General features: G+C 36.9%; 1 protein-coding gene across 2 annotated transcripts; it reads left to right on the forward strand.

Annotated features, from left to right (window-relative positions):
- Positions 1-14,384: 14,384 nt before the first annotated feature.
- CHIC2 (cysteine rich hydrophobic domain 2) lies at positions 14,385-53,119 on the forward strand. Of its 2 annotated transcripts, none has more exons than XM_016207177.2 (6): positions 14,385-14,814; positions 32,909-32,963; positions 33,114-33,185; positions 48,392-48,448; positions 48,615-48,674; positions 51,698-53,119. In XM_016207177.2, exons 1-6 carry the CDS (start codon positions 14,696-14,698, stop codon positions 51,746-51,748), a joined length of 414 nt encoding a protein of 137 aa, XP_016062663.1. In that variant the 5' UTR covers positions 14,385-14,695; the 3' UTR covers positions 51,749-53,119. The 2 variants fall into 2 exon arrangements, with proteins under 2 accessions (XP_016062663.1, XP_016062656.1); XM_016207170.2 differs by having other exon boundaries at positions 14,401-14,814; positions 33,114-33,269.
- The last annotated feature ends 18,970 nt before the right edge of the window (positions 53,120-72,089 follow it).

The raw sequence follows: 72,089 nt of genomic DNA on the forward strand, positions 1-72,089 counted from the left end.
CCCGGGCATGTGCTCTGACTGGGAATCGAACCTTAAACCTGGATCGCCTGGATCCTAGGTTGATGCTCAACTGCTGAGCCACCCCCAGCAGGGCTCACCATTCTTTACTGAGCATTTACATGTGCTAGGTGTTGGGGCTACAGAGATTACTAGAACCTAACCACAGTCCTCAGTAAATTCTAATGGGTGTGTGACAGTGGAATGCAACAATCTCTGGAACACGGAGGAGAGAGCTATTCTTTCTCCCAGCTGGCATCAGGGACTCTGGGATTGGGCCTTGAACGATTTACAGGATATGCTCAGATTAAAAACAACACAACAATAAAAATAACAGTGGGAGGAGAGACTTCTAGGCCAAAGGTCCATTAGTAAGCACAGGCCTAGGAGGTGGGTGTGCATTATGTGGAGGTGGAGTAACTGGTGCAGGATGGAGGAGCAGCAAGGGCGCTGGGTACCTACCACTTAGTGGCAGAAAGCAAAGGGCCTGAGTGGCAGGCGAGTATGGGATATCTCTATATGAGATGGACAGTCTCTGAAGGTTCTAAGGAGAACATTGAAATGGTTATATTGGAATCGTAAAGGATGCATTGGAAGAGAGAGAATCAAGAAGCAATTAAAAAAAGATCAATCTCAAGATAATGAAAGTCACATTAATCAGTGGTGGTGGGAATGGAGAGGAGAGGACAAGTTCAAGAGTCATCTGGAAGGGAGCACCAACAGTCCGTGGTTTCTGATTAGGCAGGATGTGGGTAAAGAAAGAAATAAGTCAGTGGGGATTTGGATTTCTAGCTCGGGTGTCTGCATTACCGATGATGGCGTTAACAAATATAGTCATTATGAACAGAAGATAAGCAGTTTTTTTTATTGTTTCAGATGGGCTTGAGGATAGAGTAGGTGGAGGAAGAAGATAAAGTATTTGGTTTTAAACGCTTTGAGTTGTAAGTACTGTCAGAACAACCAAGGGGAATTTTTTGATGTGTAGGAGTGGTTGGAAATACGTATCTGAACTTCAGAGAAATTGGGGTTGCAAGTAAAAATGCCGTCAGCCTATAGTATTTAAACCATATATAATGGTTACAGCATTAAGATAAGATGAAATGACTAGGGGTTGGGGTGACGGTCAGGAAAGGCCTCAAGGTGGTTGTTTTGGAACCGTGCCTCTCAGAGTGATTGGCATATAGTATTTAACATGTTTGTTGAATGCTGACTTTGTTTCAGAGTCTCACTTCCCTCTTCTCAGAAATTGTATAATCTTTTGGTCAGTCTCTCTAGGGGTAATCAAGTACTTACCCCTTATTTCCACAGGGCCTGTTGACAACTTAACATGCCAAGGACCCATTGAGTAGGGCAGCCAGATTTTATGGCCTGGTCCTAGCTTAGTACCACGACATTGCTCAGATTCCCAGTCTGAGTCAGAATCCAGGTCACAAGGTGTGTGTGTTTGCCTGAAGGACCTAATACTTGCAAAATGGTCTGTCATGTATCCACCTCCAGAAAGAAGATTGCTCATCTTTGAGGTTCCATGTAGATAGAAAATGGTAAGGTAATGCACCAAATCATACACGGTAGGACCATTTATTATCACCTGTAACCTCTTTATTGGCCCTGGCTGTTTTCCATTAGCCACCTCATCACCTATCTAAGCACCCTCACCCCATTACATTCTGGATCGACCTCTCTGCCTCAAGCAGGCAGGCTTCTTTGGGGTGCATAGCACACACAGCCCCATATCTGGACCTTCCTCCCCACACCTTTCCCCACTTAAAGTGCTTCTACTCTTCTCTCAATCATCCATTTTTTAATCTTTAAAATGCTCCTCAAAACTGTAGCCTCTTCACAGAATTTTTTTCTTCCTAGTGGCGAAAACTCAAATCATCCCAAATCTCTTACTGTTTATATATATGTGGTAACTGTAAGTTTTATCTCAGGGCATAGTTCTCAGGACTTATTTATGCATGCTCTTAATCTTTCCAGAACAATATCTTATAGACTAGTCCTCAGTGTCACCTAGAGAGATGGTTGAGTGGAATGGACTGTTCAACTAAGTCAATTTGAAGTTTCTTAGATGGTAAGAATAATAATGATAACAATTGTCATTCATTGAGTATCTGCTATGGGAGACGCTGGACTAAGCATTTTGATGACTGTTTTTGGTAAGGATGGACAGGGAATTTAAGGAAAGTAGGATCTGCTTCAGGAACTGCAAAGCCAGAGCCCACGGAAAATTGGAAAACTCGCTCTTCGTCACGCCCATTTCCTCAGAAGGGGCTTGCTTAGAGTTTTATGAATTCTCCCGCCCTTTGAGAACAAAGCTTGCTAATATTGAGATAAAAGATCCTTCATTAGAGAGCAGTTATTTTATTAATTCAGCAAATATTTATCGAGTGCTTACTATATGTCAAGCACTTTTCCAAAGCATTAGGGAAAATTAATGAACACAACAGAAGTTTTCTAATGGGGCTTATGTTCTAATACTTTTTAAAAATATATATATATATCTTTATTGATTTCAGAAAGAGGAAGGGAGAGGGAGAGAGAGAGGTAGAAACATCAACGATGAGAGGGTCATTGATCGGCTGCAGCCCGCAACTCGGGCATGTGCCCTGACCGGGAATTGAACCCTGATCGCCTGGACCCTAGGTTGATGCTCAACCGCTGAGCCACGCCCGGCCGGGCTAATACTGTCTTATATTAAGATTTAGTCATAATAACTCTCATGGGGCTGGTCTCTTTTTAATGCTTGTTCTCCAGGTTTGAAGTCTTTCGCATTTTCACAATTGTGCCTGAATTAAGAAGTGGGTACAAGCCAATATTTACCAAATTTATTTGTAGCATATACTTGTTAGTTGCATCCACAGCATTAATAGTGATTGGTTTCAGCCTTGGAATTCTGGGGACATTGAACTATCTCTGGCTCTAAAGAGGAACATATGATGTAGGCTACACTCATCAGTCTATATTATCCCTTCCACAGCAATTGGCTTGGTAAGCGGCATGTGCCCCCAGAAGGTCCAAGAAGAGCAAATCTCAGAAATTTGGAGGGAATTTCAAGAAGCTGATCCTCTCTAATGTGCAAATGTGAGGGTTAGATCTGCTGCAGTCATTTTGCAGAAAAGAGGGAACAATCTAATACACAAATATAAACAGAGTCCAGAAATGAAGCTGGAGGCCTGATCAAATTGCTCCTTGTTTTCCCCACCTCTAGACTTTAACCATCTGTGAAGACAATAGATGTCTTTGTTGAGACAGTTTGAATTCAGTTTTGTTAATTACAACTTAAAGCATAGCAATTTATATTAAAAAAAAAAAAAAAGCACCCTCCCCCTTTGTTTTTAAAAAATTGAGAGAGAGAGAGGAAGAGAAAGGGAGAGACAGAATCATCAATGATGAGAGAGTCATTGATCAGCTGCCTATGGGGGAATGAAGCCCGCAACCTGGGCACGTGCCCTGACTGGGAATCAGACCTTGCTCTCCTGGAGCCTAGGTCAGTGCTCAGCCACTGAGCCATGCCAGCTGGGCCCCCTTTGTATTTTCTAGAAGCATTTTGAAGAACTAGATTTTTTCTGAATAAATTCACATTGGTGAATGCTGCTTTTGACAGCTGATAGCTGTTACCCAATGTTCCAGAAAGGATAAACTATGCGTCCTTTCACCATGATCTTTCCTATTTTTAAGATGTATTTTTATACCTACTGTTAGGCAGTCTCAAAGCAAAGAAATATTAAATATTAATCTTTAAAAAAATGATACATGGTTTAAATTTTTAACATAGTTTTTCAGTTAGTGATTGAAACACCTTTGAGATATTAGTTTGGGAAAAGAAGCGATATAAAAGAGGTCATTATGGTTACGGTCAAAAGAAGGAAGTACAGTATCTCAGGAGAAAGAAAAGGCGGGAAATATGGAAGAAAACAAGAGGTGGGGATAAAAGTCAATTTTCTGGAAGGGGAAGTTTTAACATTAGTCTGAAGAGAAAGTATACAGTAAAATTTCTGTAACTATAATTTAATGCCATGCAGGAAAATGTAAAGATAATGCAGTCAAATCACAAGAAGATCTCTTAAGGTTAAATAAACAGAAAAATGAAAGACAGGCTCAATACAGACAAATATAATTCAAAGCATTTAATAAGGTTGTTTTTATGTTATTTTAATTATAACTTAGAAACAAAAGTGAGGCTAAAAAGGATTGTGGAACTATTTCCTGATGGTCTGAGTCTAATCTCACTTAATTAAATCTGAGTGAACTACTCTGTTCAACATGACCATCAAAATGTTGTTTTGATCATGTTAGGAATGAGAACAGAAAGTAATATCTGACGCTTTGGCAATGGCATTTATAAAAATGACATTTGACCTGCATGTGAAGGTAGGTTCCTGAGCTATCAAAGTTTGTAAACTCATTTCAGTAACCTGAAAAAACCTCTATTCATGGGCACCTCTTACAGAATCAACATGTGAAAAACATTACATTCATGGGTTGATTGGCATCACTAGTAGATAATCTGAGATTATCATCTAAAGAGGTTTCGATTTTGGAGTTGTTTGCCAAGTTACATCATTCCTAAAGCATCTCAAATCAGGCAAGACAGGATAGAACCACATGCTTATGTCACAGGGTGTAGATGGGTCCAAATTGGCTCTGATTTAGTCAATAGTCATGCTGTAATCATAAATGATCAGCTGCTCTGTGATACTAACAAAAATGATTACCTGTTCGTATGACATGCCCTAAAATAGGAGGCCTGCATGGTTGGCCGTGGGGTTGCAGGAGGGTTGCTGTGGGGATGAAGTTACAGGGACCTAACAAACCATGGGTGGCGTGGGATCTCTGATCCAAGGTCGGATGACCTCCAAGGTGAGCAGCAGCCACCACAGCTTTGCAAGCACTTTTGGAAGAAGCATCTCCTGTGGACAAACCTCTCACAAGCTAATCACCATGCTAATCCATGGCAAAATAACCTGTCCATTCCTTAGATGATACCTGCATTGCCACCTCAGTGAACCTCTTGTAGGTAATGTGAATGGTTCCTTTGAATCTTGGAAAACAATAAAGTCAAGTTGACTGTTCAGCCACTGAATTCTTAAGTTTCAGGGCAACTGTGTAGGCCTGAATGGACGATTACTCACTGTCCCAAAGTGTAGCTTTGCTCAGGACGGCAAGGAGAGAGAAAAACTGGAAGAGAGAAATGGTCTCAGCATCTTGTATTTCTACAGGGCTTTGTGGGCACCCAGCACATGATCCAGCATGATGAATTGTTTTGTGAAAAAGGCAGCTAGAAGGAAATACTGTCTTCATTCTCTAGATAAGAGAATTGAGGGAAGATAATTTAGGGTATGCTGATTACAATGCAGCATGAAAATGCGTATCTACTACTCTTTATTCTAATCCACCCTAATGGAAATAACAACATCATCATCAATAATAACTAACACTTCCTGAGTACTGATCATGCTTTACATATATTATCTCATTGAATCCTCCCAACAACACTGTGCAATCAGTACTGTAATTAACTCCACTGCACAGATGAGGATGACAAGTATTGGATAAACCTGTTTCCTGTTTCTTAAATACCATCCTGAGATTAAGTGTTGGAAGGAGTAAATTAGCTCTTTTTATAACCACTCAGCAATTTCTCATTATACTGGGTAAAAACAGCCTCACTTTCTCACTAAGTTTATGTTTTTCCCCCTTATTTGTTTTCCCTCCCTTATAGTGGAAATTTACCAACCGAAACAAAAACAGTTTTAGATCTTTGTTGTACCTCAGCCTTTTAGGAGCCATTTGAGCTTGAGTAAGTCAGTCATTTTATTTCAGTTTCTTCTGAAGTTTAGAGAATGGGAATCATATCCCTGTTTCACTGAAATGTGAGGATCTGATAAGACATTATAAATGGAAACATTTTATTTAATATTAAGTACTAGGTAACACTAATATAAATATTATTTCTACTTATAGGTGGTCTTTTTTCTTTTTCTCATTCCCCCCTTATTTTTCTCAGTGAAGACATTGCATTCTTTTACATGCTTATCATATCAAAATGTCTTCCAAATGGTGTAATTAACTATAGCAAAAAGACAATAGCAAGATTTCTGAAGAGTTCATTTAGAGCTATTTTGTTCCTCCAGGTCTAAGTTATTTTCGCGGTAAGTAAGGTGCATTTAATTTTCTGACCCTCCAGATTACCTCACAGTGCATTGTATCTTCAAAGAACACATTAGGATCTTTAAATATAGGGTGTCCCAAAAATGTATATACACACTTTGAATAATTATAAAGGCAGTGTTTATTAAAAACATTTCATTTTTAAAACTGAGCTATCAGTTATTAAAATGTGTATACATTTTTTGGGACACCCTGTATATCAAGAGCAGAGTCACTACATGATCTCCTAAGCCTAAAACTATTCATGCATCTCCTTAAGTGCTTACTGTCACTAGGAGCAACATGGTACCTTGGATATTGAAGCCATTTGTTCTTTAAATTTTTAATTCTATGTAAAACTAACTCAGGTTTTAAGAAGAGGTTGAAATATACTAGGCAATGAACGTAGAAAAGAGATTTCAAAGTATGAATGTATAAAAGCAGACATATAAAAGCAGAAAGAAAATATTATAAGAAAAAATTAGTTATGAGAAAAAATACACCATAGCAAGGCTGTGTGTCTGTGTTGGGGGTGAGCAGTAAGAGAGAGGGAACCAGGACCAGTTCTCTCCTAAATCCCCGTGGAAGCTGGGTACTGCCTCCACTCAACCACGTGAGAAACCCAGCATGATTCTGACTACTGAATCCACCTCTTCCCTGTACCATGTTCAAAGAAGTATAGGAAAATCTTAACACTGATGAGTAAGAAGGCCACTGGTTCCAAGTGAGTGTTCCAAAATAGTCAAGAATAGATTTTCACCATACCCATTCAGGAGCAAAAATTGGTTGTGCCCTTCAAGACTTAAAGGTGAAGCCCAATATTTCAAATGTACTGAGTGTCTACGTAAGTATGGCACTGAAGTAGTGCTATAGAGGCATAAAATAAAACAAAGCTAAAAAAGATACTTTACACACCCACACACCCCCCATACAAAACTTTGAAAATTAATAGTTTGATCAATCTACCATTTCTTGTGATACCCAGTGTCAGGAAGGAAGCGCTAATCTCTTTTTCTTCTGACCTGGCTGTAATAATCATCTATTGCTACATAACTGATTCACCCAAAATGTAGTGGTTTAAAATAACAATAAACATTTGCTAAAAAACAAAACAAAAAAACAACATTTGTTATTTCTGACAGTTTTTGTGGGTTAGAAATTGCTGAAGGGCTTAGCTGGGTGGTCTTGCACAGGGTCTCTCAGGATGTGGCTGTCAAAATGTTAGTTGGGGCTATAGTCATCTGAAGGATTGACCGGCGCTGGAGACTCTGCTTTTAGAATTTCCCACCCATATGAGTGGCAGGTGGCTTCAGTTCCTCTCCATGTGAGCCTCCCTGCAGGGCTGGTTGAGCTTCCTTATGACATGGCAGCTGGATTCCGCCAGTGAGTGATTTACGAGAAGAAGGTGGATGCTGCCATGTTCTGTATAACCCAGCTTCAGAAGTCACATACCGTTACTTTACAAATCTTGTTGGTCACACAGGTCAGCTCTATTCAGTGGGGGAGGGGACTACAGGAAGGCGTGAATGTCAGGTGAGGAGGCTTATTAGGGGCATCTTGGAAGCTGGCTATTACACTGGTCAAACCACACTCTATCTGGTTCTAAGGCTCTAATCATAAAAAGGCTATTGACCAAATAAAGCTGTTAGGGGTCAGATAGAGCCTCTGTAAATGGTCATGTTTAGCTCAAAGAAAAAAGATTCTGGGTGGGGATATCTTCACTTACTTGAAGGACTGTTACATAGAAGAGTAAACTTGTTTTGTATTTCCCCAGAGACTGGAATGAAAATTAATAGATAAAGATGTATTGAATGACTTTTGCATTCCAGGTAATACAGAGTGTCCCGAAAACATGTATACACACTTTACCGGCTGATAGATCAATTGATGTTTCTTTCTTTTCAGCCAGACTAAGCTTTGAACAAAGGAAATTCATCCTAAAATGCTACTGGAAGTTGAATTACAAACCCTGCCTTTATAATTGTTCAAAGAATTTATTGTTAGTTGTATGGAAAATAACATAATAATAAATAGTAACACAAGAATAAACTCTGTGTTTTGTGTACTCACAACTGGAAATCTGCTTTTGCCCCACCCTTGGATGCTGAGCACCACAAACTCTTAGGTTGGGATACATTGTGCAGATTTCACATTTAAAACGATTTTCAAAATGATCAATGTGGGTTGAGAGGATTAATTTCTTTTTTGGAATTATACCTAGGAGTAAAGACCAAGTAAGACATTTTATTTGTTTTCCCAGAGGACTAAGAAGTTTGAACTTCTCAAGACAATTTAAAACTCTCTTGATGCAATTTAAAGTTCTTCTGCATACCTAGGAAGGTGGTACTCATGGCTGGAAGGTGGTTCTCATGGCTGGCACTGAATACGTCTTCTCCCAAGGCCATGTTTCCTAAAACCACATCTACCCTATACAAATAAATTAGGCTCAGGAACATAAAATATCATACATTAGTATTATTATTGTCCCTATCACTCTTGTTCATGCTTGTTAGATATTAATAGAATAGTGTAATATGAAGAGAAATAGCTAACAGATTATGTGTGATTGCCAAATTTCAGGCACCATATTCTGGATCCCATCCCATTTGCCTCCCCCCAACCCCTGAAATTATATGCTAGATATGATCCCTTTCTCAACTAATTTCTTAGGTTGGCCATTCCTATAGCACAAGTTTAGTGTAAATTTAGACACGGCAGCCCAGCAGGTGCATGTCTGGGGCTTTGATTTTTCACCAGAAACCTTAATTTCTCCAACCCAGAATTCCAGGAGAAAAAATTCCACATTGTTTCCTTAAGCCCATGGGCAGAGTTTTTCTGGTTTCTTTCTTGCAGTCCTTCCTGGTTGGATGCTGTGAACCTAGCCATGGCCAACTTTTCTGTCACAGCATGAATGTTAAAACTCCTGCCTTTAGCTGCTGGGACCTCCTTCTGGTGCAGCAGTCCCAGCCTCCCAGCCCCAAGGTGGAGTCTATGAATCTATCCAAGCTAAGCTCTATCTACTATCATCTATCTATCATCTATCTATCATCTATCTATCTATCTATCTATCTATCTATCTATCTATCTATCTATCTATCTATCTATCTATCTATCATCTATCTATCTATCTATCTATCTATCATCTATCTATCTATCATCTATCTATCTATCTATCTATCTATCTATCTATCTATCTATCTATCTATCTATCTATCTATCATCTATCATCTATCTATCTATCTACTGTCATCTATCTACTATCTATCTACTATCATCTATCATCATCTATCATCTATCTATCATCTATCTCTATCATCTATCATCTATCTATCTATATCTATATGTCTATCTATCTATGTTCTATTGGGCAACTCCCGTTGGTGTCTCACATTCCACAGACTGAATCCATTCTCTCTCCTACAAACCTGGGGGGTCTTTAGGTGTAGCTGACCTAGGGGACTCAAACGTGGTCATCAGGACAAAATCATGTTTGCTTTATCCCTTGGCCTTGTCTTCCTCAGTGTTGGCATCATTCTCAGGCAGTTTCTACCATTAGGAGGGCAACAATGGCTCCTAGTTGATCCATAGAAAAACAGATTTCCCCTTCTTCCCAATAGTTCTATTAGAAGTCCTGGTATCGAATCTCTGTCTGAATCATGTATCCATTCACACCAGTCACTGTGTCCCAGGGTGTTCCATGCTCTCTGATTTCCAGCCTTTGGCTTTTTGCCCATCTTGGGATTGAGAATGTGGTCAGCTTAACCCAATCACACATACTGAGAGTGGGGGAGATATGATTTACCACAAATCCTCTGGGGAGGGGGCATGTGTGCTGCTTTCAGAGTGGGGGGTGCATGCTGGGCAGGTTGCACTATTCCACTTGGGGTTTTAAAATGTACCTCTGAAGCTATGCCTGGCTTCACATCCTCAGTGAAGCCATCTCCCTTACTTTTAGGATAAACTTCAGATTCCTTACCAAGGCCTCCAAGTTTCTGTCACCTTCTTTGGCCCCAGCTCAATTTGACTCTGTCTTCCTTACTAGGGTTCAACCACACTGGCTTTGGTTTGACCTGATTTGGGCCATCTCCTTTATCCCTCAGGGTCTTTAAACATTGCTATAGACTAAATGTTTATGTTCCTCCAAAATTCGTATGATGAAATCTTAACCTCCAATGTGATGGTATTAGGAGGTGGGGGCTTCAGTAAATGATTAGGTCATGAAGGTGGAGAAATAAATTTCTGTTGTTTATAAGCCACTCAGTCTATGGTATTCTGTTACAGCAGCCCAAACAAACTAAGACAAACATGCTATTCCCAGTGCCTGGAACTTTCACATCTCTTCTATTTCCCCATGCTCATACTTTTGCGTAGTTCATCAACTTACATGTTATTTCTCCAGAAAAGAACTCCAGAGTTCCCAGAGTGAGTTAGATTAATGGCTGTGATGGTCCTTTGTACTTCTCTACAAAACTGATCATAATTCTAAGTTAATTATGTTTATAATGATCGGTTAGCCCTCCCCACTGGACTTTATGTTTCATGAAGGCAGGGACTGTGTCTTGTTTTCTGCCTTATTGCTAAACCCTAGTTGCTGGCACAGAATATGGTACTTGGGAACAATTCAATGCGTACGTATTTAGTGAGTGAATGCGTGAAAAAATGATGTTTACATGCTGTCTTAGTCAGCCACGCTGCCATAACAAAATACCATAGAATGGGTGGCTTAAACAACAGAAATTTATTTCTCACAGTTCTGGAGACTGAAAGTCAGATCAGAGTGTTGTCTCATTTGGTTCCCGGTGAGGGCCAGCTTATGGCTTGCAGGTGGCAGTCTTCTTCCTGTGTCCTTACACCAAGAGGAGGGTGGTGGGGAGAGCAAACTCTCTGGTCTCTTATAAGGGCACTAACCCCATCCTGAGGACCCCACCCTCATGATCTCATCTGAACCTAATTATCTTCCCAAAGCCCTATATCCAAATACCATCACATTGGGTGGGGGTAGGGCTTCCACATATGAATTTTGGGAAGACACAGTTCAATTCATAGAAATGCGTTACCTCATTTGACCCTTGATAACCCTCTGACATAGGTTTCAATTCCGGATGAAGAAAAGGGAGCTTAGAAAATCAGATCTGTTCAAGTCCACTCTGCTAAATAGTGCCAGAACGTGGAAATTTTCAAACCTAAGAATATTTGTCTTAAAAACAACAGAAGATTTGTTGCCTCATGAGGCCCTTGAGGCACTATCCTTGATTTGGAGCCATTTGGTCTGATGGTAGATGTGAAAGTGTGTGAAGCATGAGTGTAGTGGGGAACTCAAATGCAGAGGAGTCCAGCCAGCAAGGGGCAGGCGAGCACCTGAACGTGGAGGGAAAAGGTACTGTGAGTGGGGCTCATGCCCAGGAAGAGACCGGGGGAAGGAGTTTGACAGGAAACTGGAGTCTGGAGGATTAGGGGTGGAGTTTGGAATTCTGAAGTCAACATGTTCCCTCACCCACTGGGCCTTGTTCCCAGGTCCCACACCCTTTTGCTGGCTCTGACAGGTTTTTTTAGAGCAAGAAAAAGAGCAAAATAGCAAGAACAGAAATAAGGCAGCCCCCACCTTACACTGAGGTGGTGGGAAATACAAGGATCTCTCTGTTGAATAGATCTTGGAATAGAACATTTCTCCCATGCAGAACCTGTGTTAAGATCAGGGTAAGGTCCTTGGAGTCCTCAGAAGTCCAATTAACTCATGGTGTTCTGGAAATAGTACTAGTAACACTGTTTCTAAATTCCGTTAACATTTTTGAGCGCCTTCGCTGGAGCAGGAACTGTGGCAGGTGCTGGAGGTTTAAGGAGCTGTGACTTCCTCTGCCCTGGGAAATTGTCAGCTCTGTGATGATTTGGATATTTTGGGGCACGAGCCCCTTATCTTGGCCACTAATACTTCAGAAAAGTGTGTAACTGTGTCTGAAAAAGACTGACCTTCCTTCCTCTTGTTCCCTCTTCTCACCCTCCCATTCGTAGCTGCTCCTTCAACTAAGTGCAGCCACTGACCTGGTTCCTACTGAGAAGGAAATTAGGGAGACTGGCTTATCCAGTGCACTGGAGCTGAAGTCCTGAGTTTGACTATTAAATAGCCATTTGGCCATGATAAAGTCACACAGCATCTCTGAAACTAAGGAATAAGTCACATCCTCCTTAGTTACCTCGCAGGGTTCTTGGGGAACATTAAATGATCCGTATGTACTTAACAAACAGGAAAACATTACATAATGTAAAACCTATGCTGTAATTAATAAACAGTAAAACATTACATAATGTTATGTACTTAACAAACAGTAAAACATTACATAATGTCAAACCTATGCTGATCCTCATAGAGTCGATCGGCTGGCTGGGTCCTTGGAGATGCCCTGTTACCACTCCACGCTTACTGTGCCCCTGCCCTCTTCTAAGCAGCCCAGCGGGCTGGGTACTATTGTGTCCTCATTTTACACATGAGGATTAGAGAGGTTAAGTGACTTGTTCACGGTCACACAGTAAGTGGCAGAACTGGGAATAAAGGCAGGCAGGCAGGCTCTAGGGCCCATTGCTAACCACCAAACCACGCTGTTTTCTGTGTGCTTCATTAGCACCCTCTGTATGCTTTTCTAGGAGCACTAAATGGAATTACAGCGGCTTCCCTTTGTGATAAGCTCCTGGAAGACAGGGACTGTCTCTCATTTGCACACACACACACACGTGCACCATGCACACACACTTGCGTGGGGCTTGCCACATCACTGGAGCTCAGTGAACATTTGTTGAATGAATAAATGAATAAATGTCCTCTGGGGAGATACACAGCAAGTCTGACACACCTAGTGTGTTTTTCTTCATCTTTTCCTGGCTAACTATGCTCATTTCCTTCAACCACTTCCAAACGGAGATTGTTTGGCATTTTTCACTATACGCAGTGCCCTCCTTTGCGCTTTCTCAGCTTCGGCCCATCTAAAGGGAACTCCTGGAAGGTGAAGCTGTGGAGTAGTCTCACCAGGGCTGGGTCCAACTGTCTGTTCCTGCCTCCACAGCATATATGTGCTCAATATCCAGGACTCTTTCAGGAGCCCACCCAAACTCCTGTGCCTGAACTTCTTCTTTTTTTTTTTTTTTTTTTTTTTTGCCTGAGCAGGTCCTTGACTATGAAACCAAGTACCCAAGGTGACCCGGAGGCCTTTACTAGTGGTCTAAGCAGGTAGGAAGCGGCCATTCGACGTTTTCTTCCTTTTCTTGCTTCCTTTCTTTCTTCTGCGGAAGAGGAGCGGGATCACCTGCGGTCGCAGCGGAAGGAACCCGGCCGTGGTCGATGGGGAGCTGCCCCAGGACCCTGGGTCTGCCCCTCTGTGGCCAGAGACTGTCCGTTTTTGTTTCATGGCCTGACTACAGTGAGTTTTCTTTCTTTAAATTTTTTTTTTTTTTTTTTTTTTACTAAATTTATTGGGGTGACCGTGGTTAGTAAAACTATATAGGCTCCAGGTGTAGAGTTCCGTCCACAGCACCTGCGCCGCGCGGGGGGCTCAGCGCCCCAGGCGGCCCCGCCGCCGCGTGGTCTCCCCTCAGCTCTCGTCCCGCCGCCGCCCCCGGAAGCGCCCTGCCGCGCGTCGTCTGTCTGGGAGCTTTTCTTAGTCCCTTCGCTTTCCGACGCTGAGTTTTCTTGTAGGAAAAAAAGTATCAGCATCACTGGCCTCGCACGTTGGAATAGATTTAAAAGGATAATGGGACAAGATGCTTGCATTGTGACCTGTTTTGAAAAGCTGTATGTTAGTGGACTGTAAAAAGTGTGTGCAGTGTCTGCGGGGCGCCTCAAATTGGGGGGGGCAGACTGAGGCTCTCGTCACACACTAAGAAACTGACCAAAAGCGAGATTCAGTTATCAGATAAACTGTCAGTCAGACGCACGACAAACCGTCCATCTCCTCCAGGGTTTTCCATTCCGGTTGTTTTGGTTAGACAGCGCTCTCGAGAGCTACGCGCCCCGCCCGACACTCCCAGCCCCGCCGGCAGAGTCGGGGCGGCAGCCGGCGGCCTGCAGAGCCAGCCCCGCGCGCGCCGCGGCCCCTCGGCGGGGCGGGGGCGGGGCCGGCCCGCGGGAGCGCGCCCTCGAGGCGTCGGCGGCCGGTGGAAGAGGAAGGAAGGCGGCCTGGGAGCGCGCGTACGCGCGCCCACGCAGCCGCCCGCACTCCCGGGAAGTCTCGCGATGCCGTAGCCGGCTGCTCCCGCAGCGGGTGGCTCTGGCTGTTGCTGTGGTTGCCTGAGTTGCTGCGGCAGCGGTGGCGGCTGTGCTGGTGGCGGTGGCGGCCCTTGGGCGGATGTTGACATTGTGTTTTGTTGTTGCTGACGGTAATGGCGGCGGCGGCCCGGACCCCAGCCCCTCTGTAGCCTGAGTCGAGACAGCCAAGAGCCAACTCCGAGGCCTCTGAGCCCGCGGCGGCGACTCCCCTCAGCTTCGGCCGCCTCGCAGCCCGTGTCCCGGCCACGGTCCTCGGAGTCGGGCTCCTTCGGGCAGGGGTCGCGGAGGCCCAGGATGGCGGATTTCGACGAGATCTATGAGGAGGAGGAGGACGAGGAGCGGGCCCTGGAGGAGCAGCTGCTCAAGTACTCGCCGGACCCGGTCGTGGTCCGCGGCTCCGGTCACGTCACGGTGTAAGGCCCAGAGGAGGACGGGGACTGGGGCGGGAGGTGCGGGGCTGAGGTCGGGGGGGGCGCTTTAACTCCTCAGGGGCCCCACTTTCCCGGTGTCCGTCCTGTGTCGGGGGCCTTCGGGAAAGTAGGCCACCAGGAAGTGAGAACTTGCTTTATTTTCATTTGTTTCGGTCTCCAAAGTGGGGACCTTCCTCCCCTACACCCCACTTAGCAGGCCTTACAGGCCTGGGGCGATATGAAGGACCCCAGAAGGGAAGGTTTTTCTTTAGGGTCAGTCCTTCGGGACACCCCTTCAGCTTCGGGGTGGAAGTGCACGCATTTATGAGGCCCCTCCCCCTTGTTTTCTTATCCAGTTGCCCTGTGATTCTCTCTCGTCTGGGCCTTTGAGCCTAGTGACAAGGCTTAGAGGCCAGCTCTGGGTCGTGTGAGACCCCAGTGTCAGTCGGTAATGAGTGGCTCATTACCGTTGTGTCCGTGTGTTTCACACATACCCACAGGTCTCAGTTCCTTGCGGAGTCAATTTCTGCAGAACTAATGCAAATTCCCGTAATTGTGTATGGTGAAAATGTACAGATGAACATATATTTAAAATATGCAGAACGATATATGTGTACAAATAATTAAAAAAAAAATCTGTGTGATGGACATACTGCTCAGGTTCCTGAGAGTTCTCTGTAATATAAGTTCTTTTGGGCATGAACTCTGGGGTGGCTTCTTCATTTGATAAGGGTTCTCGATAGTCTGATTAGCAACATTTAAAAGTCCGATATTACTGAAACAGTAGGGAATGAGAGCTTTCTGAATGGTCATGACAAATAAAGGAATGTGAAGACTTGAACCAAATAATGAGCTGTCCGGAAGCAGGAAGTTTTGTAATGTTTCTTTGAGAAGCCCAGAGTTTTGTGCAACTTGAACTATTTATACTTTGTTTTCGTTTTAGATCTCTTGTTCATATCATAGATCAAACTTCCATGCTTGTCAGATATCTCCACACTTCACCTTTTTAGCAAATGAAAAGGACCAGCAAATCTGAGACTAACAGTTTCCATTATATTTTGGCATAGGGTGACTGGAATGTGCAGTTGAATGACTTTTAGTGAAACAGTAAGACTTCTCATATAAGATTGTCAGCAAAGTCCTTGCATTTGTCACTACATGATATGACTAGCTGTATTTTGGGGTATGTTTATATAATATTTCATTTCTTCAGCCCTTGGTAGTTTATATGCAGGTGACTTAATAGGATAAAAACACTGCATAGTCGCTGTCACAGCGCCATGAAAAGACAATGGAATTTATCACCACAGTAACAGTTACTAAGTGTTTTAACTGTCATCACCAGCAGAATTAAGAATTATAACCAAATATAATGGATATTAAATCTTTCCTTAACATATTTTGCAGAACTTTTAAAGTCTCATAACCAGCCATTTAATTTTGAGCTTGACTCTTAGGACCTTTTTACATTGTTTTAAACCTAAGGAGTATAAGGGTGCTTAAAGAAGGGATTTTCAAACTTTTTCATGCTATCTGCCCACCCTTCCCATATCAAAGAAGAGCTGAGGAAATTTTGTTATTTAAAAAGTTGCAGCTATAATTGTAATGTTTCCTTTTTTTAAGGAAAAGCTAAGCACTTTGTTGAGTAAATGGAAATAGGCAAAGTGTTCAGAACCAAGTAGGTGATCAGTTAATCTGATTGTAGTTGGCTACTTAGAGAGGTTAACAGGGTGAGAATTACTAGTGGTCCTCAAACTTAGCTGCCCATTAGAATCCTCTGGAGAGCTTAAAAATCACTGCCTTTACCCCAGACCAGGCCAGTTGAAGGCCAAGTATTGAGGTGAGGGTCCCAGGCATGGATAGTTGTGTTTTGTGTTGTTTTTAAAGTCCCACTGATGATTTTTATGTGTAGCCAGGATTGCAAGCCACTGTTTCATAGTAGTGTAAGGAGCAACTATATATGTACCAGTAAACAGTATTCCTTTCTACACTGAAAATTAATATTTCTGTGATTTCCCTCAACCACTTCCCTCTCTTCCCTGCTACCTTGGTTTTAGGCTCTGGGTTGAAATATATAGTCTGCCACTTCTTGGGTAAATTATTTATTTATGCCTTTTCAGTTAAGATAAGGATAGTTATAGTCCTATCTATAACTTTTAAGATTATTAAGGATTAAATGAGACAGTACTTGCAAAGAATTAATCACATTGTGTGGTACTGTGCTCAATAAATATTATCCTTTATTAATTATCCTCCACACATATAGTGTTCCACTTTGAGAAGAATAGGTGTAAAGCACAGTACTAAGACATCTGAACTGCTATTTTCAAACCTAACTGATTCACTTTCATCTTATTTTTTCATTTCTAAAAAATTTGCATGAGGTTAAATTATGTGCAGTATTTCAAAGAGGATTATTAAGAATCTTTCTGCATTGAAAACCTAAGCCTGTTTTGTGGTGACATAGATAAGTGTAATAATAGTAATACAGAACTTTTTTTTTACATGGCTCTGTCATGCATAATTCACAAGCACACTATGCCAATGGATAGCCCAGTTGACACCTATTGTACCTATAAAGATTTTTGAAATTAGTGCTTAGGAAGTTACTGTACCTGTTGAGCATGTTCAGTTTTTCTTGCCTTTAAATGTAAATGGGAAGAGCTATTAAAACAGTTATAGTAAGACTGGTTGAACTTACCACTTGCCACTGCCCCCTGTCCCTTTTTTGAAGCTAAGGAGCAGTCTCTTCTTACCAATTTGAAAGTAAGTGATAGTGTTTACTGAATCACCTGCATTTCAGATTAGTTGGAAAAGCTGTTGGTCCATCCATATGTTTTTTTCCACAGATTTCACTTTTGAGTAGACCTTTATAGTTGAGTTTTCTATCCTTTCCCTCTACTTTAACATATCATATTACAGTATTTTATTTTATTTTAGAAATCACTGTATTCTCATATGGCATGATTTGGTATGTTATTATAGTGATGTGAAAAACTATACTCCATTTCCATTCTCTACTACACAGGCAAGTCTTCATTAATTTTGGGACATAATCAGAGTTTTAGGACATAAGGATGTAAAAAGTATACTTTACCTAAACAAAGCCTACTTTAATGTGGTTTTTAATACAAATGTTTTCATATTGACCCCAAATCAGACTTATACTTTGTAATTTCATCAGGATCAGTATTCTTTCTTGACATTCTTTGGGATGAGTATAATAACTTTCTTCATTGTTAGTTAGAGTTGGATGTAGCAATATGGAACAACATGGCAGCTCCAACAAAGAGAAATCTTGTGCAGAAGCATATTTTGACAAAGTCATATTTGAAGGAAGAGAGGGAAATGATAAGTTCCTGTTATTGTATAATATTTATGCACATGTAATTTAAAAGGCTTGAGCTCACACTTTAATTAAAGTAGGTTTCCTGTGTGTGTGTGTGTGTGTGTGTGTGTGTGTGTGTGTGTGTGTGGTGGGGTATTTTTCATTTTATTATGTAATGAAGATGAGGAAAAAAGTGATTATGTTTTTAAGTAGTATTGACCAGATTGGTTAATATTTAAAAATTGGAGTTCCTTATCTCAAAATAAATTTATACAAAATAAAATGATCATTTGTTGAAAGCTTTGATTTTTGATAGTAGTGATATGTGCTAATGGATGTGTTCATCTAAAAATTAGAATTTAAAACTAGTTTGGGACCAGTATTTCCTAGCTAATCTACAATTATAACTCATATTCCTTGCTCTTATCCACTTCATGACTGCCTATATAAGAATCAAACTTGGAGCTTTTCTAATGTTTGATTTCTAACATAAGCCCTTTATAGAGCCAAGTTACTTTGCTGAGGTTTGTTTCTAATGCTATTTTTTTTCTTATTTCACTAAAGTGTCATGTCTTCATGTACTCGCTTATAAGGTATAATCTTCCTACCATTGCCACAAGTAATTCCTCATCCTTCACCAGTTTTTATCAGTGGCCGTGGGACGCCACTCTCTTTGCTTATCTTTATCTCAGGTATGCTGTGGAAAATTGAAAGGTTTAGAAATGTGAATTGAAATGAAAAAATTTGGAAACTACTTTGGGGTACAATGGGATCTTTGTGTAGGGGACATCACAAGAACACCTCAGTATTTATTGAGCTTTCTAATGGTAAAGTCAATTAAAAAATGTCTGTCTGAAGTTTATCAGTATTTCAAGACTGCTACTAGATGTTATGGGTAGCAGCAAGAGACCTGAACATGATTTGCCCAAATAACAGAATCACTTCAGTTAAACAATTTTAACTTCATAGCTGCCATCTTCTTTCCCCCAGCCAGCATAATATCTAAGGCATATTTCATTTTTAAATATTAACCTTTTTGTTTTGAGATTTTCAAAGAGTTTATTTATCCACAAGGCTGTAAAATTGAGGGCAGGGATTATACTTACTGGTCTTTATTTCTCTACTACTTAATATGCTGTCTAGAATATTATAGTCCTGAAATGATCTCTATATAAATGACATAATTTTATACATCTTTGGATTTTGTTAGGATTGCCAAAGGAATAACTGTTTCTTCCCTTTCTGTGCCTCCTAATGAAGGCAAACAACATTTTACAATAGGACTATTATAACATCACATTCAAAATATTAATGACTCCTCTTAAAAAAAAAAATAATTGTGAGGAAATTGTCAAATTAAGATAGGCATTTTTTTCCTCTCAGATTTTTCTCACTCCTTATAATTTGAAAGGAAATTAGTTTGATTTATAATATAGCATTGAACATATCTTTGATAATACAAAGAAAAAAATGCTAAACATTTTACTTGGATGAACTGTTAAAACTTCTCAATGGGTAAACTTTCTTGAAGAAATCAGAAATACGATAGTAAACTGAAGTTTCAAAATTTTGCTGTATTTGAATTTGAAATTTTCATGGTGTTTCAGTCCAAATTGTTCAGTGTTGGATTCCTGCATACCAACAGATACAAAATTGACCAGTACTTAAAATTTTATGTGCCTAGCTAAGGGGAATACAGGTACTAAATGGTGAAAAGTAAATTATATGAAATTAATTATATTAATCAGAATCTTGAGGGGAAGAGTCTAGGAATTCTTATTATTAATAAAAGCTTTGGTGACTCTCATATCAGGCACATTTGGAAAGCAACTGATGGTCCTATGGAAATAGTGTAGTCTTTAATATCAAGCAGATTGCTTTCAGTGTTTTAGATGCTTCCTAACTGTAACTGTTAGCTTTTCTGAACTTCAGTTTTCTCATCCGCAAAAGGGATAATATCTACCTCAGAGATTAGGTGTGAGAGTCAGAAATAATGTATCTGATGATCTGGACCCATAGTAGGCATTCAGCAAATTATTATTACTTATTTTGATGTTACTCCTTCATGCATATTTTTTTGGTTAATCTTTACTGTTTTTTTGGAAATCACTCCAAAAGGTGACATATGCTTTCCTGCTTTAAAACAAGATTTTGATCATAATCAGAATTATCTGATTGAGTATAGGAAATATTTAATTAAAAGCAGGTTGGTACACAGTGATATTCTTAGAGGCTGTTAAGGTATTTTGGGCTTGAGGATTTTCTCAAAATGTCACTTTCTTTTGAATTTCATGTGTCGGCTTTTGCTTTCTGTTTACTTTTTTTTTTCTATCTAATTCATCGGGGTTACACTGGAAATGAGACAACTAACCCTATTAGAACCATATATAAAGTAAGACAAGTTGGTTCTGAGTTCTGGATTTAGATGTTTGAATTTTTTTTTTTTTTTTAATATATCTTTATTGATTTCAGAGAGAGGAAAGGAGAGGGAGAGAGATAGAAACATCAATGATGAGAGAGTCATTGATCAGCTGCAGCCCGCAACCCGGGCATGTGCCCTGACCGGGAATCAAACCCTGATCGCCTGGATCCTAGGTCGACGCTTTAACCACTGAGCCATGCCCGGCTGGGCAGATGTTTGAATTTTAATACTTGGGTTTTAAGATATTTGTTTCCTAAGTATTTTTTGCTAAATCTTTCATTATGAGCTGTCTTATTGATGTTTCCTGATAAGTAATTTAACAAGTAATCATTACATTTTACGGTAGGTATAATGTGAGGCTATTGTTACCTAGTTATGAATGAAACACACATAGTTCCTCTACTCTCATGGTGGAACTTAACAGCTAATGGACAAACTATGTATAAGAAAATTGCTGTGAAGGAGATGGATAGAGTGCTGTGATTTAAAATAATGTGGTTAAGGAGAACCTCTCTGAGGATAATATCATTTAGAAAGGATGAAAGACCCCTGGAGAACAGCAAAATAAGCTTGGCTTGGCCTGATAAACTGAAAGGCTACTTCTGTATTGTGGCTAGAATATAGGGAACAAAGGGGATAGTGCCTTGAAATGAGGTTGGTAAGCTCAGTAGGGGCCAGAAGAGGTTATAAAGGGATTATACTGAAACTAGAGAGTAGTAGGCTACTGGAACAGTCTAGATGAGACATGATAGTGACTAGGTTTAGGGTGATGGTCTTTATATAAAGGAGGTATTACAGTTCTGGCTATAAGCCATCAAATTTGACAATTTTCCTATAAGGTGTGGAAAAAACGAAGCAGTGGCCACTTTTGCCATCTTATTCCTCAGTTGTGTTTGTTTTTTTTAAATTTTGTTTTGTTTGGGCTTTGTGGAGGTTGAGGTCAAAGAACTGTGGCTGCCCTTACTCTTGACTGAAGACTGTCTTGATGACATACTTCCATTTCCTGTTCTGCTGCCACAGGGCAGCTAGTATGCCAAGAGAACTGCATGTGCCGGAAGTAGAAAGGGGCTTTCCCACAAGACCATAGATTTTGGAATGAGAACCTATGTAAAGTGGTAGCCTTTAGCTGCAAGATGTGTGATGTTTGACAATGATCTGTTTATTAGGTTTGAGGAAGAGATTATGTTTTTTACATCTTTACACTTAAAGCTGAATTGTATATACAAGGGCTAACATTTTTTCACAAAGTTCTGGAAAAATTTTTTTTTCCTTAAGCTTTCTTTCCATTCTGCCATCTAGTAAATGAAGTTTACTTAGGGTAGAGTTGTTTGGACTTTGGGGTAACATCATTGTTTTTTGATTAATAGAAGTGAATGTGTGTATTTAATTTGACAAGCATGTATATATATACATATGTATTTGTTTATATATACACATATATACATCAATATATACATATATGCTTCCTGTAAGAGGTCCTTGCTTATTCTCTTTGATCTTGCATTGTAATTATAATGGAGTCCTTTATTAGCCCAGTGAAGGAGTTCCTGTGTACCCAGCCTTCTCCCTCTGCCCTTCCTAAACTATTCAATTATAAAAGTTACTTGAAATTGATATTTTTCATAGGCTATACTATAAATCAGTTCAGCCATATATTAGTTCTTACATGGACATAATTTATCATTATTGTATGGCTCACAAGAGTTATATAAGTTTGAAGAATATTCTAAAATATGTATAAATTCAATATACAAAGTCTTTGTTTTCTTTTCTTGGTCAGGTACAGATTATTTATTTATTTATTTATTTTTTAAATATATCTTTATTGATTTCAGAGAGAGGAAAGGAGAGGGAGAGAGAGAGATAGAAACATCAATGATGAGAGAGTCATTGATTGAGCCTGCAACCCAGGCATGTGTCCTGACCGGGAATCGAACCCTGATCGCCTGGATCTTGGGTGACGCTCAACCTCTGAGCCATGCCAGGCCGGGCAGATAATTTAAAGTAGTTGAGTTGGTCCAAGTGCCTATCAATAAACAAGTGAATAAAAAAGTTGTACATATATTCAATGGAATATTACTTGACCATAAAAAAGAATGAAATCTTTCCATTTGTGACATCATGGATGGATCTAGAGGGTATTTTGCTAAGGTGAAATAAGTCAGACAGAAAAAGACAAACACCACATGATTTCACATATATGTGGAATCTAAAGAACAAAATAAAGGAACAAACAACAGAAACAGACTCATAGATGCAGAAAACAAGCTGATGGTTATCAGAGGGAAGAGGAGCTGGGAGCCTGGGTGAAAAAGGTGAAGGGATTAAGAAGTACAGACTGGTAGTTTCAAAATCATCACAGGGATGTAAAGTAGAGCATAGGGAGTATAGTCACTAATATTGTAATAACGGTGTATGGTGCCAGGTGGCTACTTGAAATATCAGGGGGATCACTTTGTAAATTATATAATTGTCTAACCACTATGCTATACACCTGAAACTAATATAAAATAATATTAAATGTCAACTGTAATTGAAAAATTAAATTAAAAAAATAAAGTAATTGAGTTGGATTAGTTGAATTCCTGTATCATCAGAAGTTAATACCATGAAGTTTAATCCAGGTACATTTATATAATGTCACTGTTTAATGACATATGTAATCATCTATTAATACCTAGAAAATAATCCTAATAATTGAATATTAGTAAAACTAATGGTAGTTTGTTGTACTACATTATTTAAATAATTAAGTCTTCGATTTCACTAGTCTATGAATGAGCTTGTACTTTCACAGAGCCAGGTGAACCCAAATGTTCAGAATTAGGTCACACAGTTAAAATTTTTAGATTTATTCTGAGACTAATATATGTGTCTCTAGCTCCAGGAGTTCTGTATCTGCTGGGTAAACATAGTACACTTTCAGTTCTAGCCCTTCCTCCTTGAACTACATTGATATTCAGGCATATATTAAGGCAGCCAGATTCATTTAAAGCATGATTTTTATGCGTTAAATTTTTTTAATTCTGTAGTTACAACTTCATCTCCCCAAATAGCTAAAAAGCTGATTCCACTGAGCTCAGAGTTCAGCATTAGGAAATAAGTGCTGTTGCGATCTATAAAACCTATATGTTCAGTGTGAATCTGAAATTTCTAGTTTATATGTTCATAGGTCTTGTCATATCTATAGAAAGATAAAATTTTGTGAGTCTATGGATTTGTATAGATTGAATGTCTCAGAATCCACAAGTGAATTCATAATCTTCCCCCCCAAATCAGCTTCAACTGCAGCCTTCCCATTCTCAGTTGACGGCAATCTGGCATCTTACCTGCTTAGATTAAAAAAATTTAACACATCCTTGATGCCCCTCTTTCTCTTTCACTGCATTCAGTCTGTCAAGAAATTAATCCATTTACTCTATCTTCAGAATATATTCAGAATTCAACCACTTTCTTACCATCTCCGCTGCTGGTATGAGTTGTCATTGTCTCTGTGTCTCACACTTAATACTTTTCTTCTCTCTGCTCCCACCTTTTCCTCAACTTTTGTAATACATCTGCCACAGAGATCCTTTAAAAATATGTCAGATCATGTCTCTATTCTGTATTAAGCCTCCCCAAAGCTCCCCCTCTTCAGGGTTTTAAAGTCCCTTTTAGTGGCCCATAAGACCACAGCTGATCTGGTCCATCATTACTTCTCTGACTTCTTTTCTACAATTCCTTCATTTGTTTACTAGACTCTAGCCACACTAGCCTTCTTTTCATTCCCTGAATTATTCCAGGTACACTCCTAGCTTCAGGTTTTTGTGCTGGCTAGTTCCCCTTTCTGGATATCCAAATGGCCAGCTCTTTCACCTTCTTCAAATCTTTCACAGTCATCTCCTCCTTCTCCTCCTCCTCCTCTTTCTTCAAGTTCTTCTTGAAGTGCTGCTTCTTGAAGTTCTTTTTCTTTTGTTATTCCTCAGTTGAGGATATTTTTTCCATTGCTTTTCAGAGAGAGTGGAAGGGAGAGAGAGAGAGAGGGAGAGAGACAGTGATGTGAGAGAGACACATTGATGGGTTGCCTCTGGCATGCCTTTGACCGAGAATCGAACTGAGACCCTGAGCCACAGCGGCCAGTCCCACAGTTATCTTCTTAATGAGTCCTACTCTCATCTCTCTTTAAAACTAAAACTCATCTACCTTCTTATTCTGTGCTACCTTTTTCTTTTTTCATAGTGTTTTCCTCTGTGAGAACGTGAGATGTGCCTGACTTGATAAAGGGCACAAACTTGCAAAGAGAAAAACTCTCAAACATTTTGATAAGAATAAAGTTTTAAATTTGTCTTCCTGTTTTACAGCAGCTGTCCCACGTATAAAATGTGAACCCAGTAAACCCTTGCTAATTTTATTTTTTTTTTTGAGAACTTTGGGATAGTATTTTACCTTTGGGCCATATGACCCTGAGAGGACAGTTGTCTTACCTGAGGCAAATAAAACCAGAAGGGAGATTTGCTTTCCTAAGATAATATTCCTAGTTGATATCTGAACCAGGATTAGAATTCAGGCATTCTCTCCCTCTCTTGTGCTGCTCTTTCATCTCACCACAGTAACTGCTTTGTGCTTTTCAACCTTTGTCTCACCATGCCTTGATTCCTGACCCATGTTGCTTTCCCATGTTAGCTACAAACTCTTTAATATTGCCTGGCTTTCCTGAACCCAGCACCTCTTTGTATGCCTTGTTTCCTACACACTACCCCCTGACCCTGAAGAGGTTGGCTAAAAGTTGGGAAAATCTTTGACAGTTATCGTTAGCCAATTTCATCATTGACTAGTCTATTTGCTAAGCTGTTTGAAGATGGTATTTATGAAATCCTCGAGATCTAGACATTCTCCAATTTGTCAAGTTATCCATAGTGGACATTAAACGATAATATTGCCCACTTTATTAGAAGGATAATAACCATAATAAAAGCACTGAAGACATTTATGTTGTTTTATAATAATAAAAGTGGTTACAGCATACAGGGTTTATGTCATGCACTGTTGGTGCTTTATGTATATGAATTCATTTAATGAGTTAGGCCAGTTATTATCCCTGGTGTATAAATAGGGGAACTGAGGCTCAGGTAACTAACTTGCTCAGAGTGACATGTCTAGTAAATGGCAATGTCAAGATTACATTCCAGACAGTCTGTCTCCAGAATGTTTGCTTAATTGCTTTTAAAATTAATACAAGAACCAAAAGCAGCAACAAACTTATGTGCTCTATATTATTCATCAACACAACATTTATAACAAAATCCTATGTATTTTGGGATTTTAGGTACAAATGTGAAAAGTTCACAAACATTTTTTTCAAGATCCATATGACAGTGTTAACATTTATTATGTATTAGTCTTAATTTTATAATTTCTGTTTGATGGAAAATGTTTTTTCTCTTCAATTCTCAAATATTTTCTCCATTTATAGTTTCTAGTTCAAGAAAATAAACATTTTCTCTGCTTACAGAGAAAGTTATTAGAGGCATTGTTTTGTAGTAGAACTTGACCTGGGCTTGGGTTCAAGAGAGTAAAGCTCTAGCCTTGATCCTACATAGTAACTAGCTATGAGAACACAAGTTACTTGCCTATTCATCAGTTTCTTCATCTGTAAAATGAAATGTTTGGACTAAGGACCCTTTCTAGCGCCCAGATTCTGAGATTCTACTGTTGTGGAATTGGAATTTTTTCTCTTTAATTTATAAGTTCTTTACAATATATTTAATATATATTTAAACAAACTTTTAAAATCCTTTAAAAATACTCTAAAATATACTTTAAAACAAGAAGAATCATCTTGAAACCTAGACATGTCAATTTCATATACATGTATTTTCTTTTTTTAAATATATCTTTATTGATTTCAGAGAGAGGAAGGGAGAGAGATAAAAGCATCAATGATGAGAGAGTCGTCATTGATCAGCTGCCTCCTGTATGCCCCCAACTGGGGGTCGAGCCCAAAACCCGGGCGTGTGCCCTGACTGGGAATCAAACTGAGATCTCCTGGATCCTAAGTCGATGCTCAACCACTGAGCCGTGGCTGGCTGGGCCACATATATTTTCTTACTGTGACTTAAAAATAAAAAGAAAACTCCTTTAATCATCTGTTTTTTTCTTCAGGTTTAATCTTTTTCCTAATTATAATGGAAAAGCATAGTGATTATTTAAAAAACCGGAAGTAATACTTCCTAGTGAAGGAGAAAATAAACCATCTATAATCACTAAGAGGCAACAGTCATTTAATATTTTGGTGTATTTATTCCAAGTACTTGCTAAATTTTATTTTCTAGAAATCTTTTGTTTCGTTTAAATAGTAATATACATTGTAGAAATTTTGGAAAACATGAAAATATAAAAAATGAAGTATCACCCATAATCCTATTGGCTAGGGTTAACCACTGTCAACATTTTAATGGATTAACTTTTTCTGTTTTTCTGTGTATATAAATATTTTTATTAAAACCATTGAGACTATACTTATAAAGTATTTTGTATTCTACATTTTCTGTTTAACATTTTGGGAATATATGCCAATATCATTATGAAATGTATGAAATATTAGGCTCTATTAGATTTCAAACAACAGAATCACCAAGGGGCCTTAAATAGTGGAAGTTTATTGTAAGAATTCATGGAGACTAAAGAAGACAGGAAACTTTGCCATTGTACATCTAGGCTTCAAGGAGACTAGAATATTATTGTCGTGGATATAGTGTAGCTCTGGTGATGAAATTATTCTGTGACTTTTCTCAGCAGTATGTGTCCTTTGTTCCCTGGTGCATAAAAAGGAGTACTTTATGATGCTGTCAAATTAAGCTGAAACATGTATCTTATTTTCATTGCTAACAAACCCCACCTCCTGCCAAACTTAAAAAAAATATTAAAAACACACACCCCAAAACAGAACTAAGTAGTATCAAAACTAAGTAACTTATGTCACATTAAAACCATTAAAGGTAACATTTTGTAGTTAATATTAAGAAACATGAAGTGTAGCTTTTCTTATCCATTTAATAAAGTTAGATGGCCTTATAGAACTTTATCTGACAGTATTACTTTGGTTGACCTAGAATTTTTAAAAAAGGCTTTAGCAGAAATGAAAGACATAGCAAAAGAGCTATTTGACATTCCCCACTCTGATACCCAAGCTCTTTGCTAGGAGAAGGCATGGTGTCTGAAGGAGAACTTGCTGCAAAGAACTGTCTTTAGTTATTGTCGAGAGCAGTCTCACTAGTAATGTTGATTAAAGCCCTATTGTAATAGTTTGAATAATGAATGGGAGATGAGATAAAGATAGTGAACGTAGAGGACTCTTTCAAGACATTGGATGAGGAGGGAAAAGAGATGGATGCCATTATATATTTGAGGGAGAAGAAAGTGGGTGTTCAGGTTCTCATGCTTGGTAGACTTACACTGGCTTGTAGGCTTTGTGTAAGCATCCTGAAGAATGGGAGAAATACAGTGGATTGCAGAGGAGACTGGAGGTGTTGGCAACCAGGAGTAAGTGGCTATCTTTGGGAGCTTGCCCCCATTTAGAAAGATGGTAAAGATATTGAAGGCTTAGGTAAATCTAAAAATGAAAGGGAGAGAAGGCAAAGCAGTTCATGTTCAATGGTCTTTTTTTCTCTGGTGGAAATTAAAGGCTATGGTTATCTGCAAAACACTGTGGGTTGTGGGAATACGGTTGAGCACATAGAGCAGCAACAGCTGTGGAGTATGGAAAAGGGAGCTGATTAAGGAATGAATAAAGATTATTGTAATGTTAATCTAACTAAAGTTAGATAATGTATTTATAATAGTTATGTGATTTTTCTTTTGTCGCTCCAGGCAGTGGGAATTGAAGGAAGTAAACATTTCAGTTGAATTGGATTGACAAGAGACATTCTAGAGATGCAGAAAGTAAAGGGTGTTTGTTGGAGTATGGTCAGAACAATCGACTGTATAGTTCTGGCAGATAGGAAGGAAGGGAGTCTTGGGAGCTTGTATAGAGTGGAAAAGCAAGGAGGAGTGGTAAGCAGGAGGATACAGCCAGAGATGAAAAAACACATTTAATAAGGGTGGGAGAAATGAAATGATTGATGGTAGTGGTAAGAGGGGAATTTTTTTTTTTTAAAAAATATATCTTTATTGATTTCAGAGAGAGGAAAGGAGAGGGAGAGATAGAAACATCCATGATGAGAGAGTCATTGATCGGCTGCCTCCTGCACGCCCTCGACTGGGGATAGAGCCCGCAGCCCGGGCATGTGCCCTGACTGGGAATTGAACCCCGATCGCCTGGAACCCAGGTAGACGCTCAAGCCCTGAGCCACGCCCCCGGGCAAGAGGGGAATTTTTATAGTTCAGAATTTTAGAGGCGATACAATTCCAAGTGATGACAGTATCCAGACTGTTTCACAGGGAATGCGTTGCTAAATTAAATAGAGGTGAATTTCCTCAGAATAGATGAGGTCATGTGACCACTTAGGTTCTGGTGCTGAATATTGAACTAACTGGGATGAAGACAAAAGTCATGGTAGAGAGGCCCAGCCAGGCGTGGCTCAGCGGTTGAGCGTCCACCTAGGATATAGGCGATCGGGGTTTGATTTCCGGTCAGGGCACATGTCCGGGTTGCGGGCTTGATCAATGACTCTCTCATCATTGATGTTTCTATCTATCTCTCCCCCGCTCCTTTCCTCTCTCTGAAATTAATAAAGATATATTTTAAAAAAAAGTCATGGTAGAGAGAAAAACTGACATTGATATCTATATCCTTAGAGAGTGAAGGTGTGCAGAAAGAGTTAACATTGCAGGCTTAAGTCTGCTATTCTTAGAAAGGCTTGCTTGCGGTGTTGGCTCTTGGCTAGTGTCTGGGAACTTGGAACTTGGGACGGTTCTCAGTATTCCCAGAATTAATAGGAATGCCTCACTGTGCCTGAACTGTACAATGTGGTTTATACTGAACACCTGCTTTCCTTCTGGGAGTTTGCAATTTTGGTACATGCTAAGTAGAGTGTGCCTATGTGACCAAAGCACTGAGTAAAGAGCTTTCCAGGTAGACAGCATTGTATACATGTTGTCAAAACTAGTTACAGTAAAACCTCAATATAATGGACTAATTCAGGTGCGGGGGTATCTGTTAAAGCCGAAAGTCCATTATATAATAAAGTAGGTTTTCCAAATGCATATGTTAAAAAATTGATAAATTAGTTTACGTTGTTTTACTTAGGTAGACATGCTTGTGTAATTAAAATTAAGGATGTATGAAAAGTTTAATTTTACAGAAAGTTTTTGATATATATTACTGTAATTTTAAATTTATACTGAATAGGTCTAGTAAATGCATGCTTTCACCAGTCACAGTGAGTCAACAAATGCACATGGCTGGGGCATGGTTTAGCACATATCGCCACATCGAGTTAAAACTGCTGCAGAAAGTCACCCCACGGGACAACAGAACCAATTAGCATGCTCCATGCGGTGTGATCACATGCCAATGATTTGCCCAACATTGTTTATGAGCTGCGACTCTTGGATTTAAATATGTAGACTACAGTTATAGATATGTAATATTTGTTTATGTTGGCAAAATTACTGCAGTGTTTTTTCTAACATATGACTTAATCGCTAAAATTTGTTAAAAATAGCAGTGAATTAAAAACAACCCCCCCCCCAAACTGTTAATTTAATTATAAGCATATCTTGGTTAAAAGCATTTTAAAATTAACAGGGTGTTAACTTTTGAATATGACATATGGACCAGAAATTTTGTCCATTACATCTGAAGTTTGTTAAATTGAGGTCTGCAAAATCAAGGGTTTACTGTAGTGGAGGAATTAAGCACATCCCATGTGTCTTCACTGAGAAGAGAACCTTGCAAGCTTGCTTCTGGTTTCCTCTGTACTTCACCCGATGTTGTCTTTTTCTTTTGCTGCTTTTCCTTTGTCTCCTTTTGCTGTAATAAATCTAGCTGTGAGTACAACTATATGCTGAATCCTGTGAATCCTCCTAATCAATCATAGAAGCTGAGGTTGGTCTTGTGGACCCCAACACAGAGGGAGTGATCTGGAAGGCTGAAAATGACAGTTTGGACTTGGAACACTGTGCTATATAAATCAGAATCAATGGGCATTAGAGGAAGAGGGAACAATGGTGTGGAAGACTGCTATGAGGAGTTAATGAAATAGGACATTTTTTGGTTTGGAAATTGATTAATTTATTCAGCAAGTATAATGGGCTCATTTATGAATAAAATTTTTAAATGTTTTAGATATCTTAGTTCTATTGTCTAATCCAAAATATCGATAAATGTAAACCACATAAACTTAAAAGGTCGTTGAGGTCCTCAAGGATTTAAAAGAGTAAAGAGATCCTGACACCAAACGTTTAAATATCCCTGTAGCAGAGTACTATATTCCAAATGGAGATGAGGAAAGGTGTTTGATAATCATTGCTCATTCTGCCTATAGTCAGTCATATTACTGTAGGTCATCTTTCCTGAGACATTATTTTGGGGATGAGATGAAGGAAGAGGAAGAATTACTATCTGTCTCTAAGATACAACTTAACAAAATGTATGTATGACTGAAGAGGAAATGAGTGCTGAAAGAATGTCCTTGGAACTACCAGTTCTTAACTTGGAAAAATAACTGCTAAGCCTGACTTAAAGCTCTGCTTGTATGAACAGCAGAGCAGTTAGTGCATAGTGCTCCCTGGGCAAAGCAGCACTCAGCCACTTAGCCAAGTAAGGAAGTATCCAAACTCTGGAAAGAAAGGAAATTAGGGTTTAAACTCATACTGGACTGCTCTCTCCAACTTAGCATATAACTAGCAAACTATAGTTATTTGATAAAATAATTTAATCTGTTTTAAATATTTAATTGCTGGGGATGTAAGGAAGACATTTCTCTTTGGGAGAGGTGGAGGTATCTGTTGCTTTTCTAGAAAATTTCAAATTCCCCCAACCCCCCATCCCGTCTATTTTCTCTATTCTCTCTATCCTCTCTCCTATTTGTATTCCCTTGGCTTGGCCAGACTCTACCGTTCCTAATTGCCTTCACACAGCCCACATCATTCATTTTGGTTTCCCTGTCCAGCTCCACTTGATGGTTGAATAAGAAATCCCTAACCTAGCCAGCTGTTTAATACAGAATATTTCAGGGGATCCCTCTTACCAGTGCCAGCTACCCAATGAGCAGTATTGTCTATTTAAGATTTGCCTTGCTGGGCGTGGCTCAGCAGTTGAGCATCTACCTAGGATCCAGGCGATCAGTGATCGATTCCCGGCCAGGGCACATACCCGGGTTGCGGGCTCGATCAATGACTCTGTCATCATTGATGTTTCTGTCTCTCTCTCTTTCCCTCTCCTTTCCTCTCTCTGAAATCAATAAAGATATATTTAAAAAAAAAAAAAAAAGGATTTGTTAGGACAGTGAATCTTAGGGGTTCTCATCATAGGAAAAAAATTTTTGTAACTATGAGAGGTGATAAATGTTAACTAAATTCATTTTGGCAATCATTTCACAGTATATACAGGTATCAAACCATTATGTGGTACACTTTAATACAATAGTATGTGTCAATTATATATCAACAAAACTGGAAAAAAATTTTGTTTTCAGGATCCAACAAAAGTCATCATATTTAAGAATCTCAGTTTTTATTTTCAGAGTGATCTGCTATTGCCAATATGTCTGAGTATTTTATTCTTTCTTAAGAACTTATGTGAAGAAATAGTCATGTTCCCAATCAATTCTCATGATCTTTTCAGGCATTTGAACATAAGGATATTAAAATGCACTACTTCGGTTTCATTTCTTTGGGCGTATTATAGCAAATGTCTTAAAATTTGAAAATTTAAGTAGCCAGGCCAGCTAACATTGTTCTAGGTGTTTTTAGCATTCTCTGGCTGTAATAGCAGTGTAGATTTCAGAAAGTGCTAACCAGTTTGCATTTTTAGACATGTTACTGCTATATTGAGTGTTAACAAATGCTCTTAACCTAAAGAGTAATTAATAGAGATTTTTGCTTTCTGTTACTTAGTTGGAAGAACCTTAGTAATTTTGACAAAATTGAACATTGTGTAGTTTTTCATTACATTAATATTTTGGTTTGGAAACATAACCCCAAAGAAGTCATTTTCAGCCTCTTATTATATAAACTTTTTGAGTCAGCTGCTAAAATTGCTTGTTACATTTTATAAATTACTAATTACAGTGTTTTTGTGCCTCAAACTTCCATTGTTATTCTGTATTTGAAGTTGCTATTTACTTGACCGTTGATTAAGTTAAATGGTCTATTTCGTGTAACAGTGACATGCAATAACATATTTTTCCCCTTTTTTAAAATAGATTTGGACTGAGCAACAAATTTGAATCAGAATTCCCTTCTTCATTAACTGGAAAAGTGAGTGTCTGTTAATTATTTAGATACTATTTTTACACCTCAAAACTAAAGTCTTTTCCTAACAAATTAGGAAAAAGATTTATGCTAATGATAACATGTTTATTGACATTAATATTGCAATGTTGTTATTTCTTAAATTTTTTTCTTTAGGTAGCTCCTGAAGAATTTAAAGCCAGCATCAACAGAGTTAACAGTTGTCTTAAGAAGAACCTTCCTGTTAATGTACGTTGGCTACTTTGTGGCTGCCTTTGTTGCTGCTGCACATTAGGTTGCAGTATGTGGCCAGTTATTTGTCTCAGTAAAAGAGTAAGTTGAATTATATATTTTAATTTTAATTTAGAAGTAGACAAGCAAGTCGTGCATTTATCTGTTTTTATTTTTTTGTATTGAATGTGTCACACTGTCCTGAATACTATGCAGAAATAACCTGATCCAGAGAGGAGTGATTAACTAAATTATGGTATGCTCATATGCTGTTTATATTAAATAGCCATCTAAAAAAATTATATTTATAATTTTTACCTCATAGGAAATTACTTGAGAGTAGAGTAGAGTACAGCATTCTCTATATGTACATTTTGATGGTGGCAAAGGATAATGATCTAACAGGCGTATTTCGCTTAGCGTAATGCTCTCTGGGTCCATTCATGCTTTCACAAAAGGTAAGATTTCCTTTCTTTTTACAGCTGAGTGGTATTACATTGTGTAAATTTACCAGAGCTTTTTTACCCATTATTTGAGATCCTCTGTTTTTCACTTTTTAAATGAGGAAACAAGATATTGCGATGTGTGCACAGTATAGGGTTTAGAAAACAAAAAGTAACCTTCATATTCTTCTCCACACATTTTTAGTAACTTAAGATCAATTTTCATGAAACTTTTTTATTTGAGACGTAAGGTAGATTGATATTTTTAGGCTTTTCCCATTTGTAGTTTCAGAAAGTACATTTCATTTAGCATTGTAGTATTTAAGTTATTATATATGTGGCTAGATGCAATGTTTATTTGATACATTTAATTTTATATGGACTGTACTATCTGTTAAGCACAAACAGTTATGATTACTGCTTTAAAAAAAGCTATGCATTTCCCTGTTCCAGGTATAAAGTATATAACCATAGAGAGGGTGACACTTCATGCGTGTATGAAAGGTATTAGAGACTCTGAAAAAGGAGTGCTTTGTAAGATGGAGGCAGGGTAATTTAGAGTAGGGATTTTTATTTTTAACCTTTTATTTGTCATGGATACCTTTGGTAGTCTGGGGAAGCTTATGAATCATTTCTTAGAATAATGTTTTATTTGTATTTTAAAAGATTTAATGTATTAGTAGTATTTTTTTAATCCTCATCCAAGGATATTTTTTCAGTCACTTTTCAGAGAGAGTGGAAGAGGGAGAGAGAGAGAGGGAAACATCAGTGTGAGAGAGACATATTGATTGGTTGTCTCCCGCACATGCCTCGACTGGGGCTGGGGATTGAGCCTGCAACCGAGGTTCGTGCCCTTGGCCAAAATTGAACCTGGGGATCCTTCCCTCTGAGGGCCGGCGCTTTAACCTCTGAGCAAAACCAACTAGGGCTATAATAGGTTTTAAAATAGGGTAGTGCTAGCTTTGTACTCCTTTTTTTTTCAAAATTGTTTTGCGTTTCTAGATTGTTTGTATTCCATGTGAATTTTAGAATTAGATTGTCAATTTATACCAAAAAAAATCCTTTTGGGATTTTAGTTTGAATTGCATTGAATCTATGGATCAGTTTGGGGAAATTGGCATCTTAAAAATACTTAATCTTCTGACTCATGAAACAATATCTCCCATCGTTTTCTTAAGTCTTTAAAGTTTTTTCCTTGAGCAGTGTTTTGTAGTTTTAGTGTACATGTCTTGTATATCTTTTTTTAGATTTACCATAAGTATTTATTGTTTATGCTATTTTAAATGGTATATATTTACAAATTTTCAATTATTTTTCCTTTTTAGGGTATAACTTTGTTAATTCGTTTCATTAACTTTTTTGTAGAGTCCTGAAATTCTTCATAGAGTCATATCATCTGCAATGAAGACATTATTCTTGTTCTAATCTGCATGCTTTCTGTTGCTTTTTCGTGCTTTACTGCACTCACTAGACTATTCAGAAAACATCGATTAGCAGTTGTGAGAACAGGTATCTTTGTCTTGCTCCTGATCTTGGTGGGAATACATTCACACTTTCATATTTCTGTATCATGTTAATTGTAGGGATTTTGTAGACACCTTTTTTTAGCTTGTGGAAGTTTTATCCTAGTAGCTTGTGGAGAGTTTTATCAGTAATAGATGCTGACCTTCTTTATCTGCAATGATATTTTTTTCTCTGAAATCTACTTTGCCTAATAGTAATATAGTCATTCCAACATTCTTTTGATTAATGTTAGCATGGCGTATTTTTTCCATTTTTTCACTTTTAACTTATTTATGCCTTTTATTTAAAGTTCATTTTTATAGGCAGTTTTGGGTCTTGCTTTTTTATTCAGTCTGACAATTTTTGCCTTTTAATTAAGGATGTTGGACCATTTATATTTACTGTGATTATTGATATGGCTAAATTTAAGTCTTTCATTTTGCTTTTTGTTTTCTTTTTTCCTTCATTCTTAGTTTCCATTTTTCCTCATTTTCTGTCTTCTTATATTAAAAAAGAATTTATTGAGGTGACATTCACATAACAGAAAATTAACCACGATAAAGTGAACAATTTATTGGCACTTAGTACATTCACAGTGTTGTGTAACTGTCACCTTGTTCTCAAACAGTTCCATCAGTCCAAAGTAAAATCCCTTATCCATTAATCAGTTTCTCTTTATTACCCTCTCCCTCCAGCCCCTGGCTACCACTAGCCTACGTTCTGTCTTTATGGATTTATTTATTTTGGATATTTTGTATAAATGGAGTCATACATTATATGACCTTTTGTGTCTGGCTTCTTTCACTTAGCATAATGTTTTTGAGGTTCTTCTATGTTATAGCATGTATCAATACTTAATTATTTTTTATTACTGAATAATATTCCACTGTATGTATATACCAGTTTGTTTATTCATTCATCCATTGATGGGCTGTTTCCACCCAAAGGGTGACTACTACTGCTATGAACATGGATGTACATATATTCGTTTAATACTTGTTTTCAGTTCTTTCGGGTATACACTAGGAGTGTGGGGTTATAAGATAATTCTGTACAGTTATTTAACTTTTGAGGAACCAGAGCAGTGTTTAGGCTAGGACTAGTTACTCACTACTAGTGAGGCAAGACCCTCTTGGAAACTGTACTCAGTGGCCTGTGAATTACAATGTTTTCTAGCCTGGCTGATGGAAAGAGGCATTGTGCCAGATTTTTGTGAGCTTTGGGCACTGTTATCTCTAATTCTTCCTAATAGTTCTTTGCTCCACCTCTAGTAGTTTCCTTACTTGTATGTGCTGCTCTGTATACTCACCAAAATACTCAGTAAGGACTATGTTCAGATCTTTGGAGTTCATTATCTTTTTAGCACTCTCTTCTTTGGTAATCTGTTCTGTGGTTTCTAGCTGACCTGGTCTCCCTAGACTCTCAGAGTCCTTACCTCAGGGAGTCACCAGGTTTTGTCTGGGCTCTCCCTCCATTCACTGCCACCTGGAGCTCTCTTAATAAGCTTGGGAATCATAGGGCCCATCTGATTTGTTTCTGGTTTCTCAGGAATCATTGTCTTTCATTTCCCATTGTACATTGTCTTAAAAACCTGTGTCATATGTTTTTGTCACTTTTTTGTTGTTGTTGTTTCAGGCCAGAGGTAAATCTGGTACCTAATGCTGCATCTTTGCTGAAAACAAATCTGAATGTCTTTTTTTTTTTTTAAATGGAAGTGTTCTTGACATATAAGTACTATGGTAGGTGATAGGAATAGAAATATGTGTATTAATACTCTATTCAAAGAGCGTATAATCTATAGATAGTTTGTAAGTATTTGTCATGTTTTTCATGAAGCTTCTAATATCAGAAGACAATGAATATGTGTCCTTAGGGTCTGGAAATATGAAGTGGCCACTTATAATCACAAAATATATTTGAGGGAGGGAGGTGGAGAGAGAGAAAGAGAAACATCACTGTGAGAGAGACATATCAATTGGTTGCCTCTTACAACTCAGGTATGTGCCCTTGACTGGGAATCGAACACTTGACCCTTCAGTGGGCAGGTTGACACTCTAACCACTGAGTCACACCGCCCAGGGCTAGCTGCCATTTCTTTATGCTGCTAGTGTACCATTCGCTGGAAGTTACTTATTCATTAATTCAATTAATATTTCTGAAGCTGCACTGTGGACTTGGTACTGTTTTAGATGCCATCTAGATGACAGATGCTGTTTAGAGGTTATGAGGTTCCTCTTGTGGACTTAAAAGGTAGATAAAAAGCAATGAGATGATTAGAAATAGTGGTAAGTGCTTGGAAGACAATAAAACAGGAACCTCAGCCTTTTAGTAGGTTCTTTGTAAGAGCCTGGGGAGCCTACAAGTGAATAAAATGCTCCAGCTTCATGAAATAGATTTTGACATTTACTTTTTGTTTTGTCTATAATTTTGTTTATATTTTGCTTCTTGATTGTGTCTTAATTGTAGCATTATAGTTAAAAAAATTGATGTCCAAGTAAGTCAACTCTCTATGACTTGTATGTGCTTTCAGCCTGGCTCATTTTTTGAGGAAACAAGTGTCATAATTTTACTATATGTTGTGTTAAAGCATTTTGTTTTGTTTTGTTTTCCATCCTAAAGTAACTATTGGTTTTAGTTTTCTGAGATTTTACATATATATATTATATCCCAACATTAATGACTTTATAAACTTTGTTTATATATGTTCTCAGCCATATCCCTTGTGACTGAAGAACCCTAAATTTTTGACTTTATACACCAACTTCTTAATCTTAATAGTTGTTTTTTCTCCTTTCTTAGTGCTTTACTATTTTACATATGATGATTGGAATTATGTGGCTTTCTAAAAGTGTTCTATATGCATTTTTTTATAAATAGTGTGCATTTCTATTCCCCTTAAACTCATTCACTTAGGTATAGGGAAGTAGGCTGCCACATGTGGTAGCTGGGACCTGCACTTTGGCACTAGAAAGAACTGGTTTGGAAAGTAGTACTCAACTCTGAATGACTGATTAATTCACTCTGTAAACCTCAGTCTTTACCTCTCTAAAATGGGGTTAATATCTTCCTTGCAGTGTTGTTTGTTGTAAGGATTAGAGCAAGTACTTAGTATTTTGCCTGTAGTAGGTACTTAGTTAATGGCAGTTGCTGTTATCATTTTAGTATTATTCTTCCCAGTATCTGTCTTGCTAACTACTGTATCCCCAGTGCCTCTCACAGTGCCTTGCATCTACTTTGTGTTCACTAAATAGTTTTTGAATGAATGTACTGTTTAGCTTTTGAAATCTTTGAGTGGTAAGATCATAACATTTCAGAAGGTAGGGCCCTTAATATTCAAAACAAGATTTCTAAATAAATAAAAGTATCTTATGTTTTAGAGCAGCAATTTTTAACTGGTGTGCTACAAAAATTTTTAAAAACATGTAATACCTGATTATTTAGTCAAGGGCACTGACTGTTTTTCCTTTAGATTGTCAAATAAAAAAATGACAACAGCCAACACAACAGTAGCCATTTGGTGTGAATGAATCAAAATTATACCTAATTTTTTTTGTCAGTTCTGCAAAAAATGTAATTTTTGGTGTGCTGTAGAATTTTAGTAATTAGTTTGTGTGCCATGAAATGGAAAAGGTTGAAAATCGTTGTTTTAGAGTAAATAGGAGACTTTTTTCTGCAGGGGCAATGTGATAAAGAGTAAAAGATAGTATAGTAAATCATTGTTTGAAGCTGGGTGATCTTGAATCACTAAAACCTCTCTGAACCTGGAGTTTTTTCTTCTCCTACCCCCTTTTTTTTTTAATCCGAGAAAAAGGCTAACTGATCTCATAGGTAGTTCCCAGCTCTGAAAATCTGTAATCCTTTGAAAATTGAGCTGTGTAGGTCTATAAAGCATCTCTATTTCCAAATTTCAAATGAAGAAGTTCTCAATGTTGATTTTAACTCCAAACCTAAAGAATTAACATTTTAGTAATGCATCTTCATATAGACTATTTATTCATTTATTTTTATTCTTTTGGCTTCTCTGAGTTTATTTTATTTTACTTTATTATTTTATTTTTTCTGAGTTTTTTTTTAGGTAATTGCTATTCAGCTTTTGAAACTTTGATGAAAAGAGCCTGTATCCAGTCTAACTGCATTTCTTTTGCTTTAAGTTGTATGTTTAGATATTCTTCTGGATATTTTTTCTCTCAAAGTCAAGTTTAGTTATTCAATAATTGTGAGTTACTTTGGTTGGGGTGTAGTAGGGGTTGAGAATCCAGATAGGAGAGGTCAGGATCGTAGAAGGTTTTTTCCTAATATTTACATCCTTCCTTGAAACTTGTGTATTTCTTCTTAAGAGAGATTGAGAATGCCATGTAATGAGTTAATCCAGTATAGGAGGGACTGGGACTCTCATTGAAGGTAGAGTTGGTTTTTTTATATCTAATCCTAGGTATCAGTTTGTGGTTTCTTGCCCCTTCCTCAGTATCTCCCATATTATAAAATGCAGGATAAAGAAATAGGTTTAACCTCTTTGAAATCTTATTTCAATTGCTTTGTAAAAGGTCTCATGTAAAGTATTTCTCATAACCAGAGGAATATATTTATTGCTATTTCATTTCAAAGAATATGTTAGGCTCGAAATTTAGAAAACTGATTCTTATATAAATGAAATAAATTACAGTCATTAGTGTGGATGACACCGACAATTTGTTTGTAATTGGAAAAAGTGTTACTAAATTCTCATAAAAGAGAATACTCAAAAGAGTGTAAACTTTGAGTCTTAAATGTGCAGAGGTGGCACTGGTACTTTAAAGATGTGTTAGATTTATTTGAGAACGTGTTTTACCAAGAGCTAGCTGAAATTCAGTTCTGTCTGAATGTTTAGAAGATGCTGTTGGTGTAGTGGTTTGTAGAAAGATTTGCCTGGCTGCTTCAGTGTCCATTCTGCTGTTAACCCAATGAGTTCTTAATTTCAGATACTGTATTTTTCAGTTTTAGAATATTCATTTGATATTCTATATTTGAGTCCAATTTATAGAGTCCAATTCTGTTCTGAAATTCTTTTCACCCATTTTATCTATCTTTTCCTCTATTTTATTGAACGTATTAATCAAAGTTAATTTAACGTCCTGTCAGCCAATACCAGTACCTGGATTGTCTGTGGGTCTGTTTCTGTGGGTTTTTTCTTTTGATTATTGGTCATATTTTCCTGCCCCTTAAACTTTTTTCTATGCTAGATACTACACACAAAATGAAGTAGAAGCTCCAGATGAAATCTACCACAATCAAGGATCTCATCTTTTCTGTATTAGGGACATAGTGTGAGGGGAATGGTCACTTTGGTGTAATAAGAGATTGAACTGGGTTAGACTGGGTTGCAAGTTTAGTAAGATTCAATTTATCTCTGATCTTTGTCTCCTCTACCCTAAAACTTGTACTCTTCGCATATTTTGAGTTTGGCTTTTTAGCCTTTCATTCCGTGCAGGTTCAAGTGTCCTGAGCAGGAGACCAGTCATGTGTTTAATTCAGATCCTCCTCCCCCTAGCAGAATTTTGTCTTCTATGCAGTGGTAGACTGTGACTAATTTTTCTCTGCCTTTCAGGCTTAGTCCCCTACTCTTCCATGCTGCCCCAGAACTCAGTAATGTCTCCAGAGAAAATTGGCTTTGCATTTTAGGGCACAACTAATTTCCAATCCATTGAGCCAGCCTGTACAACCTGCACAAACTATCGATTTATCTTTTCTTCTCACCCTTAGAATGAGCAAAGAAAGACAATGGCCAGTAATCATCAAATGATTTAGGAAGGGCTCTTTCTTTTTCTGGATTTTATTGTATCTAGTCCTTGTTGCCTCTGAAATTTTCTGATGTTTTGAAATAATGTGGTTTTTCTTCTTTATCCATTTCTTTTGTAGTTGGGAGTGTTGGCTTGATACTGGCTACTATATCCTACCTAGAAATATATGTTTCCAATTACCTTTATTTTATGTAAAGCATTATGCTGTTTTTTGCATATTTGAGGGGAAAGAATGATTTGATTGTTTCTATCATGTTTTTTGTTTGAAACTTCATACTTAAAATTGTATTGTCAATACATTTTTTTTTCATCCTCTTTTTTTGTGTGTATGTTTTTATTGATTTCAGAGAGAGGAAGGATGAGACAGAGAGAGTTAGAAACATCAATGATGAGAGAGAGTCATTGATCGGTTGCCTCCTGCATGCCCCCACTGGGGATTGAGCCCGAAACCCAGGAATGTGCCCTGGCCAGGAATTGAACTGTGACCTCCTGGTTCATAGGTCGATGCTCAACCACTGAACCATGCGGATGGGTCTGTCAATACATTTTGTAAGGACATTATATTCATTTTATGTTATCCATTCCTCAAATAGAAGGATTTATAAATCAGTGTCACCTAGTTCAGAAGCAAGTAAAAATAATTTACTTGCTGATTGAAAGTGGAGAGAGCATTGGGTTTAAAGTTTGTAGATTTGAGTTTGAATCCTTTCATTACTCTCCCTGGTTGTACGACATTGGGCAAACCATTTGACTTCTGGAAGCCTGTGTACTTAATCTATAAAATAGAAATACACCTCAAGTCATGTGTTATTGCATGAGGCAAGGTATAAAAAAATAAAATACATTTTGCATAAATCTCATTGAGACTGCAAAGTAGAGTAGAATGGGTATTTCTAGACCTTAGAACCACAGAATATTAGAGCTGGAAAAAATTTAGTTTTATAGTACATTTTATTTTTCAAATTTTAGAGTAAATTTGATTGTTCAAGCATGATAGCTTAGTGGCATAACATACTTTGAATGGTAGTATTTCACGTTTTCTTATGGCTAAGTAGTATATATGTACCACATCTTCTTCATCTAATCCTCTATCACTGGACACTTTGGTTGTATCCACATCTAGGCCACTGTGAATACTGCATTGATAATAGGGGTGCATATATCTGCAAATAAATGTTTTTGTGTTTTTCAGGTAGGTACCCAGAAGAGGAATTGCTGGGTCATATGGTAGCTCTGTTGATTTTTTGAGGAACTTCCTCACTGTTTCCCATAGTGGCTGTACCAGTTTACATTCCCACCAGCAGTGAATGAGGGTTCCTTTTTTTTCACAATCTCTCCAACACTTGTTATTGTCTATCTTGTTGATAATAGCCATTTTAACAGGTATGAAGTGGTATCTCATTTAGGTTTTTGTTTTTTTAATTGATTTTTATAGAAAGGAATGGGGAGGGAGAGAGAGAGAAACATTCATGTGAGAGCAGAGAACACTGAAGGACTGCCTCCTGCATGACCCCCACCAGGGATCAAGCCCGTCACCCAGGCACATCCCCTGCCTGGGAATCAAACCACAGCCTTTCAGTGCACAGGATGACACCCAGCCAACTGAGCCACACCAGCCAGGGCTCATTGTAGTTTTGATTTGCATTTCTCTAATAGCTGGTGAAGTTGAGCCTCTTTTCATATACCTGTTGGCCATTTGTATGTCTTTTTTTTTTTTAAATATATCTTTATTGATTTCAGAGAGAGGAAAGGAGAGAGAGAGAGACAGACAGACAGAAACATCAATGATAAGAGAGTCATTGGGGATTGAGCCCGCAACCCGGAAATGTGCCCTGACCGGAAATCGAACCCCGATCGCCTGGATCCTAGGTTGATGCTCAACCTCTGAGCCACACCCGGCCGGGCTGTATGTCTTCTTGGGAGAAGTCTCTGTTCAAGGCCGCTGCCCATTTTTTATTTGGATTGATTGTTTCGTGTTGACTTATATGAGTTCTTTATACATTTTGTATATTAACACCTGTTGGAGCTGTTGTTTGCAAGTATCATCTCTCCATTTGGTTGGTCGCCTTTTTGTTTTGTTCGTTTCTTTTGCAGTGAAGAAGCTTTTTGGTTTGATATAGTCCCATTCACTTATTTTTGCCTTTACTTCCCTTGTGTTTGGGGTCAAATTCATAAAATGTTCTCTATGACCAAGTGTATAAGTTTAGTACCTATGTTTTCCTTCTATGTAATTTATTGTTTCAGATCTTACATTTAGTTCTTTGATCCATTTTGAATCAGTTTTTATACATGGGGACAAATTGTAATCTAGTTTCATTCTTTTGCATGTGGCTTTCCAATTTTCCCAGCACCATTTATTGAAGAGGACTTTTTTTCTCCATTGTGTGTTTTTTGGCTCCTAAAAGGAGCCTTTATGTATAAGGAAATTTGTTTAGAAATTTTTTTGAGGAATTTGATCATATTCTAGTCTATCTTTTTGGTGAATACAGATTTTTAATGTATTATAATACTGAGATATGCTATTTAAATGTCTGCACACCACTGCAATATAAGATTTATATTAATCCAGAACAAACAGGTGAATAAAGTAATTTTCTCTTAAGTTAAAAATAATTTAAAGTTTTAGATGGTTTTCTTCTAATGACCTATAACTAAGAACATTTTTGTTTCATTTATGTTAGTGATTTGAATTTGTACAGATGTCAAAAGATAAGTATAGTTCTTATTTAAAAATACTTAAAACTTAAAAAAAAGATTATGAATACATTCAAAGCATTATTCTTGTTAAAGCTTAATGCATTATAATTTGGGAGTTTAAAATTAAAACCTGTTTTAAAGAAGAAATTGAACATTTGAAATTGCACTGACATTCTGTGATGTTATGAATAAATCCTATTCAAATAAATTTTAAGTTTAAATAGTTTAACTTTTATAGTTATTAGTGAGATATTTATATATTTTCTTAACATATCTTAGCATATTTGTGGTATAAAAACTGATGATAATGCTGTTTTGTGGGCGAGGGGGATTTCAGAGAAGTTTGTTACAACTTCCACATTTTTTTTCTTTTGGCTTTAAGTACTTTAAAATCCATGAAATTCCCATTGATTTTATTAGGAACTTTAGAAAACCACGTCTTTGAAAAACCACTTTTTCAAATGATTGATTGTAAATAAATGAATTACTGGTAATAAGTGTACTGTAAGTACTAGTGGTAATAAAGTAGTGGAGTAATACATTCAAGATTTTCTAAAAGATTTCTTGCTTCCCCAAAAGATTTATTTACATCTAATTGCACATAATTTGTTTATAAGGAATAATAATTTATTTCTTAGAAAGTTATGAGATTTAGAAAGAATTATAAAAATGCTTCTTCATAGTAAATCAAATTTGCATTTTCAGGAAACCCTTCTATTCTATTGTAACTTACTATTTCTAAGTGATTCATATGTATTTCACAATTCTAAGCTTACTTCACATGGGTCTTTGGAAGTTGATAAGGGAGTATGATATGCCTAAAATTAATTGTAGACTATTTATTTAGCTATTTTGTGAATTATCCAGGCCTTTTACTTCTCTTGCAGAAAATTAAAAAAGAACCAAAGGCAATAGAAATTGAAGCCAAAATTACTATCCTTTTGTTGCTACTACTTGTTATTCAAGTTAAATCTATTTAATAAATAAGTCTATTTAGTAATTGAAATGATGTTTTGAATCTGTTAATTTTTACTTTAAAATTGCTTAATGGCTATATTAGAACTAGTTCACCAATGAGAAAAATATAATTAGCAAGGTGTTTAAATGAAGAAATATGTGAAAAAAAGTTAAAGTGAGCTCTGTGATGGGGGAGATGGGGGGGAGTCGTCCTCTTCTAGACCAGGTTAGTGCTGTGATGTGATGTCATTCTCATAAAAAACTTGTTTTGCTTGCGTGGTGTGAGTTGGTGGTTTTGGCCCTTTTAATTAAGGATAATAATTCATGATAAAATTAGATTTCATGTTGGTCATCTTATGCAGAAGGAGTAAGAATTCAATGGTTAAGAATAACTAACCTGTCCTCTCACCCCTAGGGTGTGAGCACTGAAAAGGATTAGGGCCCACTGTAGGGAAGCTTGCACTGAAGCCTGCACTGCCCTTTCCTCTGTTCTTTCAGTTAAATAGAAGATTTTTAGTTCCCATGACTATCAATCTGGTGCTTTTCAGAAGCACCAAATTCTTTTTAAGAAATTAAGATGACTTATTTTTAGAAATCCACTGGCGTAGGATACCAAAAGATGATTTTTTTGTATGTCATGTTGACAGATCCTATACATACTATTTTTTGCTAATGAATATTAGTTTGCTTTAGTTTATGTTGAATTTAATGGTCGATATAAATTTATAAAAATCAAGGACAGATTTTTATATGCTTAGGTTTGCTTACCCAATAGTAATTATAGAGTTTGGTAGTGTCGAATCTTACATTTCATTAGAAATAGTATCTGACTACCCTGTGGACATAAACTCTTACCTTTTATTTCTAGTATACTGCAATTATAAGGTGCTTTTTTTTCATGTTTAAAGGCTTTTAAATAGCTTTTATAAATGTTGAAATGCTATATTTTTTAGTATCTGCCAAATTGGTATTGTATTTAATCTTGAAAATATATTTTGATTTTGTTAACTAAAAATAATTGCAGAATATTAAACATTCTCAGTAGTTAGCTCCCCCCCCCCCCATTTAATTTGAGCTTTTGTTGTTACTAACAAATAATTTGTGGCACAGTTTTTCTCTTTTTCTTTCTTTCTTTCTTTCTTTCTTTCTTTCTTTCTTTCTTTCTTTCTTTCTTTCTTTCTTTCTTTCTTTCTTTCTTTCTTTCTTTCTTTCTTTCTTTCTTTCTTTCTTTCTTTCTTTCTTTCTTTCTTTCTTTCTTCTTTCTTTCTTTCTCTTTCATTCTTTCTCTTTCACTGCTAGAATCTATATACTTGTCACCTTAGTGTGCTAGAAATGTTCCACTCAGATCAAGGGTTTCTTTCTGGTTTTGTATGTTCTCACCTGCTCCTCACTGTAAATCATTGAGATGTCAAGTGTAATGATTAATTAAGCTGCACGTGCAAGTGCTTTTTTTTTTTCACCTGTCAAGCAGGAAAGAGGTCTTATAGCAAGATTAGATGGTGCTAATTCAGCTTTTACTTCAGACTGTCAAGTGTGTAGAAATATTTTATATTTAGATGCTTATTCAGAATATGACATAGCAGGGATTGTTTGGTTTAGAATTCTTAAATATTGTAAGGTGCAATTATTATACCAAACCCTATCATTAAACTCCTAATTAGAGGCAAAGAGTGTATTCAGAATTCCTACATAAATATTTTGGAATTTAGGGTTCATACTTTATACTTACCTTCTATTCAAATACTGCTAGTTGATTTAAGTTACTTGAAGTAAATATTTTTAAATTTTTAAATTGTGTGTGTGGGTGTGTGGTGTGTATTGTGTACACCATGAGATCCATTTGTAATGAGATTCATTCTTATTATAATATATCATGGGTTTAAATTTATAATGAAATGATGATAGTAGTAACTACACTTTTTTTCTTTGAGTAATGAAATTATGCAGAATGTAATATTAAGCTTTTAATTTTTATATTTTAATATTAAACAAGACTTGGAAAGCTTGTTCTCCCCACCCTAGTTCTTTCACTCCCGCCTCTTAAACCATCAGTAAAAGTAAAACCTCAAATTGTATAGTAATCTTAATCTATTATTAAAAGGTCCTAGAAAGGAAGATTACAAGGTAGATTCAGGTTTTGAATCGGTTTTGCCATTGGTTTAGCAGCGGGTGGGCAGGCAGATGCCTGCTCAGAGTAGAACCTATTGCCATTTTTCACCATTGATAGAGTAGCCTTTCAGAGTCAATGAGCTCTGTCAATGTGAGCTTGTCAAGGCTACAACTTCATAGACCTGAGAGGCGGTTTGAGAGGTCAGCCCTTTTCAGGTTTGCTGTGATGCAAATGAACTTTAATGCTTAAACAACTATTGGAATTTTTATGTCTGCTCCTTGTTCTTTTTTCTTCACAAAGTCATTGACGAGACATTCAGTGCTTTTTAAATTGGAAGTTGCATTGTGCTAAAGACCTAGTACAGATTTACGGAGGGCTGAAAGCAGTTAGATCATGTTCTTTTCATGGTGCGATTAGAATCAAATCGATTTCCCTACAGCCTTCAGCATTCAGATGGCAATTTTAACAAAGCTTGAGGGCTAGACAAGGGACAAAACGACTGAACTGAATGTTAATTACACTCTGCAGCCTTATTTTCTTTTGATTTGGGGCTGACTGGCAACTAAATTAACAAAAAGTGTGACCATAACTGCTGCCCTATTTTCATTTAAAAGGAGAGCTGCCTCTAAACGGCTATCTTTACAAAGAAACAAGTGAGGTCTGCTGATCATTGTTAGCAAGGGCACTTTTTTCCCTTTAAAATTCTTGCCCCAAAAAACTGTTCAAAAAATAATGTAATAAATTAGTCATTGGTATATTATTTTCCAGAGAGTGAGTTGGTTTTCTGATTTTTATGACATACACTTGGAGAATGTAAGGCAGTAGTGGTAATTCACTGGTAGTTATGAATTATAGCTGGCACCTATGTGACTGTGGCGTGTCTTTAGCATGTTCAACATGCTGAAAGGTAATGTGGTAACTAGATAATAGTAGATAATATTTTATTATAAAACATTTGACTATTGAAAAGCAGCTTGATCCTAACAGTTTCTCACCTAGCTCATCCCTGTTTGACATGCAGTTTTTCACATTTGATTATTAGTACTTATTTAGTTGTTCCACATTAATGGTGCTAGATGCTTTTTTCCTTCCCCTGTGAGGAAGCTGCAGCTGCACCAAGTTGCATTTGATTCTTGTGGCAACACTGTCCTTTTTGCACCTGCAGCTGTGCCAGTCTCATCTCAACACCTGGCACCATGAATTATCCTGTATTCCCAAGCAAGAAACATTGCATGCTGCATAGTATATATTGCAAAAATCAAGAGATCTTAAACATAAATTTCTCAGTTGATTAACAGTAGTGTTGAATTAAGAGTTTGATTTTACTATCATTCTTATTCTTGTTGGTTTAAATACAATTTTGCGTGTTTTAATACTTAATACTTACATATTATTTCAGTATTGCAAATATATTTTTGAAATAAGTGGGGATTTAAATTTATATTATTTGATAGATAACTAGCTTTTTAGACTTTGATAGTTTTAAATCAGAGGCTAGTAAGTTTGAAACTGTGAAAACAGGAATTAGTGATAAAAAAACCAAACCAAACCATATCTTTATTAAAGTACTACTTGTATTCAGGTTACTGTTTAGTGCTAGACTGTTGAAAGTGTTATAGGCCACCCTATATTCAGTCACTGTCTTACACGTCTCTCCTTTTCACACAAAAAGCAGCTGCAAAACAGAGTTTTTCTAAAACCAGTCAAGAGTAAACTTTTTTCTCATTTGTCTTCCAGACACGAAGATCGATTGAGAAGTTATTAGAATGGGAAAACAATAGGTTATACCACAAGGTGAGTACCACAGGGAGCAGCTTCGTACTGTTGGGGTCTGAATTGCACAGTATGGAAACAGATGCTTTTGTTGAACTAAAAATATGAAAGGTGGACAAATGGGTTAGTCTGTTTGCTGCAATAAAATAGAGCTCATTTTTCTTCTTTTACTCTCCTTCTTGTCTAGCTGTGCTTGCACTGGAGACTGAGCAAAAGGAAATGTGAAACGAATAACATGATGGAATATGTAAGTTAAAGGGCTGTTTTGTGAGTTTCTCTATTAAATGATCATTTATTTTGCTTCTGATCTTATTCTTTCCATGATTATTAATCAGCAAAGGTGTCAGGAGCTTAATCTCCTGAGTGCAAGGATTTTCTACGGTTCACAGATGCATGGTTTCATGTGCAAGACTGATTTATAAAGTTATGAATGACTTGAAAACAAGGCTTCACTGTGTTCTGAAAAATAATAAATTAATTGCCAAGATAAAATAGCCTGAACATGTGTTGATGGAGTGTGAAATTTTAGATGCTGTATAAAGAATAACCACAACTTTGGTTACGCAGCAAGTCAGATATGGCTTTTTTATATAATGCTAATCAAGTTTCCAAGTGTGGAAGAAAACCTTTCAGCCAAGCCATTGGAGCTTAAGAAACCTTTAGCCTTTATAAATTTTAACTACCCATACCTCAGTGGCCTTTAAAGAATCTTTTAAAGTGTTATTAGAATATTGTTTTATAAAAATTATCTTTAAAGTAAAGTAGGAGATGGGGTTTGCCTGTCCTTTGTTGATTCTTTAAAAGATACCCAAGCTGGCGCATGCATACAGTGAATTTGAGAGCTTGTTCAGTGTGGCATTTAACTTACTGACTCCTTAATTCACTTGAACAATTTTTCTCCTTTTGAAAAATTCAGAATACTATAGAAAATTATGAATTTTTATTTCCCCTTGAGCTTGAGCATTTTATTTTAAATGTGGAAAAGTTATTACATTAAGTGAAAAAGACCTAAAGAAGAATTGATTGTTGAAATTAAAGTCATAGCCTTTGTGAAGTGCCTGGCACATCATTTCTGACAAATCCTATTTGAAACAATTAAGCCATTTGATTGTGTGTGTGTGTGTATAAAAGATTGATTAAAACAGTGTTTAAGTAGTTGGAAATTGTCCTAAAGTCATTTTGTTCTGTAGTATTTACCCTTTTTCATTATTATACAGTCAAATCCCATTTCTAGCCTTTAACATAAAAGATGTCTTAAAAATGTCTCTTTTTTTCATAAAATAGGTCTATATTCAGTGAACCAAATAATGTAAAATTTATCATTATCTTTTATATCAAACATGTTACTTTATGATGATGAGAAAGACACTTGATACTTTATAATATTAATAAAAAAGAACACTCAAATAACTTGTTTTGAGATTGACCTATGAAATATGAAAATGCTAGTCTTGTATTTTCATCAGAGATGGTAAGAGAGTTTATGTATTTTGGTGGGAGGGCTGGATATGTAGGAGATTTAAAGCATTTTGTGGGAAAAAAAAAAAAAAATTGCTTTATTTATAAACCCAAACACGAAGCTTAAAACTGAAGCTTTATTTATTTATTTTTGCACATTTCTAAATTTACATTGGAAAGGAAAACATAAAGTTATTCCCAATGCTATTATTTCCAGATAGAATTATAGGAATGTCACTCATTCATAAAATATACTTATTAAATAAAATAACTTACTAACCTTCCAGAACTCTGTGAGCTCTGTGCTTTGTTTGTAAAATAGCTTCCTTTAATTTATTATGAATTTTTAGATAAACTCTACTACTAAAGCCATATTTTTCATACCATCATAGAAGATACTCAGAAGAGTAGTAAGACTTTTTTTTAATTGCTAGAAGTTGTATTTTTTCTAAATTTTCTCAGTATGTATATTTGGGGTAGTTGAATGGAGGAATAGCCTAATTTCAGAACCTTTCTAACAAAAAATTTTTAAAAGTTAAGATAACAAATAATGTAGTAAGAAGAGAGTGTTTCTTTATCTATTGAATTGGGGCATTTTTACCATGTCTTTGACTTGAACTGTTCTTTAACTTACAGAACATATTTCATTTGTTAAAGGATTATATTTTGAATATTGGAGACTATCTAGAAAAATACCAACTTGATACCAACTTTTCTTTTATTCTGATATGGTAGAGCAGTATGATTTAGAAGGAAAGAGATAAGTGGCTAATTTCTGTGCATTTCTTCTGAAGGAAAAGAGTTCATAGGATATATTCTTTGAAAAATAATAATGGAAATATGGCCAAAGAAAGCATTTATTTTCCATTATGTAGTATACACTGTAAAACATAATGCCTACATTCAAGAGCTGAAACTGTATAGACTGCTTCATTGAGGACATGTTTGAAATATAGACATATTTATTGAATATTAACTCATAAGTAGTTTAAACATTTAATCATCAAGTTTTAGATTCAGTTTCTGAAAAAACAAAAATGAGTTCACCAAACTTGGAAATGTTCAAATCAATTTTTTTTGTTTGTTTAGCATTATTCTATACAGAATTGGAAAAGGGAAAGAGTTGATTGGAATTTAAGACAGTTCAAGTTTGGAATAAAAATTAGCTCTGGTCAGCTTGTGTCTTTCTGTGCTACTGTGTTCTGTCTTTGTTGGTTTTCCTTTAATTTTTTATAAAAGGTCCTTTGGAACAAATTTCAACCTTTAATTTTGCTAACTTAAGAAGAAAAGGACTTTTAAAAATTTAAGAGATGAAGGATCAATACTCTTTATTTAGAGATCACATATCGTGGTACAGTAAAAATGAGAGCAATTCTAGAACATAAAGACCCTTGGAATTGGGTTAGATAAAGAGGAGGAAGCCTGAATAAATAAATATTGGGTCAGCTGCAGCCACATAGTACAGTAGAAAAGGCAAGGCTTTGCAGTTAAGACTGACCTTTGTTCAAATAGGGACTCCTCATCCATGGTGTTACCCTGCTTAGATAACCAGTTTCCTCATCTGTAAAATGAGGGTGAAAATGCTTGCCTCATAAAAAAGTTGTTGGGATTCAGTAGATCCAGATAGTATGAAATACTTGTAGGTACTAGTTATTCTTGGTAAATGCTAGTTCTGTTTTCTCTCTCATTCATGCATGTATTCTCCTGTGTGCCAGAGGCACTATCAAAATTAAGTGATGGAATATAACTGAACTTTTGTTAAGATGAAAACCTATTTAAATCTTTTTAAAACTTTTTTTTCTCCTTTTACAGGTCATCCTCATAGAATTTTTACCAAAGACACCGATTTTTCGACCAGATTAGCATTTACTTTATTTATAGAGACTTTCCAAGTATGTTGTCTTTCCAATGGTGCCTTGCTTGGTGCTCTTCTGGTGGTGACATAACATTGGTTCTACAGAATCGTGTGGTGGTTTTCTGTTGTGTTTTTTTTTTGTTTTTTTTTTTAAATAACCGCATGTTCTAAGTGTGTGTTTTTGTCCAACTTTGCAACAGTTATTTCATACAGATGTTTAATACTTAAGTTATTGTGCTTTTTTCTGTTATGTATTCTGATTTTCAAGGATTACTTTTTTGTATTATCAAAAAAATACAGTTGAACTTAGCATAAAAAGTGGCCAGCCTTTTTTATTTTATCACCAAGGTACACATAGTCCTTTATTTATTAATTCCTTAATATAGAAAAACACCTTTGTAAGGCTTTACTTATCAATTCTAGCAAGCACACTCTTTGCATTATTTTCTCCCTTTTTAAATTTAATGTAGTTATTATTTTCAAGTAGTTTTCTTTAATAGCATTTTGGAATTTAACATGTCCTTTCTCATACAAATCCTAAAGCTCTGTTTACAACGGAAATACCTGTTACATTATGAAGACCTATAAAAAAGTTTTGAAAGGATTTCTGTCTTCAAAGGTAGCAAGGCAGGATTAAATTAATTTTATTAGAATAGACAAATCAGTCAATGGCATGCATGCATCTAATGGTTACTAGAGCTCAGGATCATAAAATATAGTAGCATTACAATCTGTATATATTTTTTATCAAGATGATAATAATGGCCTTACTTGGGTTATTTTTTATTGTTTATCAAATCTTATATACAAAAGTATGGAAATACTCCTTTAAAAATTTTCTAAGGGAAATGTTTCTCCTAATCTAATACAGTTGTAGAATGGATATATGTTTCTAAAAAGTTTTTGAAAGAAAGCAAAAATTCTAGAATTAAAAATAAACTGGCATTTAATACCCCATTGATATTTACAACAGATTATTACTAAGAAATGGCAGGCATATTTAGTACTGTTTTTATCTACTAGTTTGCTTTTGGTCCAGTTAAGTGTACTTTTTGATTGAGAGTGATGTTTAAGTTTAAATCAGATCAGCTTGTTTCTTTTAAATATATACAAGCATACATATTTTTCTCTCCTTTTGGTTGTACATACGTCCATGCATTTTAAAACTTTCTGAATGGCCTATGTGTAAATTTTTGTTTTTATAAACCTGAAATTATACAAATTTTAATGTGTGTCAAGAGCTTGTTCAGTTCAGCTGTGGTATCGAGCAATAATGTGAATAACTTTTGAAATTATATAAACTATGCTTAATAATTTGTATTAAGAATTGGTACCACTATATAATACCTTCTTCCTTGTATTAAATCTTTTAAATACCAGTTTCATTAATTTATATACCTGTATTTTTTAAAAAGTATTTCTTTGTACTTCTCCAAAGTACTGTAATTCTATATGAATTTGAATAGTTGAATGCCAGTATTTTACGTCCTATATCCTATATTGGACATTAGGAACTATCTTAAAACCTAGGATTTTTTTTTTGTATGAGAATTATTTGTTTCCATTGCCCCCTAAAGTACTTAACTTTAATTTATAAAGCACTTTTCCTCTAAAGAGCTCAAATTACAAAGAATCCAAACACATCTCACTTTATTTACCTTATGTCTAGGGTGTAGGCTGCCACCTTAAAGTAGTGGAATTAAAAGATAATGCTATTCAAAAACTCTATTATTCCTCTAGTTTCAGTGTGGAAAATTACTGTATGGAGAATGCTAACTCTGCCTCAGTATTCAGAAAGAGCAGAAAAATATGACTGGGTAGACTATGCAACATAGTGTTCTATATCTAAAATTTTATAAATTTATAGAGCAGCATATTGATTAGCTTTATAAGAAGAACTGTACCTTTTGAGACATAATTTTTTTCTCCTATTATTAGTCTTTTGTAAGTTATAATTTTTATTTTATTCCTTTAAGAATATTTAACAATAATTTCATAGTTGATAGTATTAAGTTTAGGATTTTTAAAAGCTTTAATAATTTTATTGAGAGGTGTGTCAGTTGCTTAAAGATTCCCTAGAAATGTGCACTCTTACATTTCTAATGTATATAAAAAAAGAACTCTGAATGCTTAATAGGTGGTATTACCGTAAGCCAGTTATGCCTTGAGCTTGAGTGTCTGTGCTTCGGTTTTCCTTAGTAGCCCCAGTATGACCCCTCTGGCTTATTCTTTCTTGAATCATGAATCTAAGTGCCCATGTTACTGGAAATTAGAAATTTTTAAAATGATGATTGTTCTTCTGTTCCTGTTTTCTGACTTAAAGTTTGTGAAGCATGAATCATAGGTACTTTTAAAACTGACCAAGAAAAAGTATTATTAGCAGAAAATCTAATGTATAGATTTTACTTAGGATCTTTGTTTATACATTACTGGCATTTTATAGTCAGTGTCCCATTCCTGTGTAGAAACATTCTTTTATCAAATAATGTACTTTGGAAGCCCTATTCTATTTTAATACGTGACTTTTGTATATCTGGGTTAAAATATATATACTCCAAAACCTAATGACTATAGTAAAACGTAAGTGACACATTTAGCTTCTAAGGTAGATACTGCCCTGCGCTCACAGGAGGGTTGCCTTACTTCTATAAAATGGTCATCAGATGCTTTATTAAGACACTTTAATGACTAGGTTTCATTCATTTGTGATATAAACATGTAATTTAGGCCTAAAATCAAGAAGTGTTCAAACCTCGAATGATAGTAAACTGCTTTCATTTCCTTAACTATAAAAACTAGTTTTGTAATTGAATTTTAAATCAAGAAAAACCACAGCCTTCTCCATAGTTCTGTTTTCAGTGTTATTTGTACAGAGCTTCTGATTGCTTCTTTATAGTAGTAGGCATAGGCCAACAGTATAAAACTTTGACAACATTTTTTATCAATCCCTAGTTATGAAAAAACATAACTAGGGATAGTTATGAGTAACATGTACAGTTGGACCCACAGCCACATGAGTTCACACTGTACTAGTTTTACATAACATGTACAGACTGTTTCAACTTTCATGGTATTCTGCTTCACAATTGTAACTTAGTTGCATGCCTGATTTTTACTGTAAATATTTGCTTTGGCTCAACTGTTGGTCAGTAGTACTAAATCAACTAAAACACAAAGTACAATGTGTTTAAAACTGTCTTTAGCTGAATTCAAGCATCTAGTCCTGGACCCTCTTTCCTTCTTCTGTCCTACTGAAGCACTTTGGGTCCTTTTGCTGTCCCCTCGACGTCCAGAGTCTTCCCTCAGGCAGGGACATAGTCCAGAATTGCCTTTTTATCATCCTTTCCCAAAGCTCCCAGTAAGAATGTTAATTCTTTTTGCATTCTTAGCTAGGTGTTTAGTAAGCCAGTTAAACTGAATTGGTTACATTAAGTGATTAAGAGCTGATACTTTCAGCTGTGCTAAGGTGGTACTTGCATTTGTATAATGGAGTTTCTTAACTTAAATTTCTAATTTGGTACAGTAGTGTAATTAGCATTTTCCTTTTCAACAGTTTCTATCAGTCCAGACAGGGAGGGAGGAATAGGATAGTTACATATGGGCCTTCTCAAACCACCATTTCTGAAGAAAAGCTGATTTATATCTAGTATTAGGGTAGAAAAAATAGACCGAAGGCCAACCCTACACCAAACTATTAGTTATCCTGTAATAGTTTGTGTTTACCCTTTTTTTAAAAAAGAGAAAGTAACTCTTAATTTTCCATATATATGATAGCCAACTGTTATTTTTAGTAGCATTTATATAAGTTGAGATTTGAAGATTTGTCTTTAAATTTTGAGTTATCTTGTTCTATACTTTTACAAAGGTTTTTAGATAGTAATTTAAGAGAAGCCTGTATATTGTCTATATTATTAGTCATATTTCCGTGTACTACTTGTTTCTGCAATAGGGAGCAATATTCTGTGCCCCCCATGGTAAATTGAAATAAGAGTTTGTTTATAGCCTTAATAGACAGTTCTGAAAAACAGAAATTCATAATGCTAATCCTGATTTTTAATTCATTTCTATGTTCTGCAAAATCATCAAATTACTTGGCCTCTTTGCTTTTACTTTCATTTCCACAAAAGGAAGATAGTATGACTACCTCATTTTTGATCATTTATTATGCTGTTGTTTATTAAATCCTATATAAAAGTCGCTAGATGTTTACTACTAATGGTTGAGTAGCATTTTTGACTTATTTACACTGCAGTAAAAACTTGAGTTACTTTCAGACTTTGCATTTAAAATTAAAGCATTAGAATGAGTATTCCCTGTATGTACCTATAGTAAAGCTTTGCATGTTTAAAAATCAGGTAGGCATTAAGTATAATACTTGAGAAAAGTTTTTTTTCTAATACCTTTTAAAATATCGTTTCATCTTAGATAGTTAAGCAAAATCATGCCTTAAAAAAAGTGTTTCTCTACATCATAAACATGGTGCTTTGTCTGAATATGAGAATTGACTCTTTTTATAAAAAAACAGGTAGTATATTACTTTTCTAGCTCTTTATCTCAGAAATATTTAATGAACTAACCACACCAGGCATTCTTAGTTTTGGCAGATAAGCTGTCTATTCTTTTTTTCTCCCTTTTCTTTTTTACGAAGCAATGCCAACCAGCTTTCTGGAGAACCTAAGTAATGGGTCAGTGTTCTGACTACTCTTTTATTGGACCATAATGTTCCCTCAAACTGCAGATTTTTCTCACCTATTCTCTCTTACTGGTCCTTAATTTAGTGAAACTGGTTCCAGTTCTTTCTTTTTGACATAAATACTATATAGACTCAAAATATTCTAGAAAGAAAGAGTGTGCGATTCCCTCAAGATACCTTTTGTATGAAATAAGAGACCCTCTTTCTCTCTTAGTAGCAGCTTATTTAATTAGGTAATTAAACAATCTCATTGCATTGCTATGAAGTCTTCATAAACAGGAGTTTGTTTTAACTGAAGTTATCAAAACCTTCTTAAAATCTCCACTTAGTTTTACATTTGTTGGAGCCTATGACATTTTGCCCCCTCAGAAGTGTTTAGCATTGTGAAACTGGCAGTGGGAGCAGAGTAGACGTGATTAGAAAGCAATATGCTGAAATCTTCTGGCTGAGAGAGATACGGCATTGTTAATCCTACCTGTACTTTGGCTTACCAATGGGAAAGTTATGCAATGGCCAGAATTGCACACAGGTCAGTGCTTTCTTTTATTACATTCTTGTGTATTACAGTGGAAATTATTTTTTAAAAAAGAAAAATGTTCTAGGTAGAGTTTTCAATTCTGCTATCATGTCTTTTGAAAAGATAGTGGGAAGCTACCTTGAATAAAGTTTTCTGTTTATCTTTTATAATTGTGTGACAATTAAACAATTAAAAATACTAAATAAGTGATTAAAGGAATTTGTTCCTATGTCCTTAGTGAGCATGAAATAGCTTTCAAGTATAATTCATCAGGAACCTCTGATTGAACAATTATGCACACCCAAGACCAGGGTCTCTATTTTGCTTTCAGGTAATTCTAGTTATATTCAGCTAAGTCTAGTAACATTTTAAAAAATGAAAATAACTTTGATAAAATATACACTTGAATTTTAAAGGTACATACTACATTTTCATTATTAAGAAATTAAAGCCATTGCCAAACATATAATCTATTTTTGTTAAAAATATTTTTTTGGTTAGAAGAAAATTTGTTGGCCTTTATAATTGTGAAGAAATATATAGATAGGTTATATTTAAGGTGGCATGGTTTTTGGCCCTATGTTGATTGCTGTATATTGAGTATAAAATTGTCGTCTTTGACAGAATTTTTCTAGTAAACAAATGGAGACCTAATTTATACTTTGTTCACATACTTTTAGTTTTTATTATTTTTAAGTGAGTCTGTTGTAACACATGACTTCAGCACGTGATTTCATGCTCAGAACTAAAATATGGGCTAATTCACAGAACAAAAATATGGGCTTAAATATTGTAATATATTAAATAAAAATTTAAGCCAATTTAGATGAAATTAGAAAAATGAGTCTGGGACTTAGCGATCAAATTACTTAAAAGGAAATTGAAACTAATAATGTCTGTGGAAATGACCATCTGAATGAATACATATTTCTTCTGTAGACATGACCTGTACAAATATCTGGGACTAAAATAATAGACATTATTAACATAAGTTTAGAAATTATGTGCAATAAAGAAAATTTTATATTATGTGTTCATGAGTTTGCATTATAGTTGGAAAAAAGAATAGGAAAAAATACTACTTATATAATTAACATTTTTCTCCAAATATCTTAAGTTGTCCCTAAATTTTAAAAGCCCATGAAGCTTTTAAATAGGGTTCTCAATTATTCTATTTAGGTTTAGTATTGCTTTTTAAGCTTTCAAGGGAAGGCAGAAATAATTCTAGTTACCACCCTATTAATATTTAGCAGTAAAGTTTATCTGTTTCATTGTATCAAATGACTGTCATACACACTTTTATTTTTCATTTTATTTGATTGACCCAGATTCCAGAGCAAACCTTTAAGAAATAGTTTCATACATATGGGGGGGAAACGTGCGTACATATATACATACACACATGGACATAATTCTAAGATAAAGTAATTGTAATTCAGTTCACTAAGGCATCTCTTTTGCAGTGGGAAATAAAGATGCTTTTACCTCCATCACCTGGACAATTTTAGTTAAAATACAGAATGAAATTGATTCTGTTTTAAACATTTTAAAACTAAGAGGGAAATTTTATGTTTATGGATTATTTCTGTTTTATTGAGCCATCTCAGTATTATAGTTTTAAAATAATTCTGCATTTTCTGAATTTCTATATTTTATTCACTTTTTTCATCCTACCTAGAAAAATGTGAGAGTTCTCAGTAGTATATTAAGTTCCTTTTTCACAACTGGAGACTTAAGCAAAAATGCCATTGCTGCTTCTAGTAGTTAAACTATCTTAGAAAGCCTAAAAGATAGCCCAACCTTTTGTACCTATAGTCTTAGATATTGTTAGATAGCCATTCAATTTTCCTTTCATTGTATGTGAGATGAATATTTCTTGAGACTTTTTTGTTTGCTTTACTAAAGAAATCAACGAAGGAAAAAAAATCTCAAAAAAACAAAACAAACAAAAAACACCCTGTAACTCATGTGAAGCATGCAGGGTGTTGTAATTTCAGTTTGCAAAGCGGTGTGATACAATGTTGCTGAGCCAAAAGCACACGATAGATTTAATGTAGCCAATTGTGTACTTTTGAAAAAAAGAGTAACTGTTCCCTGTGAGTTAATTTTGGATTTTTTTAAAATCTCTCTTTTAGGCTTTGTGCTGGATTCTTCCAGACAAATGCGTATTCCATGTGGGCCACTGTTCTGCTAAATGCTCTCAGTTCTCCTTTTGCAATCAAGATTATGTTGCTAAGGAGATTTTGCTTTTATTGGTGCCATTGATTTGTGTTAATACGTTTTGAATACCTCTCTGTATTCTTCCGTAGACAAGGCCAAAAGAAAAACTTCCCCGAGTTTCCCAATTTACATTACAAATGGAGCGGTGGTGTAATGAAGCCGATATAAAGTGGGCAGTTGAAAGGGAACTAAAGAAGGGCACTCAAGTGAGAAATGAAGAAATGTGCCGAGTGTAGTCTGGGCTGCCTTTGGTCCAGCTGCAGGAACTGGCTCTGGCCAGAGGTAGAGTGAGTGAGCACCTCCCTCTGCAGAGACCACCCACTTTTTGGAGCCCAAGCTGGCACACCATAGATTACCTCATTGACTAATACAAGGCCATTAGAAAGTGAGAGACGTTCTGAGGTGGCGAAGAGACGGTTCTGTTAGCCCTAAATCTCTTTCTGAGTCTTCCCTAAAGCGTGACTGAAGACTAGGTTTTCTATACCTTAAGATCTTTAGTTGTCTAAAGAAGCCCCATGGATCAGCCAGTTCTTTGGTTGTGAGGATTATCATATTTAAATATTTTTTTCGGTATGCCATTCTAGGTGAGAAGGATGTTAACTAGATTAAACTGAAGGTTTTAGTTATATGCTCTTTGTATCATATTCTAGACTCCAAAGGCTCTCTGCTTCCTATGAAACTCATATATTCTGTCTGAGTGGAAGGAGAATGCCAACTAGACGTGTCTTGAACCAGTGAGGTGACTTGCTTAGGTTGCAGTGTCTGAAGGTGCTAAGGTATGCCTTTGTAGCCTAGTAATACCCCTTAAGTGGCGTACATTGCTCAGACATGCTGGTGTTCATGCATGTGGCTTTATTTTGTTTTTTAGTTAGAGCACAAATATTACACGGATATAACTTGAGGAAATTTTAGACATTTTAAATTAGGAATGTAAAAAATAATATAAACCTGAAGAAAAATTGCTACACAGGTCTGAGGAAATTAAAAATTGATCTCAAGGGAGACAATCTCAAGTGTTAAAAAAGAACAACCCTGTATTATTATTTGAAGATGAAAAATGAGTATTTCTGTTAAAGCAATTAGTTTAAAAGTCTAATGATCAGCTCTCTAATATTGAGTCATCTAGGCAAAAAGCATAAATTGCAGAGGCATTCTGCTGTCAGTGGGAAATAAGAAACTTATTTTTTTTTTTAAATCTGAAAAGGAAATCCTTAAGTCCTATAATTATAGTGTCTTTTCAGTAGATCTCCCCCCCCCCCCCAAAGACACTTGTCAACTACTGTGCTTCATGGATAAAATCCAAATTTTCAGACTAAACGTGTTAACTTTTGTCATGTCCTCCAATTTTGGTTACATGTACTTCTGGGTGTTTTTCCCCCTGTAATACTTTTAAAGCTTTTAAAATTAATATCCAGCTTAAAGACTGAAGTTTAAAAATATAGGGATGGATGAATTTTTATTTTCAATCTGGTACTTCTGGCTGTATTTGTCAATGGTTTCCATATTAATGATACCATTCTTTTATGGTATAATCCTAAAGTTAAGAATTGTAAGAATGAGGAAAAAGCTAAGAATTAATTGTAGGTAAGAGATAATGAGAAACAATATATTTTATGGTATGTGTTGAGAGCTTTGCCCCCCCCCCCCATACATACCCATTTAGAAATGATCTATTGAAACTTTTAAATTACTTTAAACTTTAAAATCCTCACGCTTGGGAAGACTGCTCTGAAGAGAAAGGCTAACCTGTTCTGTTCATGCTCATAAAACAAGCAGTGTAGTTTTATTCTGAGCATCAAACATTGTAATAAGCACGCTTATGAAATTATTTTCCAAATATAGGTAAAGTTTATCAGTAATATTTATGAACTTTGAAAAGCCATTTTTTCACAGTCTTCTGTTTGTAACATACTATTGTGTGCTGGAAGGTGATTGTGTAAAAGAATGCAAGTGTAAGAAATCAACCACTCTGACCTGATTGACCAGTATTTCTTCTATGTATTGCTTAGAGCAGAGATGAGTTAGGTTACTATAAATGCATGGCATGTGTTTAAATACTGTCAAAACCATCAGCAGCTAAGCTGCACCAGAAAAGAGAGCTTTGAAGAAGGTGTGTGTAGGAAAGCACAATCTTTGTTTCCAATTCTGCAAGCACTGGGTATTGCTCTTTAGTCATGGCTCAATCCATTTAAGAAAAGGTGGGATCTTAGGGCTGGAAGAAACCCCAGAGGTGTCCAGTGGGAATGTGCATTAGTATCAACCGGGGAGTTTTTGTTTTTTTTCAAATACACATGGCTCCCCCTCCACACACACACCCTACTCCCCTTAGAATTTATATCTTTAAATTTTCTAATTATGATAAGACATCTTCCCTTTCCATTCTAACCTTATAATGACCTGAGTTTGTCACTTGTCTGAGCTCATAGATTATTAGTGACAGTGCTAGGACTAAAACTCCAGGCATGTGACCACTAGTATACAAATGTGAGGTATTTCCTGCAATAAATGCTATAAATAGAATTTTCCCTTTTGCAGAGTTAGCAATTTAAAAAAACCTAAAAACGATTGTTTGAAATATGGAAAGAATTATCAAAATTGTTTCTTTGTAGCTGTGAGAGTATCACCTGTGCTTAAAGCACCTAAAGGCAAATTGTTACACCAAAACCCCCCAAAACAAAACACTTATCTCCACAAGTGATGAAATGTTAGCTTTATCTACTGCACAACCTGAGAACTGTGACTTAGACATTAACTTATGTATTGCTGGTGCGTGTGAAAACAGAATGATTGGCAGCCTACCAGAACCTGAGTTAAACATTCTACAGTCTGACTAGACTGCTGAGTAGCCAACTTCACATCAGATTAAACACATTCTCTTCATGATGAATAGCTTTGGAACCCAAAAACTTTATTTCATTACCAAAAAATGCGAGGGGTGTGTTGTTTACTAAATTAAAATAATTTTATGTTTTACTGACACCATCTGATTGTGATCGTCAAATGTATTTTCTTCAGTGGTGAAATGGAAGAGAAATGGACAACGAGGGACTTTTGGGACTAATAAAATAAAACTTTAAAAAAAGGACTCCAATAAGATTGGACACAGTGCAGCTTAGAGATGAACATTCATGAATTTTGTATTGAAAAAATTTACATTTCATTAACATTTTAAGTTACAAAGGCAGGTCTACAAATACTTAATGTGTGTGTTCTCATTGCATTTTTCAAGCAAACAGTGAATAACAATGCTAACTATATCCTGTTTCCTCACCATTAATTTCCCTTTTTATTTTAAAGTATAAGCTAACTGTAATGTATAGTAACATTAATCTTGGTAAACTGTGCTTTACATTATCTATAGATACATGCACAAACACTTCATGTGATGTTCCCTTATGTAATAAAGTCCTTGGTGTAATGAAGGGTACTCTGAGCACCATTGCTCAGCTATGTAGTAAACCAGTTTCCACAGACTTGCCATTCTAGTTCTACATCTATGTGGCTAGAATTAACCATCTCAATAATGAATGAGAATATAAGAATGTAATATCTGATGGTCAACATTCACTAGAGAGTAGTATAGAATTATTCAACTCCAGCTTGCCCTTCTTTCATACATGGTATGCTTTGGGAAGTTCTGTGAAGTTACAAAGAACTTGAAAGCGTTGTGGAGGAAATAGTGGCTAATATAATGAATTGAAACATTGGAACTAAGAAGACTGTGCTCAAGGGAGCTGGCTATCCAGCAGGCTGCCAGTTGACAGTAATTGACAAGCAGGTGCCTGAGAAATGACAGAGAAGGCCCTGTTTTGGTGATTGGCATCAGTAGTAGTGACATCATGGCTTTAGTCCATAATACGTTTTCTGGGAGTAAAATCGTATCCTGTGAATTTAAAGCATGTTAACTATTCAATTGCAGAAAATTATGTCTAAAGTTGTTTTTACTGACTAAAAGCCTTTTGACCAGAATCTCTTATTTAAGAACTTGGAGCAGATCTCCTGTGATGGGGAAGCACTAGTCAGGTTCTGCCCCAAAGCCACACAACTTAGTGACTGACACCTCCTGAGTCTGCGCTGAGTCTACACCCCAGCCAAGGCAGCTGACTCCTCAGCAGGGTTTAAGTTCTGCAGGGTGGGGCAAGAGGGAGTCCAGAGGGTGGGTCTGTTGATTTCCCTCTGGCTGATGCAGCATGGAGGGGAGTGCTCCACCCAAGAAAGCTGGCGTCTGAGGTGTGGGAGAGTGACCTGGCACAGGGATCCTGACGGCTGTCCCTTTAGCTCTCCCTAGGGCCACAAATCCCAGGCTCTCCTCACAAGACTCTAGTCCTTGCTACCCTTTGGCCAGAGCCCAGGGTAATAAAGGCTTTTACTCTTTTGAACCCTGATAAATCACATGACCAAGAACGACTGCAAAGGAAATTCAGGAGCATGTAAGAAAAACCCTACAGTACCACTCTGGCTGGGTAACTCAGTTGCTTAGAGTGTTGTGCTAAGGTTGTGGTTTTGATCCCTGGTCAGGGCACGTACAAGAATCAACCCATGAGTGCATAAATAAATGAAACAAATTACTGTCTCAAATTAAAAAAGCATTTTAATCATTTATTTTTAAAAAACTACACTTTATAAATAACCCAGTAAGATGCAGAAAAATCACTTCACAAAATCCAACATCCATTCATGATAAAAATGTCAACAAAGTGGAAATAGAACGAAACTTCCTCACGCAGATAAAGGCTATGTATAAACACTACCGCTCACATCATAATGTTGCAAGACTGAATGCTTTTCTTTAAAGATTGGGAACAAGGAAAGTGTTTCTTAACTCCCCTATTCAACATCATACTTGAAGTCTTAGTGCAATAAGTCAAGAAAAACAAGGCATTTGGTTGAAAAGACAGAAGAAACTATCCTTATTAGCAGATGGCATGAATTAGTATGTAGAAAATGCTAAGATACCCCAAAAAGCTACTGCTAGAACTAACTTCAGCAAGGTCACAGGATTAAGAATATACATATATATATAATTGTACTTCTACTTACTAGCAATGAACGCTGAAAAATTCAGAAAATTCCATTCACAGTAGCATAAAATACTTAGAAATAAGTTTAACAAAAGGCAAGACTTCTACACTGAAAGCTATAAAACATCACTGAAGGAAGTAAAAGAGGATCTTGAGAGAGATTGCATGTTTATGGATTGGAAGGCTCAATGTTATGAAGATGACAGTTCTTTTCAAACTGACCTATAAAGTCAATGCAATCCCTATCAAAATTCTAGCTTGCTGTTTGGTTTTCCCCCCAGTAATTGACAAGCTGATCCTAAATTTTATATGAAAATGCAAGACATTTAGCCAAAAATGTCTTGAGAAAAAACAAAGTTGGAGAACTTACATTTCATGATTTCAAAACTTACTACAAAGCTACAGTAATCAAGACAGTGTGGTACTGGTATAGGTACAATATATAGATTAAAGGATGGTATAGGAATACCTGGTTAGCTGCATGCAAAATAAGACCCTTATACACAAAAATTAATTAAAAATGGATTATAGACCTAAATTTGGGAGCTAAAACTACAAAACTCTTAAAGAAAACATAGAAGTTAAATCTTTATGACCTTAGGATCAGACTTTCTCAAAAATTCAGATGACACCATTAAGAAAATGAAAGAAGTAATAGACTAGGAGAATACTTCCAAATCACATCTAATAAAGGAATCTAATCTAGAATATATACAGTACTCTTGCAACTCTAGTAAAAAATAAGAATGAGCAATGGATCTGAATACACATTTCTCCAATGGAGTTTTACAAATAGTTAATGAGCACATGAAAAACTGCCTAACATTATTATCCATCGGAGAAACAACCCAAGTGCCTGGCACCTGCGGAACGGATAAACAGCAGGTGGTATGTCCATACAGTAGAATACTATGGGGCCATAAAAACTAATGAAGTGTCAACACCTGCTCTCACACGACTGAGCTTCAAAAAGGTGATTCTAAGTGAATCCAGATGTGAAAGATCACATATTGTATGATCCCATTTATATGAAATGTCCAAAATAGGTAAATAAATCTATAGAGACAGAAAGCAGGTTAGTGGTTGCTAGGGGATGAAGGTGGGGTGGGCTGGAAAATGGGGAGTGACTGCTAATTGGTTTAGAGTTCTTTGGGGGGATAATGAAATGTTCCAGAATTAGCTAGTAGTGATGGCTGGACAACTCTAAATTTACTACAAACTATTGAATTGTACATGAAAAATAAGTGAATTTTATGTTTTTAAAATTATACCTCAATAAAGCTGTTAAAGATAAAAATTTAAAAAGAACTTGTACAGGAGCTGACAACGTCGAAGACTAGATACTTAAAGAGTATTTTAAAATATGTTTAAAGTGCTTTTTGGTGATGTTTAAAATCAATTGTGTAATATTTAAATAGCTTAAAACAGAAGAATAAAAGAAAAATAATTTTTGTTATGAAATTATTGAAAGTGTTGGCAAGAGATAGAAAGTCAGTAGTGGTCCTGCCTTGGGAAGACATTTAGATTTCAGAATTTGAGTTTTATTTTTATGTTTGTTTTGACAAAATTGTTATTTTCCTTTCTTCAACAAGAGAAGGTTTGAGGCTTTGAACTTTTTGATTCTGCTAGATATAATTGTTAAAGTTTTAAAAACAAATCCCATAGAAATAAAGAGAATGTCAAGTATAGTTTAAACAAGGTAGAATTTATTACTATAGCAAATCTGTTTAGTTACAAAATTGCCTTTCGAAGATAGCTCTTTCTTAAAAACAAATGCTAAAAATGTATTATCATTTTAATGCTACTTTAAGCATGTGTTTTCTTTGGCCCCAATTTTATTCTTAACAGTTTTAAAATAGGTGATTAGCTAATCCCATTTCCTGAAACCACTAGGAATCCAGCTCAATTTTTACAATATTTTAAAAGCTGCCCTGTTAATATACTTTTGTTCATAGGATTGTCTTTTACATTTAAGTATATAAAAGAAGTTGCCTCTTAATTATTTCACACTAGCTATATGACTTTATTTCCGTTACTTTCAACAATTACATTTTTAGCTTTAAAGAATACTTTTAATGATCTTTTTTGCATCAATTCAAAATTCAGAAGGTATAAAAGAGACTAGTTGCTAGTTTCCAACCTCTTCAGTTTGCTTCCACAAAGTAATCATTGTATCTTGAGTGTTTTTGGTATTAGTATTTATTTCCCTTTTATCAAGGAGATTTATTATTACACTGTGTTCCCAAATCAGGTAAACAGTAGCCTGGAATAGCAGATGAAGACTTCCTCAAAAAAGATATCACAGTTTACTTCCAAGAAATGACTGCTATAACCCAAGAACCCATTGAACTTCTATTCCTGGGCGAGAAAAAAATCCAGTTAATAAATTATTTTTCAGTCCACAATAGATTTTAGGAAGTTAGTCTGAAAACCAGTTGTCCACCATCACGGCTAATGCCATTTACTAAGTGACTCATGTAGATTTGAGTGCCAGGTAACAAACAGCTAGAAATATGTTACCAATGAAAGTGGAGGTGTTTGAATGGTTCTGCTTAATAGAGTCAGACTTTAAATTGATTTGGTGAAGGCAGGGTCCAAGAAATGTGTGTTAAGCTTGGCCCGTTCATTCCCAGGCATTGGGCCAAGTGCAAAGGCTATCAAGGGAAATAACCTGTCTCTCCTGAAGACTTGAGACTGGGGAATAAGCATGTGATGTGGTGTGATAAGGGCCAATAATCAAGGGATTGTGTAGTGGAGTGGGGCTGCAAAGGAGCAATAAACCTTGTGTTGGGTGAAAAGGTCAGTGAAGAGAGAATTTTGAAGGATCAGTGGAAACAATTGGCATGTGCAAAGGCCAAGAGATTATAAATACGTTGCATTCAAAAATGGGTTCTGCCTGACTGGGAAATAGGGACAGATCGTCTCGTACGTAGTAATTATCTTTTAAATTAATGAACTATGAGGAAGCATCAAGATATAAAGCCAGAAAAGGGGGAAAGGACCTGTGTATCATGCTGAAATTTTAACTCTAACCTGAGGCTGTTAAAGAATTTTTAGGAGGCGAGTGGACCTGTTTACATCTGTCATTGGTAAAGCTTATTCTGACCCTGAAATAAGCCAAAATAAACAAACCCCAATGTTAATCTCTTTTAACCTGTAAAACTAACAAGTCATAATTCCTTAATTAAAGAAGACACAATTTTAGCAGTAAGACCAATAATAGGGAAGATGGAAGGGATGGTTTTTACCTTTGTTTAACTGAAAGACTAGCCTCCTAACATTTCTGGATAATTATCTGAGATGCTATCAAGGAATCTCGAGTCAAACCTGGAATCCAGCTCTGGCTTTGCAATTTACTACTTGTGTAACCTTTGCAGTGTTCCTTAACAGCTCTGTGCTCCTGCTTCATCATTTGTAAAACAGATTTATAATAGCAGCTGTTTCAAGAAATAGCTGTCTGGGTTAAGTAACATAATGCATGTATTCTGGCCTTCCAACCAGAGACCACGAGGAACAAGTAAGTTGAACAACATTGGGCTTATTGCTTGTTGAAATTGGAGCACACACAATGGGGAATGAGTGAGGAGTTTAAATCAGAAAAAGTCCGTCCTTACTGTAGGATTTGGAACTCAGGTGATTTGGAAGAGTTAGAGGAAGCAAGAGTTTGCTCTGGATTGAGAGTCCCTCTCTCAGGAAGTTGGGTAATTTTGTGATTGGGCATCTTAATGGAGCTTGTTTGGAAGACGGAAAGAGTGAAACGAAGTTAAAGCTGTTAGGTAGGAGGGGGACTGTTCGGTATTGGTGCTGTGCACGGTGACTTTGTTTTTGCCTGTACTTAGACGGAATTATGAAGAGGTGTTGTCTGTTTGTCTCACTTCATCAGGGCCTCAGAGTGACCTTGCCCGATGTTGGCGTTCTGTGAGATTTAAGTCTGTGCTCAGTGGGAGAACCTCAAGGCCTAGCTGACGGTAACAGGCTAGCTCAGGGATGCCAGGGATGCTTGCCTCTTTCTCACCACTTAGCACAGTGCCTGGCATGAAGTTAAAGCTTAAAAGATATTTCCTAAGGAATTGTAATATTGAACCCACTTCTCAGGTGCGTTCTAACCCTAGCACATTGGACCATTTGGCCTGTGTTTGAGATTAGTGTAAGTGTTGTTCTAACCTCACTGGCCAGCATCTTCTCATTCCTTTTCTGTGTGAATAGATTTTTCTTATCTTATAGACTTTTACTTTGAGTTAGTATTTTCATACTCAAAAATGGGTAAATTAGAATGTTAAACTTCTAACAATTTTGCACATGTTTACAAAAGTTTAACTAAAAGTTTAAAAATCTAATTATCCCAGTGTCTTCATTTTAGGTAAGTATTACACTGATCAACCTTTCTAGTATTTCTCATGACTGACCTTAAATGTTTATTGTAAGTGTGGCAATTTGTGTAATATCTGTATTCCCTGCTACAACATGAAAGCCTGGTGAGCCTTGCTACTTTATCCCTGGCACCTAGTGCCTGGCATAGGGTGTTGAATAACTGAAGGAGGAAGAGAAAATAAATTGTGCTTGGAAAGTGGAACTGAAACTAACATGTGTATCAAGTGGTTACTCAATGCCAGGTGCTATCTTTGGCACGTTACAAAGGTTATAATGAAATCCTGGACGTAAAGGTAGTATCTCTATTCTGCAAAGGAAGCTTTGACTTAAGCCGAAGTTAAGTAACTTGCTCTTCTAGGAAATGATAAAGCTCGTTTCCAGATGTGTGTCATTCATCAAACATTTACTAAACACTCATCTTGTATTGCAATGGGAATTCAACCTATCAAAGCCTGTCGTTAGCACTTGCTACTTTGTAATTTCATCAGCTCCTACCCCGTTCTCCCCTAGCAGCTTCACCTAGCAGCTGAGTGGGGCTGGAGAAAAACCTCCAACCAGTGCTGATTTCATGTTTAGTTCATTACCACACATGTGAAATAGGTGCTACCCAAAGATACTACTATACAGGGTGGTGCAAAAATAGGTTTGTTCTTTTACTCTCCAAGATTGTGTCATACCTTCACCCCTCTCTTCAAAGGTCCAGCACCTTCTCTTCCTACTGGATCCTTCCATCGGCATACAAACATTCTCCTTTTCCTCCCATCTTGAAACAAAATAAAACCCTCCTTGGACCTCACATCCCCTTCCGCTATATCTCACGCCTCACAGAAAGCTCAGGATTGTCTTCACATTCCCGCTTACCCCTGTGGACTAGGTTTTCATTACCACTCCCCACCCCGCAAACTGAAACATTTGCAGTAGCAGGGCGTGCCCAGAAAGGCCTGATGCTCCTGGGAGGACGATCCACAGCTCGGAAGGGTGACTTGGAGTGTAAAGGGACTCCCCCTGCTGCCACCCTCCTCTCTCTGGGGACAAAGGTGGCATGTAGCGCATGGCTGGCAGTGAGGGGCAGGGGGTGAGACAGGCGGGGGAAGTGTTGACTTCCTTTACTTCCTGGCACTGCAATTTAGAACAGATAGGATGGAACAAATGAGCCACATCAAATTATTTAAAACAAAAAAATCAACCTAGTGTTCTTGCAAAAAGGAAACACTCAGAGGAAATGGGGCACGGAGAATGTAATAGAAAAGCGGTGACGCCTATGTCTACAGGGCCACAAGGGCCGCGAGGCTGGGACCCTCCTTCCTGGACGCGCAGGCCGTCCGGAGCGAGGCCGCAGGCCGCGGGCTCCACAGCTGCGCTGCAGATGCCGGCGAGTCAGGCAGCCGGAGCGGCAGGGAGCTTTCATGCAGATTCCGGACATTCGCCTCCCTTCTCATCTCACAGGCTCTGCACCCTCTTCTCTGAAAGGCCCTTCACTAGGTGTGAGGATGGAGCAAAAGAGGAGGGAGAGGGGGCAGGAGGGGAGCCCTTCCTGAAATAGCTGCCGGTGCTATTGTCTTCAGCTCTCCAAGAGCACTCTCTGCACTGTGCGACTCCTATTAGAAACGAGAACAAGCGCCTATTGTTTAGGCCTAAATAGCTCCGAGTGTTTCTTCTAGAGATAATTAATTTAATTAAAATGGTCCCTGAAGCCAAACTGAACTTCATACTGAGCACTGCACACATTCCTCCCAAATTCCAGCAGGAGGCTGGCTATTCAGAACTAGCAAGTCATCAAGCTGTAACTCAGCGGCCGCCCTGGGCCTGGCAGTCCCCCCCCCACTTTCTCCTCTCGGATTGGAGGCCCCAGGACAGGGCCAGACTGGAGGCCCTTCTAGGCTGCGGAGAGAGTGCCAGTAGTTCTGGTTAAGTTAAAGAAAAGATCATCTTTAATCTGTAGGTTTAGGTCCAAAAATGATGGGGCATTTTCCTCTTTCTGGTGACTTAAGGGAGAAATGTGGCTGACTGCATCCAAATGAACAGTCCTCGGTGGAGCCTCAGTACATTGCTGCTCAACAAATACACATTGAGTAAATGAGTGGAAACCAATTCCTTTGGTTGGCTTTTCCGCCTGTTGTCTTCTGGAGTGAGGACGTAAATTGAGTAACGTGTGACCTTAGATCCAAATTGAGCCCAGGGGGCGTTGGCTCAGTGGGTGAGCATTTTGACCTCTGATCCAGTAGATCTCGGTTTGATTCCTGGTCAGGGCCCATGTCTGGGTTGTGGCCTCCATCCCCACCCAGTAGGGGGTGTGCAGGAGGCAGCCCATCAATGATTCTCATCATTGATGTCTCTCTCTCTCCCTCTCCCTTCCTCTCTCTGAAATCAATAAAGATATATTTTTTAAAAACAAACAAAAAACACAAACACACACAAAAACTACTAAACTGTCATGTGCCCAAAGGGGACATAAGACCCCATGGCACTTGGTGGTGGTGGTGTTTTTTTTTTTTACGGCGGATATAATTAGACATGTTTATTCCAAACGCCGAGGCAGGCCCAATGTAAGAGGCCATGTGATACGGCATTTAGCAAGCAGACTATGGAGTCAGAAAGACCAGGTTTCTAGCTGTCCCTGTTTCTTGTGTTATGACCACAGGCACAGTTTTAAACTCCTCGCTGCCTCGTTTCTTCATATATAGAATAAGGGTGACATAAAAGCCTAACTCATGAGGTTACTGTGAAGTTTAAGTAAAATACCCATTCATTCAGCATGTGCTGAATGCTGACTCTGAGCGCCAGGTGTCGGCTACGTCAGCGAACAGAATAAAGATCCTTGTCTGTGATGCTTATAGTCTAGCAAGGGTAGGGGGATGGGAGGCAAACGAAAAACAGAAACATAATAAAATAAATATAGGATATGTTAGAAGTTCTATGTGCTAAGAAAAATAATAGTGCGGGGCAAGAATTCCAAAGGCAGAGTGGGGTGGGGTGGGAGGGTGGCAATGGGTTGCAGTTTTCTGTGGGGTAGACGACGGTAGACCGTGCAGGCCTCACCGAGAAGGTGATCTCGAGTAAAGATACGAAATTGCTGAGGGAGTAAGCCGTATCTAGAGACAGAATGTTCTAGGCAGAGGGAGCAGCCAGAGGGCCGGAGTATACATTTGGGAGCAAAGAGCAAAGAAGCTAGTGTGCCTTGGGGGAGAAGTAAGTGCGACCTTGAGGCTGTTGTCAGAGCCCAGAGTGGACAGGGAGCCCATCTGACCAGATCACTGGTGGTGGTGGGAGGCTGGGGGGGGGGAGACTGGGGGCTAAGGGAGAAATAATAGCAGGGTTGTGTGCTGATTATCTAGTTGGGTGAACATTGATGACGCAAGAAAGAGGAGGACAAGTTGCTGAAGGGATGTGCTTGAGAAGGTGAGAGGATCGGCTCTGGGTGGACTCACAGGAGCCCTATGACAACAGGCAAAATGGCAGGGAAAGCGGGTAGGGTTGCTGGTAGGTTGGGGTTGTGGGCGTTTTCTCAAATTCCTAGAGAAGTAGGA

This window comes from Miniopterus natalensis, chromosome 1, assembly GCF_054644295.1.
Source record: "Miniopterus natalensis isolate mMinNat1 chromosome 1, mMinNat1.hap1, whole genome shotgun sequence".
NCBI classification, from domain to species: domain Eukaryota; kingdom Metazoa; phylum Chordata; class Mammalia; order Chiroptera; family Miniopteridae; genus Miniopterus; species Miniopterus natalensis.

Bases quoted from the DNA above. Each gene is read 5' to 3' on its own strand.
- CHIC2 (XM_016207170.2), top strand. From the start codon at position 14,696: ATGGCGGATTTCGACGAGATCTATGAGGAGGAGGAGGACGAGGAGCGG. The intron at 32,964-33,113 runs GTGAGTGTCTGT...TTTTTTCTTTAG, and splicing joins CTTCTTCATTAACTGGAAAA to GTAGCTCCTGAAGAATTTAA. The intron at 48,449-48,614 runs GTGAGTACCACA...CTTCTTGTCTAG, and splicing joins ACAATAGGTTATACCACAAG to CTGTGCTTGCACTGGAGACT.